This window comes from Coloeus monedula (genome assembly GCF_965178545.1).
Source record: "Coloeus monedula genome assembly, chromosome: 5".
Lineage (NCBI taxonomy): Eukaryota > Metazoa > Chordata > Aves > Passeriformes > Corvidae > Coloeus > Coloeus monedula.
In genome coordinates, this window is record NC_138785.1 from 15453443 (window position 1) to 15525531 (window position 72089).

Sequence of the window (72089 nt, forward strand, 5' to 3'; positions counted from 1 at the left end):
GTGTATTATTTAAATCTGTATTTGGTAATGGATTATTTTATACAGTTCAGCTCTATGGATATTGGTCTATTTTCCACAGATCCTGCCAAGAGACTTTCCATTCTGGGGCTTCCTGCTTATTTCTTCCAGCTGCTTCTCTTTCTTATCCCTTCTGTTGTTATTCTCCTCCTGTCTCCTTGTTTTCACTACTGATGGAGGAGAGGCTTGGTTAGACTTTGAAATCATAATGCAAATGTTCTTGGCAATTGTTTCTTTCTATACTCTTTATAATTATTCTCCTGAGATTCCAATTGTATTTTCCAGTTGGAGACCATCTCAGAGAACTGTGTCACTCAGCCAGAATGTTAAAGGTGCAAATAATCTTTTGAGAGGGTTCATAAGGAACATGTTTGACATTGAGACACAGCAGGAGCAACACAGTCGCCAAAGTGGTGTTGGCTGTGTTGACGAGTGATGCAGGAAGGAAAACTTCTTATTCAGCTCTCTATCTCCTGCCTAGTCCTCAACCTGTGCCACAAAGTCTGTCTGCAGCACAAAGGCTCCTGCCAAACTCACCCTGAGAGTTCACCATCAGCAATAATGAGATTTGTGGGAATTGTTGGCCCAACCTGCTCCAATGGGTAAATGTAAGAAACAGGAGTGTGCATGTGCCTGTGTGCGTCATCGGAATCCTCTGCTGTATTAATGACAGTTGAAAAAAACCAAAACCAAACACAAGAAAACCTCCCCAAACAAACATACAAAACAACAAAGCAAACAAACAAAACCAAACCCCCCTCCCAAACAAAAAACCCCAAAACAAATAAGCAAAAAAACCCCACCCCCTTTGTTTACATTATTTTACGTCTGTGGAAGTCGTTCGACGACCTGTTAGCCCGATGGCAATAATGCTAGTCCTTTTAGAAGGGAATTGGTCCCCCTTCCTGCAAAAATAACCACTGTCATGGAGACAGCAAAGTGCTGCTTTCTCACACGTGAAAGTATACGCAGAACGACGTCCTTTGTTTGTTTGTTTTTTTGCCTCTGTGTGTGTTTGTTTCCTCTACTTTTGGAACATATTAAAAAGCATCCTGCTCTCGTTATTCCTTTTGAATAGTCTATTTTCTGTAGAAAGTAATATCCACATGGTAAACTCCTATTCATCAAAACTGTGCCAAATATGTGCCATTTTAAAGCTAAATATATGTTATTTTATTTTACTTTAAAGTGAGCCAAAATACATACCAAGAGCATAGCTCTGGATGGTATTGGTCCTATTTTCAAGTGAGTATTTACTGTGTGAGGCACTTCTGTGCAACAAGCTGAGCTGGTAAGGGGCTGCTTTATGAATGCAGAGCAGAAAGAAGTATTTCTTCCTCCTCTTACTGTGAATTTACCTTTTAATTGTAAGAATATGAATTTTTTTGCTACTCTTGAGGAATAATGTGAAGCATGACCTTATGTACTTAACATAATTGTACCTGGTTCCCTAGCACTCCCTTTTCACTTGCATTTTAGGAGTGTTTCTCCAGGGGACATAAAGAAGAGGGTATTCAGTTTGAGGAAAATAAAAGGTTAGCACCTCAGTCAACTCTAATATCATTCTGTAGGTGACCAGCTGATGTACAAGGGTGTATTTTTGGCCCCATTTTTATTCCCTCTCAATGGGTACTAATAAGTCTTTCCTCCTGTCATGTTCTGGTAATATTTTTCTTCCTTGACTTGGTCAGGATGAGAAAAATTTCCCACACAAACTCACCCATTCCTTTATTATACACTAAAGAAAGATTGAACATCAAACAAGAATGAATGGAATAGGGAGAATTCTGGAGTTACAGGACCACATGGTAAATAAGTTCACTTTCCATTATTTTGCTTTATAAAATGTTAAAATGTTCTCTTTTTCTCTTTGTAAGGATTGCATTTTACATATCTGACTCCAATTTTCCTTTTCTAAAACCAATCAAAAACATTACTGAGCAACTGTGTTAGCAAATGCTAAAACTAAATAAACTGATTGTTATAGCATGGCCAAATTAAGGATGTGTTATGGTGTTTATAAAGTGAAAAAGAAAAGTTTTATAAAGAATTAAGAGCAATCTAAACCAGCAATAATTTCTCTTTGATCACTTGGAAAATAATTCTACATGGCCTGAAAACTTACTGACCTGGAAGCATCCAGTAATTGAAATTAGAAATAACTTTAAAATTTTACATCTTAGGCAGTGGAAATGAGGTTTGCTTGCAAATACAGCATGGTTCTATAAAAGAAGTCGAGTCACTTTAGCTAATAATATCTTTATTTAGACTATGAGCTTCATCTCCTTGAAAACAGCTCAAAAAGTCATCCTGATTTTTCTGAATAATCTCAGCTGGGGAAAAAAAATTATTAAACTTGTCTAAATTATATAAAATTTGGCGTTTTGGTTTTGAAAAGTTATTGACCTTTGTTATCAAGCTTCTAATTAAACTAAAAAACCTCTGATTTGCTTCTAGCTAATAAATGTTTTTTGTTGTTTCTTTACTACAGCATTTTCCAGCTGAAAGTCAAAGAAAGCTGATTTTCAAGTGTCAGCTGCACTTCTTCAGTGAGAGAAGAAAATCACCTCTCTTACCAGGATTTCTGGTGCTGCTGCGCTAAAAGTAACTGGTGAAGTCTTTATAAATCAATTCCAGTATAGAGCTATTCCTTTGTAGGGAAAGATTACTACATCTGAGACCAAGCAGGACACAGGACTCCTTCATGCTGAAGACTTTATTGAGGACCTAAAAATAAAAGCGAAAATCCAGCAGGTTACAAAATTTTGGAGCACTTTAAAAAAAACGTATGTGTCAATTTGCATATGATAGGGTGAATCACTGTGCAGTGTACGTACTGGAGTCAAAGATCAAAACTCTTACAGTGAATTGATAAGGAAAATGTACAATTCCTAGAGCAACAGGTAAGTCACTGAGTCTCTTCACTTAGGTCTTTTTTCTTTAAAGCCATATATAAGACAAATCTTTATTTTGACAGTCATCCCTCTGTGGAAATGCAGTAAATATTTCAGAATCTGGGGCCTAAAAGAATACACAGCACCTCTAATTTTTCTCAGTGGGTACAGTCCTAGCTCTGGCCCTGAAACTGGCCTAAGTCCGTTGTTCAGCATGGAGGCAAGTACTGAGCACTGAAGGTGACACAAATTTCTTCCTGCATGCACAGCTGACAACTGATGCAAGAAAATGGTTAAGGGATATTATTTTCACAGAATTTTCCTCCCCACTGCCACACAGGCACACCAGCAGCTGGTTCAGCATCCAGCCCACCTGGAGGTGTGAGGCTATGGAAACTCTCTAAAATAGATGTGCTGCTGAGGGATGAGTGTCTATCCTCTGCCAGCGGATGCCCTTTAGGAGTTTCCAACTGTCCATCCCCTGCTGTTCATGTTCATCCTGCCAAAACAAGATGCTTAAGCATCTGGCAGAAGGAAGTCAATCGGTTATCATTTCGTAGATTAAAAATGACCCGACAGGTTACCAGTTAACCACCCTCCTGCTGGTTAGTTTGAGGGCACAAGCAGTTTGCATATGAACAACTGATGCCTCAGCTTTGAGGATTACTTGGGTACAAATGGAAATTTGGGGAAGACTTGAAGTGCTGCTGCTGCTGCATGCATTCTGCCTGCTTTCTCTCAGTGGAAAGAGTAGGGTAGTTGGCTTCTTTTCTGTTTTTGTCCATCATTTTTAAAAGAAACGCAAAATTTAATCTTGTGAATAGATGCTGCTCTGGGACATGTAATCTGGCTCTGCTCAGCTACTAAAAGGAGTTGCCTGTTCCAGTCTTTTTCAGTATTTTAGTTATTATATTTTTTAATATTTGTTTCCTATTTTTTATTATAAACTACAATTTTCTAATATTATGTTCCTCTTGTTTTCCAAAAATTCTTCTTCTGTGCTCTTGACCTTGTAAATAATGCCATATCAAGGACTGAACCCTGTTCTGCATTATTCCTGGCCAGCTGCAGCCCACAGCTGTCTGTCCAGCTGTGCTCAGGGAGCAGCAGCCCCCACACCTCTGCTTGGCTGGTGCTGGGGGTCGTCTCCTCCCATTTCCCCCTAAATCCTAACCTTACTGGCCTACTTGTGGTAAATGTGGTAAATGACTTGTGCTGCCGATTAATGCAGTCAGGGCATGTTTTCTGTGAAATTTACAGTTTTCTGATATTTATTGGTACAAGCTTGCTTTACACACCTCTTTGGAGGGATGAAATGGTGCTTAGTGGAATGACAGTATACCACTCCAGATCTGTGAAAGGCAGTGTAAGGTCAGTGAAGAGAAGACTTCGCCTTCCAATAGTCAGTTTCTGTGTATAAATTGGCACTTGATGCTCATCAAAGAACAAGAAATATTGGATATGCTCTAAATGTCCATTGTATTTTTGAGCCAGCTACCTGATGGAAGTCATCACTTATATGTAAATGAACTGTCAATGGCTTGTCTCTGTTGGCAGCCGCTGGACTGTGAAGGGTATGTCTTAATAAGAACCAAAGCTCTTCACAGACTTTGATTTACTGGAAATAAAATAGAAAAGTCCTCTGAGACCACAAAGGACACTTGTTTCAGATAAAATGTCTAGACAGTAGCAATATATTTGGGGCTTTTATTATAGTGAAACTGCAAATTAGAATGGAGTGCTGAGAAAGTTCCTATGACCCAGCTGAGTTCAAAAACACTGCTTCAGACTGATCCTTGAAACATTTACACTCAAATTAAGTTCATGAGCATTCAAAAAGTGAAAGAAAAGATGTGCAAGGTCAACGTTCAGGTTTGCTAGCACTCTAGAGCTGCCCAGACTTTACATTCTCTCTGACAAGGAGGAATTTGCAATGAAGCTCTGTTTTAAATCAGCTAAAGAAAACGCAAATCATGCATTGTGTTTCATTGCATTAGATAACAGCCTGCTTTACACTCCATTCCTTTTTTTCCTTGATTATTGAAAATAAAAAAAAGAAACAAAAGAGAGGTTAATTATGTGAAATGTCACATTTTGAGAAAGAAACATTCAAAAGGAAACTGAAGCAGGGCCAGGCTCAGACATGTCTGTCTCTTGTTTTAAGGAAGGCAAATCATACAGCATTTCTGGTAGAGATTTTGAAACACCCAGTTTGTCCAAAAAATATTATTTTTACTAAAACTAGTATTTTAATATTATTGTCATTGTCAGTTTTTTAACCATCCAGAATATTTTGGAGGCTTTACAGATTTTTTTTTTTTTTTTTGAAAAGTGATTGGGGTAAACCTTATGCCTTTTATTGTGGTCTGTGTAACCTGAGTTCAGTGTTTTTGCCCTAGAGAATTCACATACCCAATATAAATATTATACATGAGAGCCTGGGTACTTAAATTAGAACCCTGGTTGCCTATATAGCTAATGGAGAATCCAGAAGGCAACGCAGTGAAGCATCAATTTCAAGAACCAGAGTGCTCTGAATCATTTTCTGTGTGATTTATCACAGCTTTCCAGGAATCATCCTGCGCTCCTTGTGATCACCTCCTTATCCATCTGTACAGAGATCAAATGGAGACACACAGTGGTGCACCCTACCAGCATTTCTTCCCAATTGCCTTCTTTGGTATTGGAAACTCTGGCTTTGGTAGAACAACATTAGTCATTAATTTTCAGAGAATTCATGTATCCATGGTCATGTTTTCACATACCTGAAAAAACAGCTCTGGGAGGTATGGACTGTCTGGGAACTGATGTGACACCTTGCATCAGTTAATTAAAAACAAAAATCAATTTTGTTAGCTGTCAGTTTTTTCACAGCATGGGTTTTTGGTGCTTGGTGGAGAGTAACCCATGACAAGGGTTTCAGAGCAGAGATTCGTGTCGTGCCCTCAGTATCTGAGTGCCAGTTCTGAAGTGGAAGGTCAAGGTGGGATGCAGACAGAAGGCTTAATAATTCTGGCTGACTTCATTGAGGTAATCCATTTGCCATTGCCATGCAAACATAAAAGCAGAAACAGTTTAAGCGGATCACACTGAGTCCCCAAGCAATCCGAAATCTTATCCCCGAGATGTACGAAAGACCCCTTCCCATTCAATTGGCTGCTAACCCTGGAACCTGAACAGTGGCAATTCAGGGTCCTTTTGAGTGCATAGAAATCTAGATTCAGCTCAAGGCTTCTGTACCTAGGCAGTCTATTAAATGATCGTGGTCTCTGGTTTTAGTTCCACTGTAAAATTAATGTAAAGCCCTAGGGTTAAATGATACACACTGTCAGCATGATGACTGCATTAGCTGTAGCTGTTCCAAAAATAAAATTTATTTGATAGTAACTGAATTTCTACATAGTCCAACAGATGAGTCATCAGATAATGTCCACAGAGATCAATTTTATTTATACTTTCATAAGATTAATATTCACTGTTTTCTAAATCTAAGGGTATGCATAACACCAGAATGAATTAAATCTAAGAAATGTAAATGGATAATCAGAATGTCTTTTGGGGCTTCCTGGTGATTCAATATTTGATATTGTGATCATAGCCACAGTGTACCATGTTCTCTTTTATCCTGTCATATGGCTGGTAAATACCATTACAAATACAAAATTAACAGACTCAATCCCATACAAGTATAATCTGATACAAGTCATAGTATAATGTTTGCAGACTCATCAAGAAGGCTTTGTACCCCATCTATCCCTGCATGCAGTCCTTCAAATATTTGACAAGTCACTGCTGTCAGAGTACAAAGCAGGAAAACACCCACATGCGGTATTAGAAAATCGAGGTTAAAAAGCACAAAGAAATCAGATTTAGATCATCAGCTTTAACTGAACAAAGGGCAATATTCCTACCTATATCCTCGTTGTTTTGAAGGGTGGGAATCAAACATTACCTGTCATCATGGAAATCGTGAAAAAGGCTGTTTTCTCCATTTCGCTGACATTATAAGCAGTACAGTGTCGTAGTCGCTTCACTGCCTGAGGTATTATCTGGAATATCTATTTTGCATTCAAATTAGTACCATATTTAGAAGCTATTTTTATTCTGCCTAAAGTAAACAGTACACTAGACCTTAATGTACCCTCTAACTCCAGACATGGGCACAGAAGATGTAGGCTAAAAATAGTTATTACTCTAGAAGCAGTAATTTGTTTGAAAGCCGTCACCTGAATTCCCAAGCAGTAGTGAATGATTAGGACTTGTCTTCTCTGCTGGAGAGAAACCTCCTCAGCAGATCCTCTTTTGCAGTCGGCAAATTTTAAATTTGTACAAAAATAGTAGTAGAGAAATTTATAAGAATTTCAGCATGCCATTAACTCCTGCAGGAGGACAAAGTAATCTTTGCGAATTCCTCCCAGCAATAGTCACTTATCAATGCTTTATATTCTCCATCAGGAATAAGGTAATTATCAGTAGGAGTAGGAGTGAGGAAGAAAAATAAAATTGTTTATTATTGGACCAATTGGGCCCAGAGAAATGAAGGCCAAATTGTTTTTTGCTTGTCTGAGTTTGATTTTTAGTCAGTCTGGATGTGTTTTTTGTTTAGCAGAGAACTTCAGAGAAGAGTATGTTGTTTTAAGACTGAGGCCAATAGAAAGTCATTGGCATAATAAAACTGCAGATTTTACAATTTCAACGCAGCTGCTCTGTGACTTTTAAGCAACTGTGAAATCACATTGTTTAAACTGTGTAGGGCCTGGTGCCTGGATCCATCTTTTTTCCTCCTTTTTTTTCTGGAGAAGTCAACAGAATCAACAACTGGTGTTGCAGTCTAACCATTTTAGTGAGTGTTCACAAACTTCCATTCAGAAACAACCACCTGGTCACCCCCTGCTCCACTCATGTATGAAAACAAGCCTGATGTTACCAGTGCCATCAATTAATACACTAATACTATTTCACTGGTGAAAATATATTAATTTAATGACAAACGCTCTTGTGTGGATTCACATCAATTACATGCAGACCAGCATTTCAATTTTTTTTACAAGTGTTTTCTGACTTCTTAGACTGCAGCAGTTGGTAACATTAGGACATACTTTTACACTGCATTGCATCAAGAGTGTATATACCCCATTTATAAGAAGCAATTTTTGCTTCTCAGGGGCCAAGTTCTTTGCAGTGAGAGGTGAACTCTGGACCTATGCCTTCTCACCCTGAGCCTGTGATCCCATAAGCATCCACAGATGTGAGTATTTATGCAAGTGGTATCAAAGTGGTTCTGTGTGCTTGCCAGAAGGGTGACAAGGAATAGCTTATCTACAGTCAGGGTCACTCTCGAGTTACAGGCTAGGAGCTAATTATTGTGGTGATTGACCCTTAAGATTGAGGTGGCCAATAGGTCAAGAGTCCTGAGGAAAAAGTGCTAATCTAGTTCAGAGATTTCTGTATGTTTTGTTTGGCTTTTGAGCTTTGCTGAGAGCCTCAAAAAAGGAGTCCAGTAGCTGCTGCCCTGAAAGAAAAAAGGGACATAGAGGAGGCACTGGAGAGACAGGGAAAATGAGACAGAGTATTTGAATTGGACAGGCAGTTTTTGATATATTAGAAAGATATATTGTGATATATTTTACTTCAGAAGAATGCAGTAAAAAAGACCACATATACCTTTACTGGCATTTTCTGGGATAAGAACCTCATAGGAATAACTGTGCATCAAAGGACCAGTAATCCAGATTACACCCACCCTAAAGTTAACACAGGCAGAAGGTGTTGCACAACTCATCAGCCTCTTGTGCAGAGATTGTACCTGGTAGTCTGATTTCTAATCCACAGAAAGGAGGTGTACTCCCAAGGCATTATTCCTTTGCCACACAGGGTGTTCCAGAGTGGGCATGGGGAAATTGATAAAGTAATGCACAGTTTTGGTTTGAGTCTTGTATACACACACATTCCTGTGGATGTAGGATAGCTTTTGGAGCTGTGGAACCATCCTTGGATTTTATTAATAGCACCATGTCTCATTGGCATTAATATGGTCATCAGTAGTGGGCAGTTATTCCTGTATTTGGATTTGAATGACAACTCCTGCACAGGGAAGAGGGAAGTTGGGGGGTTGGAACTAACAATCAAATTCCCTTCTAACCCAAGTAATTCTCTGATTCCGTGAAGTTGTAATCATTTTCCCTGCATACAGTGCTCCTGCGTGACTGAAGAGAGACATCATTTACCCTGCACTGCATAAAAGGAGTGGGCTAATGCATGAAATGTACTGGTTAGATAAAACCTTCACTCAAGTCTGGTATCTTTTCTTCATATGCATACAAAAATAACAACTCAGGGATTCAGTTTCTATATTGTTTATCCGCTGCACAAAGAAAACAAAAGTACATCTGTTTCTTGTCTTTCTCACTCATTTCTTTGCCATCTTGATCAAATTGAGACGAATGGGTTATGCTTGTCCCTTGAAGAATAACTCTGCTCAGATACATAAACTAGGATCTCCTTCTGACAAGTTTTAATTATGGGATGAGTCAAGCTGGCATTTACCTAGAGAGCTCACACATACAAAGACTCTAGTGTCAGACTCTGTCTACGCTGTGTTCTAAAACCAGTAAGCTGAATTTCACAGATGTACTGAGGAAAGGGTGTGGCATTTGCTGTGAGCCTGGAAATTCAAGCACCATAAAACCTTCCCAGCAAGGCATGTAACAAGAGCTTATCAGGTTCCCTTGAAAGGAAGGGAAGAGAAGGCTTCATCCAACTGGCATGTCAGGAGTGATCCCTTGGGTTCGTGCATAACAGTTAGAGAGGAGAGAGGAGGTGGATGGGAATGAAGAACACAGTAAATTCACAGACTGGAAGGAGAAGAGAGGCCTGCTGCTTCCCAAAAAGAGAGTCTTATTGAAGCTGGTGTTTCCCCAGAGATTTCAGCAGAATTCAGGTACCAGGTTATGAGCATGGTTCTAAAACCAGGATGACGGCTAAGGTTTAGCACGTTTTAATATGTGGGTGTTCATTCTTTTATAGCCATAGGATGAACGAAGGAGTGAATGAATGAATGAATGTGCTATTGAATGTCTACTCCTGAGAGCAGAATTCGCCTCCATTATTGGAAGATTTCGCATGCTACAAAAATAGGAAAACACAATTATTCATAAAGTCCTGCATGTCCATTTGTGTCTTTTGAGGTTGACAACATAAACATTAAACAGCAAAACCTGTGGGCAGCCCCAGAGCTGGGGCCAAGATGAACCTACAGAAGGGGATGCATATAGTACACCTGAAACTTGAAGAGGAGATGGAGTAATATGTTGGCTTTGTGGTCTTGATGAAAAGAACCATATCTCTGCAGCCTCAAATGTCTTACATCCACAATGAGGTGTTTGATCTATAAATTATTTGTAAGCCTAAAATTTTTGTTGTAGTGGCATAAATAACTATTGGCAGAGAGAATTCCTCCACTGTAGAATTCACCCACTTACTGCTGATCTAGGGCACAAGCAATTGAGTTTATGCCTTCTGCTCACATCTAACCTACTGGCTGCAAATGTACCCCAAATTAACCACACTTAAATTGTACTGGGTTTCTACAAAGGCAACAAGTTTTATTCTGGGCTTGACTTGATGGCAGGAAATATAATAGATTTTTGCAGTGCCTTGGTTTTATGTAACTGACACACAGTAAAGCACACACAAGAAAGCAAATATCAAGCTCACAATGCTCTACAATATGATGTTCAAGACACCCAGCGAGACATCAGCATGGTGTGTTAGGATGGGGCTGCAGAACAGGAATTACTCCTGAGTGGGTAAGAAGCACCTCTAAAACTGCTCACTAAAACAAGAATGGATTTGTATTTTTTTCCTCTTGTTCAGCAGAAACAGAAAGAAATCAGTAAGTAAGTACTGAGACTTCAAGGTTATAAAAAAGGAAGACCCTCAACTTTCCAGTAGAAGTGAGGATCTGGTAGCATTTATATACTTTGAGTTTGCAGAACATGGCATGATACATGTGTTGCTTACCTCAAAACAGAGAAGGTTGTGCTTTATTACTGGGAATTGGGCTGCTTTTGTTTCCTCCTGCCTTCTCCATTTGCTTTATTCTTTTTTCAGAAACTTGGTGCAAGAATTTGGAGATCAGGAGAACAGTGCTGATGTAATCATAAAACATACATTTCAGAAAACAAGAAAAGAAAATATATTTTAAAAATCAGGGGAATACTTGATAGCCTACATATTTATAATTGAAAGCTGTTCAGGAAGAAATTACATTTTGTTCACTCAAAATTGGTCTAATCCAAAGACAAAAATCTTCCTGGATTTCAGGAACTAATAAATCCATCAATAAGAAACCAAGGGATAAAACCACCTGGGACTGCCAATAGGATATAAAAGATAATAACAAGAAACCTCTGCTGAAAAAAAATGTTTGTCAAATGGAGAAAGTTAAAACTGTTATTGTGGTCCGAAATCTCTGGGGTTTTTTGTTTGTTTCTTATTTTTAACTAAAACCTCTTTAAAAGGCCCAGTGGCCTCTTTAACCATGGATATCTGAGCTTTAATTGTTTTGCGTAATGTCTTAACAATCCTTTAATGAAATTTTGATGGATCCATTTAAAAAAAAATATCCCCACAGTTTGGCTGAACTTTAATCCATGAACTAAAACCAATGTGATTTTGCAGCAGGAGTATCTGAAAGTGGATACAGCACAGCTCTTTCATTGACATCACATTTGCTGCTGGAGCTACTCCAGACTCACTGGAGGTTTACATGCAAACCTGACTCACTGTGGGTCTCCCATTCACATCTGATCTGCTTCCAGATCTGATGTCAATGGAAGCACTGTATACTCTATGCTGATGCTATTCAGCTTGGCCTCCCTCCAGAAACTTAATGTCTTTCTTCAGTTGCATCAGTGCCTCTGAGCAAAAAGAGAATGACATCCGTATGTTTTAATGTTTTAAGATTAAAGCCGAGTCAACATTTCCAGGGAAAAAAATGTAGGCGCTTGTAGACCTACAGTGATACAGCAAAGGGGTAAATTTCTTGAAATAAGTTTCATTCTCAAAGCTGCTGAGGCCATTGTGTGTGTTACATTTTCTTGAAAGAGATCAGCAGAAAGATACATGAAGATTGACATGGTTTTCTTTTGGCAGCTAAATTTTGAACCATATAATTTACTGTATATTTTTAAATCAAAGAAGAAGATTTGGCAACAAATATGCCGATAAATTCTCATTTAAAGAAAGTGAAAGAGGAGCTAACTCAGAAAGCTGAGGAAGAGAACTCGTAGCCTATTCCTGCACGCGAGCAGGGCTCAAAGACGCTTTCTGAGGAGAAATTTGTACTATTGCATTGCATTATGTGAGAATGCAAACAGATCCCGAACAATTCGAGTCACTTGCATGCACAGTAAGACCAGCCTGGCATTTCAAAGTAATTTATTGAAGGATTCTTCAAACTAGCATTATTCTTCCAAAAGCATAATGTCCTCCAAATACATTTTGTAATATGTCATGAAGGAGATGAAAGGCTAAAAAGGACTCAGTAGCGTCACTCCAAGGATGGGGTTTTTTTTTAATTTAGTATCTTTTAAGTAACAGGAAATAATTGGTCCTGGTCAGACACCTTTATTTGTTGAAAAGCAATTTCTGAATCTGTTTTCACTGTATTGGCATGTAAAGGGAGATAAATTCTTAGATCTCTATGAGGTTAAGATGACACCAGCTCTTGTTTGTGATGGAAACTCAGCAGGCAGGTCTAAGCACCACCAAGTTAGATAAGCATGACCCTGACTTTAGCTTATCCATGGCTTCTGACCAAAAACCTGATCACAGTTGTTTGAACTGCTTATTAGTTTCCTTGAGTCTTTATTCACAAAACCACCACCAAACACCATATTCAGGGCACTTGTAATATACCAAACTGCTTTGGAATGCATAAAATGGAGCAAAATGTGCAGCAGCATTCTGTGAGGGTGATCACTTTAGACATAGCTGGAACAATTCAGGGTAGGTGCCCATATGTTTCTTCACCTCAGTTCCTGGTAGAAAATGGGGTTGAAGGACTGAAGGAAATGAACAGTGTGCTGGTATTTTCCTCTTCTTCTTCATGGAGGACAGGGGAAGAGTCACGGTGTGCTGAGCTGAGAAAACAGCAATGCCATGATGTGCCCCTGCCTTCTGGTCTGTCTGCAGGCATGTTCAAGAGCACTTAGCAGATACTCTTCATAGCTTTCTAAAGCATTTTCTTTCACTGTTGTGCAGAAAAGCCACACATGAGAGATCTTTTTTTTATTAAATCTAAACATAAAAAGAAAATTTCACAAATCTGTTGGTCTGGCTGTTTCCCAGTCATGTGTCATCTGAATTACATTACCACAATATTCCAGACATTAAATTAAAGACAGTAGGAACAAGTATAGTTGACATCTTTGCAAAATTTAAAACTAAGGAACTTCCAGTGGTTTCTTTAATCCCAGCCAAATTATGGCTTTTACCACACTCTTCCCTCTATAATGCCAATTTTTTTTCTTCCCTCTCTCTCAAATAGGCTCACAAGATCACAGCCATGCAGCTGCAAGGCGTCCTATGCTGTTTCTGTGTGGCCTGGCCCTGCCAGCAGTCGCACCAGGGAGAGGATGCTGGCTCATCCCTCAGGGGTTGCTATCCCTGGCTTCCTTGCTTTTTGGTACCACCAGGAATGTGCAGTGCCTGGAAGAGCTAATCTCTGTTGTGCCAGGAATAGCTTTCATACCTTGTTTTGCCTAATACAGGAAAGAAATTAGTAAGAGTTAAATTTCCTTTCTGGGAGGAGTGTCTAGCACTGGAGCATGGCATCCAGGGAGACTGTGAAGTCCTTGGGGATTTTCAAGTCTTGCCTTGGCACAGGTGTGGCTGACCTGAGCTAGTGCCACAGGGGCTTCAGGTCACAGGTCACCTTCAAGATTCCCCTGCAGTAAATGTTTTTAATAATCACTGTTCCATCCCTAGGGAAATGGGCAAAGACCACTGATAGCAACACAGAACTGATTGCTTAATTGTAGCTACGACTTCTATAAACCCTCCATGGTGAGGTGAAGGGGGGTTATGTTTCCTCCTTTTCTTAGGCTTGAGGGTGGTAATGGCTTATAGTAAACATGCCTAGGAGCAGTCAAAGATATGGTTTAAGTGAAAGAGCACTTCAGGTGAACAAGCTCAGGGAAACTAAACTCCCCGATGAGTGGTGGTAGTGGAGAAAGCCACAACTCAAGGCACAGCCTGCTGTGGTCAGATCAGCTAGAAGCTAAATCACATGCACCAACATGGGGGAGAGAGAGAGAGACAGAGAAAACACAACATGCATTTTTTTGTCTGAGACTGGCAACTCCTGCCCTAAATCAGTGGTACAGGCAGAGGCTGCCTGCTCTGGTGCTGCAGGTTCCTCTGTACTCCTGCCCTTCAGTGCACCACTGTCCCTGGGGCTCCTCTCCGCAATGTGTCCATGACATAGGCTGGCACATGTGGGAGCCAACCAGGATGTCTGGCTATTCCCTGCATCCCCTTGTTTTCCTGCGTGTTTGTTCAGCTGTGAGTATATTTGGAAACTCATTGGTGGCAAATGGGCTGCTTTGACTTTGCAGAAGGAAGAGTGTGGTGAAGACACTGTGTTTTCCACATTATCTGATTGATACCAGTCTTCTTTCCTCTCAATTGAAACAATCCACTATGGCTTTGAGATTGCCCTAACCACACAGGCCAGGAAAAAAAAAAAGAATAATTTTCCATTTTGGCTTTGTATGTCTAAACATGAACAATATTTTCTATGGAGCTGATCAGGCAAAAGTAAATAAAATGTTGTATGTTACCTCAGAAGAAGCAATTCTTCTACCTTTGATATTTCCATCAAGAATTATTTTTGGTGTGGAAAAGCTGTAATTTTTCATCGTCTTTTCCCAAGAGGGAGAGGAATAAAATAACTTGAGCAAACATTGATGTTTTCTACCACAATGAAATTAATACTTTGCATAGAAATACAGGATCTTCTCATGCTTCTGGGGAGTTCTGTTTCCATTGCGTTTGTTATCCCTCAGAGGTGAAAATTGCAATTGGAACTCTGCTTCTCAGGTTGCAAGGTAGGGTGGTTGGACATGGTTCCTGGACAGGGAGGGGACAGTCAGCCATGGAGACCAAGCATACCATGAGGACACTGGCACATGGCTGAAGTGCCAGCCTTGACTGCACCAGTCAACCACCTTCCCAGCCCACACAATTGTAAGTGAAACTGGGATGAAATACTGGTGCTCTGGCAACTATTGCACCTTGTTTGTCAGCCAGAATGTGCCCACTGACCTTGCTCTTAGCTTGGGAAGGAAGCCATGAGAGCTCCCTTCTCCTGGACTGCCAGCAAAAGGTGGAAATTAAAGATAAAATAAAGGCTCCACCATGTCTATTATTTGCTTGTTAGGTGCTGGCAATCTGCCCTTGGGGCCACAAGGCAGAAATGTGAATTACGACCATCCCCTGCAACACCTTCATGTTGTGATCCAAACCTTGACTTGTGTATCCACACAGGCCAAGTGAGTTTTAAAGGTGTGTGGGAAATATCCTGTGAGTAAATCAGTGCATATAGTTCTGTCCAAGGGAACAGAGAGGATGGAATGATATATGATGGTTTATTTCTATTTCCTTGTTCTTTTTCATTTACTTGCTATTCAGTTATGATTTTTAAACAGCTACAAGAAATGAGATTCAAATAAATAGTCCAACTGTTTTTTAACATCAACCAGATATCTGATATCTTCTTGGCAATCTGGGATCCAGAAATCAATGAATAAATTGCCGTCATCCCGTGACTAAAATAGTCATCTGAATAAGTACGGCACAGATGTGCCCTTTCACTTCAGTAACATGTACTGTAGGCAGAATACCTTAAACATGATGCAATTTTTACATCTCAAAATACATGCTTTTTTGTGAAACAACATGTGTTTCCAGTTGTGATTGTTTGAAGGTATACTGCTATAAATGATGGCTATTATTGCATCTGTTGATGTTGGCTAGTCATCCTAGAAACCTTTTTTCTCCCTGCTAGTAGAAGAGATCACTTTAACACAGATTAGCTCAATAAAAATATTTATTAAAACAACAGTCAACAATCTGCTCCTCCTAGCATGCATCCTGTATGGTATTAGAGTGAAAGCACATATTATCATGTTCCTAAAAAGAAAACTACTGAAATAAAAAGATTTATAAAAGAATAACAGTAAACAATCTGCTCAATCAGGCAGCCTAACCACTTAGGTGTGTAATTATAGAAATGACACAATGTTTATGCAAGTGTCTTCAGAATAACAATAAAGTGCACTGTGTTTTCTACCAAGGAAGGTTTACTTGAATAAATATGTGATTAGCCCAGCAGGGCTACTCACATGACAACAGAAGGGTAAACAGGGAGAGGCATTCCCTCATGCACAGTCAAAAGGGCTTAAAGGCAAGGCTCTGGAATATGAAGTTTTATCCATGTCTGAAAGGTTAGGGCTCAGTCTCATTAGTCTTTAGCTGCGTTCCAGGCGTTTGTGCAAAAGGGGTGGGTAGCGTAAACAGAGCTTAAAGCTGTGACACTCAAGGCTCTCCACTGTGTCAGATGAATGAGAAGTTGAAAAGGTGGAAGGATGCCTGTTTGCATCTAGTGATCATGTGTGTCTTGCTTTGTCACTGTCTCTGTTTCACTTTTTATATCTCGTTTGCTCCTGGTCCAAGAAAGAAACCTAACCTCTATGTCTTCTGGATATCCATCCTCATCACAGTTACAGAGCAAACTCATCCTCTTTGCATTGAATTCTTACTCTTTACAGCCCTCTTTCATCTCTAATCTTCCCACTGTGACAGGAAAATGTGCCTTACAGCAGCGCCTTATGATGACAGAATGAGAGGCTTCTGTCTGGATGAGCAAAAGAGTATTTAAAAGGAAATTTTAAACGTACAACTTCTGACCACATAGTCATCATTGACCTCAAAAATGAAGGGAAGGGCCTCTCTGTAGCTTGACCTGCAGTTTGCCTTCTGCAGCCTACTACAGAGTAGAAAATACTGTTGATTTGAGGGGCAGCCTTCTGCATCCCTTCTCTGCAAGGGTTTCTGGTGGCAGGGTGTCAGTCCCTGGAGGGTTGGGTCCTCACCGTTTGAGACCAGTCTGTTTTCGAAGCTGAAAAACTGCTTTAATCTGATAGTCAGAATAGCTTGTCACGGTATTTGGGTCACACTAGTAGCTGGATCTCAGTCCAGTTATTTCCCTACAGTGCTATGGCCATGACTCTACTCACTGGTAGACATTACCTCACACCCTTATCTAAGGGTGGCCCAAGGTGCTGGCACAGCTGGTAAAAATGAATCGGGTCACCTCAAGGATGCTAAAAGATACTGGCCACTTTTCCCACAGGTGGAATTGGAGGATGGGATCTAGTGTCAGCAATCTGGGGCCAAGTCTCTGAAGACTTGGCTTCAATGTTTCTTCTGTAATGTCATGGTAAGACAAAAAAGCAGCAACAACTGCTGCTGTGGGGAAGTGTTTCTCTTCTTATGTAGCCTGTGAGTCTCTTCCAGGTACTCTTCAGGCCTGACCCACACTGTTCTACACATTGCAACTCTTTAGAGGTTTTCCAGACAGGATTTTGGTTTTCCTTTTTCAATACATTATTTGTATTATGTTATGGTAGCAGATATGTGCGAAAACTTGTAGCTCTGGCTTAAAGAATTTCCTGGCTGTGGTAAAGACTCTAACTCTTAAGTAGCCTGGAAAGCCACTGTTTTAAAGGAAAACTGTGGGAAGCCTAGTGGTGTTATAACATTGATTTTCAAAAATTATGGTTACCATCATTTTTACCTAGGATAGGTACATTTTTACATAGGATAGGTTTTTACACTAGGGATAGTCACCCTAAAATTGTTGCCTTTTCTCCTTAAATAAGCCTGAATTACTCCCACTTTTTGCAACATTCCTTGTGTTCCCTTAAACTTTCCAAAGGGGATCCTGGAAACATCAGCACTGTATTTCCTTTAAGCTATGCAAGGAATTTAACACACTTACAAGCAATTCGAACTTGAATACAGATACCAAGAATGACTAGAAATATTTTGGAAATCCATGTGGATATGGGTCACTAGGGCCCTTGGTGTGAACAGCCAAATGCTCTGTGCCCTCTGCTCACTAATCCCAGGAGGGAAAGCCAACCAGAAACAGCTACAGACCAAAGAAGACCTAAATTGCAACACCTGTAAGAGCAAATCAATGTTCTGAAGGACACTCTCAGAGCTAAGGCTGAGCACTGTTTCAATAGCTAGTAATGAGTCAAGGCACTCCTGTGCAAAGACAGGGCTGGATGTGCATCAAAAATTAGCAAGATCCAGCAGATGAGCAGATCATTTGGCACTCAAAGACACTCCCTCTACCAGCAAAGGCATCCCAAAACACCACAGAGTATATACCACAGTTTTGAATCCTTGGCATCAGGGTGGCGCATGTCACATCTTGATTGTACAGTCACTGGGACACTTGCAGTGGAGCTGTGATTTTTTGCAAAGCAGGTTTGACATAGGGTATCAATCCCCAAGCTTTGACCAAGGTCTGAAGTTTTTCAAATCTAGCTGTGCTTGCATTCAGGAGAAGAGCATTACAGCAGTCTGCATGAGAGAGTTAATCAAACTGGGGTGAGCCTTGCAGTGTTGGTACATCCAGGCACTGCCAGTGCTGTGTCATCTGTGAGCCTCTGAGTTCTTGACCTGGATCAAACCACACCATGAGTCCTCCCACAGTGGGCAAAGTTAAATCGCTTTTGGGGCACTTAAGGAGACTGTGTAAAAATATTAGAGGTCTGTCAGCATTTGCATGACTTAGCCTAAATCCTCTCAGTAGAGCGAATGTTTACAGTCTGAGGGGAAATCTTGCCTGTAGCTGTGTGCAGACCAACTAACTTAGTCTGAAAGGACCAAATTAACCTTGGATAAGAGCTTTTTGTGCATGGATGGTTAGTGGATTAAAGGAGATGTCTAAGTGAAAGCCAGAGATAAGTGAGGGGAAGGAGCAGCCCTGGCCATGCACTTGTTCAGCCCAGCCCTGCTTCTCTCACAGTGAATTTCTTGTTGGCAAGAAAGACATCAGGGTGCTGGAGCATGTCCAGAAAAGGGCAATGGAGCTGTGGAAGGGTCTGGAGCACAAGTCTGATGAGGGGTGGCTGAGGGAGCTGGGGGTGTTCAGTTTGGAGAAAAGGAGGGTCAGGGGAGACCTTATCACTCTCTACCACTGCCTGAAAGGAAGCTGTAGCCAGGTGAAAGTTGGTGTCTTCTCCCAGATACCAAATGATAGAATGATAGGAAATGACTTCAAGTTGCACTGAGGGAGGTTTAGATTGGGTATCAGGACAGATGTCTTCACAGAAAGGGTTGTCAAGCATTGGAACAGACTGCTCAGGAATGTGCTGGAGTCATCAGCCCCAGATGTATTTAAAAGACATGTAGATGTGGCACTTGGAAACATGGTTTAGTTGTGGACTTGACAGTGCTGGGTTAACCTTTGACTTGATGATCTTTGGATCTCCAAACCAAATGATTCTATGATTCTCCCATTCCACACCTTCAACCTCAGTGCTGTGGGGCTGCAACTGGCCTGTGCTTCTCAGCCTGCACTTCCTGCACTCCTTCCAGGGTTACTGGCAAGGCTCAAGAGGAAAATTGGGACAACAGTTTAAATTTTATTTACTGAGAGCTGGTATCTCCTTCTAGGGTTTTTTTCAGACCCACTCACTCATACTTGACAGGAAAAGGAGGGACCTCCTACTGCTCCCCAGCATGTGGCCACCTTGGCTGCAGCCCACCAGGCAATCACCTGTGCTTGGAGCGCAGGGATAAATTTAAGAACCCATTTTGGACATCATCATCTTCTTTCAGTGAGCAGTGATATGTTCCAGCTATAGCCCATTCACTATGGAGAGAATAAAGATGACTTATGGCAGCTGATGGCATTTGCAGGACATAGAGGGACTGCTGCATATTGGCTCCATGCTGACATAGGATCAGTGATTGTCTGACAGATTGAGATAAGACCATTCCTTGTCAAGATGTTTCCAGGCTACTGAGAATATAAAATCAAAGGATGTCTGGAAATACTGCTCAGCACTGCTGGTGTCTTGGAAAAAGCCATGCACAGAAAAAAGGACAACAGCCAGCATGAATATTCAGAGCAGGAATTACAGTCAGGACAACTAAATCAGTAGGTCTTCAAGGCTCAAAACAAGCTTGAAGCTGCCTTAAACCATTTCTTTCAGGACTCCTTTTGTGTACCTATAGAAAAGAGGGAGTAGCCGACTTGCTGTTGTACTGTGCACTCTCCTGTGGTGCCAGAATGGTCTTCTGGCAGTCAAAGTCATACAGGAACAGTCTCAGATGTCTTTCAAGTTGAAATTTGGGTCCAACCTGCTGTGTAATGAGCAAAGATCAGGGAATCACAAAGATGCTTATGACCATTTTTTGATTCTCTGAATTTGACTGGAGACTAAATGGATTAGACCAAACTCTCCAGTCTGCCCTCATTATTACACTAAAAATATTTCACTGTAACTTTGCAGATGGCAAGATTGACATAATATCCACTCCTTTTTATTTAAGTTTTTAGTTAGCCTTATAAGAAAATATGTTATTTGCCCTACTATGGAAGTAAAGCAATGCAAAGACATGTACAGAAATTACATTTTTTTATATATATCAAGCAGCGAAATGAAATTAATATAAAATTACATATATTTATGTTCTTTAACCAGCAGCTGGAGTTAAAAATAACTGAAGTTTGGAATTAATTATAACTGAAGCTTGGGCTATTAATTTTTATGTTTAGGACAAACCCCCTGAGGTTTCTGTGATCAGGATTTTATAGCCAGAGACAAGAAATTTCACCACCACTGGAAACATACATATTCCTGTCAAGTCAGTTAGAGACACAAAATAGTCATCTTGTAGGAACATGCCCAGATAAACCTAAAAGGCAGGATTAGTTTAGTTATGGAAGATCTCTTTCCTAACTCCTGTATATTGCAGACAGTAACAATCACTGGGAAAACTTAAAATATTCAGGGAGAGACACAAAATATAAAATAAATGGTTACAATGCTTCCATTTTCAAACCTGTCTAGATGCACAACTACCACCAAGCAGAACCAGCAAGTGAGAGACCTAATTCCTGAGAGATGGAATTTCATTAGGCTGTGCTTGAGCTGATTAGGAAAGAGTTTTCTCACATAGCAGAATTTAAGATTTGTCTTCTCCTTCCCATTCCTTTCACCAGAAAGGAATCAAAAATTTACAAAGACTTTTTGTGGAGCATGAAGGTCATTCCTGGCAAGTAGGTCTGCGAAAGATCTCTGTCTTTAGGGAGTCTGGGGCAAAGTGGCTGTTCTGCTTCTCAGGTGAGAGAGCCTTCTGTGTTTACACTCCTCCACTCTCCCTATGGCAAAAAGTAAACACTGGACAAGAGGGATTATCCAGGTTAAAGTTCAGTGGAAAATAACTCTTGCAAAGCATTTTGATTCTGATGGAAAAGCATTTTCTTTTGCTACATAAAAGGAAAACACGACCCCCACACTGTAATGGCTCTGTTTTGTATGCAAGCAAACACAATTCCCCCCACAATAGCTCTATTTTGCATGCAAGCATAGACACATTTCCCTTTGTTATTTTTTTTTGTGGAGAGCTTTCAATAGAAAATGGTATTTGGTGCTAAGTATTAGTGCAGATCCCTCACAAATGTTTGTCATTGGAAAGAGTGCCGAGGAAGGAGGGACATAGGTGGGTAGGCAAGTAGGTGGATAGACAAAACAGCTGCCTAGAGGCAAGGACAGAAGAGGTAAATGTGGAAAACTTCTGTTTGGACTGCACTGACCATTATTTCCTGGGCATTTTCTCGATGGAGTCAGAAGATCTGGTGTCCAGGTAGCTGTAGTCTGACAAGGTTTGATGACAGAGAGGCAAACAAAACATCATTCATAAAACATGTCCACAGTACCTGCACTACAACCAAATGGGTCAGCTGGCAGTGTAGGAAGAGCCAGCTGACAAGACCTGGTGAGTCAGAGCAGCTGCGCTTTAACCCCCGTTGCTATTTATTATTTATTCAATTTGTTCTTCTTAAGATGGGACATGAAGAGCAACACAAATTTGCCTTTTAGAGTCTGCTTGGGCAGACCAAATGGATGCCTGTCAGTGGGTTTACCTCATTGAAGAGCACTTACCACCATCAACAAGGGGGGTGTCAGTGCAGCATTTTCTAAACTGAGAGCTGTCTGAAGCGTGGGCTCACATGAGAGGACACATAGCTCTGGGTCCTACAAAGCAGGCAGCCTGTTGGAACAGTGCTGATCCTGCTCGCCTACAGCCATCCCTAAGGGTACATACCCTGAAGCCAACCTTGCTAACTGGAAGGCTGCCAGGAGGCAAACTTAAACACCCACCAGGATAACCTACATCTGCAGCAAGGCTTTCTTTGCTTATCAATTGGCTTTGGTAAGATTGCTCACTGAATAAAGACAGTTTCTTTTCGTGCTGGAGAGAAATAACTAGAAAAGAAAAGAAAGCCAACACTGCTTTTTGTAGGAAATCATGATTTTATTAATTTTGTTTCTCTCTTTGTCCTGCAAGTGACATGACGTGAGCCTTCTCTGAAGAAGAAAGGACATAGCTGCAGTCAGCTTGGGAATAAATATGCTCTAGAGATACAAAAGCCTGGGCTCTGCTCTAATCACAGCAACATGACTTCTGTTTTGGAGCTGTTTCACATCTGTCCAAAGAGAAGCACAGGCAGCTGGAGTTCACATCTGAGTGGAAAATAGCATGTGCACATACCCATATGTATGCTGGAGAGCCTTTGAAGCACAGACAAAGCCAATGAGAAATAAAAGGGAACATATCTTACGTTAACATCAGCTAGAGGAGTTTGATGCAATCTTTACCTAGCAATGAGGCTGAGGATCTAGGTCTGTCATCTTTCTCAGGAATGGGAGATTGATGCTGAAAGATGGATATAAATGGTGCATGCAGAGTAATTTTTTCTTTTTTTTTAATGTGTTGGTCAAACTGTTTGTGTAAAGGAGGGAATAAGTGCTCTTTTGCTGAACTGGCCATCATTGTGCATGGCTATTTCTCAAGAGAGTCTTGAGCTGGATTCACAGGTCTTAAATGGAGCCAATTTTAATCTGTTCAACACTTTTTCCCAAATTAGCTTAGAGATCAATGCCAGACTAGTCCCTGCATGGCTGAGGGTGAGCTGGTGTGTGGCCCCTGAGAAAGCTTCTTGAGGGTCTGTATCTTAACCAGCCATGCACTTTATGTCTTCACAACTGCAACTTGTGACAAAACCCAGCGCTTCTGGGGATTGATGACATAGTGACAGCTTCATTACAAGCTGAGTGACCCAACAATCTGACTTTAGCCTCAGCCAGAAGTTCTCTGAAGTTCCTTGCCTGAGCCTTAGTTTTAGCCTTGCCTCAGCCTTTATTGTGCTTAAGTCTCCATGTCTCTGTTTTTGTAGGTGAACTATGAAGCAGAAGCCATAGACTTTGAAGGAGACCCTGCAAGTATTTCAGCCATGGATTACTGCTACTTTATTGCGGGGCTTCATTTTTTTGTGTAGCTTCAACTCTGTTGTTGCCCCTGATGAAGTAAGTAGTGTTACAGAGCAATGTCTTTTCAATTTTGCCTGCTCCTAAATGAATTCTGGTTTTATTTCTCAGCATAATGCAGACCCTACATCTAGTTTACTTATGATTTATATTCTGTTGAAAGTTACGAGCCTTCATGAAGCCTACTGGCTAATAATTAATTAAGCTCATTTTAAGTCATCAATCTATTGTTCTGCATGATCTTTCCAGAAGACATTTAAGATGTCTGATGCAATGTTTATTCTCAGCCCTTTTAATGCAAGTCTTCTCTATAAATGCCTGCCTTTATTTTCCATTTGCATCACTTGCAAATGATTATCTATACAAGCCTAATGGTTTACAGTAACCCTTCAAAAAATAGGTACTTGAGGTGAACCAATTTAAGATGATTTTTTACAAAAGTCTAGTATTTCAACCAAGCACCTTATGAGCAGAAAGCCAAGTGCACTAAATGCATCAGCATTATGATAGCCTAAACCCATTTGCTGTGGTATTGAGGACTGACACACAAATGACCCTGGGCCTCAGCACATGGAAATTACTTATAATTACTCTGTATTTTCCAACCCTCAACATGTTCATCTCATAACTCTTTGGTAGATGCTCCTTTGAGCTGGCTCTAACATTTTCAGGGGAAATTCTGAGATCTCTGCTGGAGCTCTCCAATTTGCAGCTGCGTAGCTGACCCATTTTTGTTTAGGGCAATGTGTCTTTGGTTATAAAACCATCATTCTTTATAAGCCTCTTGCAGGGGAATAAATGGAGGTATTTTTTACTCTGTGTGACATTTTTAAACTGATAGACAGATACTCTTTGCCCAGTGTTTTTCTTAATCTCCATTTCAAGAAAAATTAACGTATTTGGTCTGGAATTTCAATTTGATTTATATTCAGAATTTCTCTCAACATGTTTAAGTCTAGCTGATTTAAAAACATGAACAGTTTTAATTGTTACCAAGGGTTTCCATGTGATTTAATAGTGAGAGGGGATGTTGGCTTTCTTCATTATTTCATAATTTTTCATAAACTGCATACCAAATTCGCTAACTTTCATCCAAAGTCAATTCCATCGAAAACCTGTAGGAAAGAAGACCTTGAAACAATATCCTACCACAATTTCTTTCACTCCATCCAGTCTTGGTGCTGTGTCTCATTGCTATACCTTAAAAGTCACAATGTTGTGAAGTAAAAACAGCATCAAACTGCTCAGTCTATCTGTTAGGCAGGAGTCCTCTGAATTTATGCTGCCCATTCCACTCAAGTTCATTTTTTTGGTGTGTATTTATTAACACTAGTGAGTCAATAGAGCTGTGAAAATGGGAATATTTCTCTATTTCAAGTCATCAGGCAAAACCACTTTTTCTCTTTGGAGGCCAAGATCTTAAAGAATGGAGAGAATGCAAATCAGAAGTAAAAAGGATTTGATTCTTACTTGCCAAGGGGAGGTTCCCATCTTTTCTCACTGAAGGGCATTGGGATTTTTGCTATTGACTTGCCTGAGAAAAGGGCCAGACCTTAATTCGAGGGAGGGGAGAACATTCAGCTCATTTGTATTGTTAGCTAAAATAAAAATGCTTCAGCTAACTAAGCTTGTGACCATTTGAAGAAGCAGTTTAGCAAGAAATATTCTCAGTTTTGCAAATGTGTAAGCCCCTAGAATTAGGGGGTCTTGCCCACCACAGCAGCAAATCTACATAGGTTAAGGAGGTGCCTCAATACCTCTTATACCCCATGGAAGCCAAATCTAAACTCATCAAGGCAACTCGACAATATACATCTTGCTAAGAAAAGAATTTTCAAATCTTAGAGGTTATCAAGGTTGTGCCTGTCCCCACCTGGGGAATCTCCTGGTGAAGAACCAACCAAACAACCCCACCTTCATCTTTTGCCACCAATCTATGTGAACAACCTGCTCTTGGGTACAGAGATTACATTCTGATCTGGCCACTTGGACAATGTCTTTTCCAGTAGTTTCTCTAATCAATCAGTCTGCCCAGTCACACATTCATGCTGAAGCATTTCTTTTGTACCCTTAAAACAGAACTGGGAACTATAATGCCAGCCCAGGATGACACAGGCTACATGATAGAACAATATCCCAGATTTTTACAGCTGCTGGGTATAAATTTGATAATGGCTACCTTCCACCTTGGGCAAGGTAATTGCAATACTTATTTTCAATATGCAGTTTGTCACTTTCCCCTTCAAGTCAATCTATCCCCTCATAGTCCCTTTTCTTTTTGCCTTTTCAGTGGGTAACACATGAAATGTGAAGGCTGTGTTTAACGCCAGAATTTCACTGTACAGGATCACTGGGCTCAATGTATAAAAAACCCCATAAAATAGTTATAATGAATTAGGTTGCAAACAATGGAAATTAAAACATATTTCAAGAGGAGATAAAAAAAAGAAGAAACCTTTTAAGGCAAATATGAAGCATAGACCATATTTATACCATCCAAGTCAGTATAATATAAGGGCTCACAAAGGAAGTTGCTAGACAAACATGCATGCACAGAGTTCCCTGTTCTGACTAGCCCCAACAAACATTCTCAGAGGTATCTGTAGCTGTTTTATTGAAGTTAAGAGTCCTGCCTAGTAATGTTCTGGTGTGGGAATCCATGAACTGGTGTTAGAGCAGTTATGGTCTTCACTGATAACCAGACCTCCAGTAGACATCTCTTGTGATTCTCATACCTACACTTCAGAGCATCTGCTGGTCAGGAGGCACTGAAATGTTCACTTGCATACAAGTATAGCCCAAGTGTACATTTATATCAGCCTGTCTGTTTTAAAAGACTGTGTCCCTTCAAATTGCTCAGCAGTTTTTAAAGAACTTGAAGCCCTAGTTGTCAGTAAACACACCAGGCGGGTCATGAAATGTAACCTGCAACTCAGCTGCTGGCAGGGGATAAAAAGCTGCATGAAATCTGTCTTTATCACTGCAGGAAGATGTGTAGAGTCACTGCCTTCATATCATGTTAGTTATTGCACTGACTTTTTAAAGAGCGGATAGTTTCCTCTGGCTTTGGTCACTAGTTCCTGAGAAAAACTATTAAAATTCAATGTAGTTTTGCTAATTGGACCAGCTAAGGATGCTTCCTTCTATTTGCTCCTACAGCTCCTGAAGGATGTGTGAATCAAATTCCATTGGGATTTCTCTTTTATCTTTGCAGCCAAAAATATCCCAGTATTTTCTTTCACTTTTCCCAGAGCAACATAAGAGCTGTGTGCTAACGCGTGCTGCAAAAATGTGTTTCAAAAAAGTAGATTGCAGCTATCCATTTGAATAATTTGGATTTATTTCAGCTGCAGCTCCAACATCTTTAATTGTATTTTCCAGTAAAGTTCTTAGGGTCTTGTTTGCAAAGAAGTAAGCTGGTATGGCAAACTGCCCTATAAAATCTGAAGTTTCTTGAGTATTCTTGCCAAAACAAGCCCAAGAGCTAACAAGGTTTGAAGTGACAGCTGTGGGGGAAGAGCTATATTATGTTAAATCGCACAGCAAGAGCAGAGAATTGTCACAGTGATCTACTAAACATGGAAGGGATCATATCTGTAAAGGCCTCGTGCTATAAACCATGGGCAGCTGGAACAGAGACACTGAGTGGAATAGAGGTGTGTGAAACACCTTGTCTCCAAGTGGTTGCTGAGCACCGCATGGGACCAAGAACAAAAATAGCCTAAGTAGAATGGAGACCTTCAGGATCTCTCTCAGAGCCAGAACTCCCCAGAAACGTGGAAGGTAACAGAAGGAAATTTGGGAGGCACTTTTCCCTCTGTTTGTAAGCAGGCAGTGCCAGTAGAAATGAAGACATTCTGAAGGTAGCCTTGTTCCTGACAGGAGCTGGTTCTCCAAAGATTGTTGCAGTCGATAATTTCCTGTTAAGCAGAACAGAGGCTGACTGGGAAGCTGTAGTGCAGAAATGTGAGGAACCCTGAATTCCATGTAAAAATGAAAACATATGTGTAGGATTGGCTCAGAGCAAGCAGATTCTCGCAATTTTGAGGACTGTATTACAGCAGAATGGGCCCTAATGCAAGCTGGGAAGAAAATTCAGAGAAGCTGCTGGAAAACTCAGAGTGAATCTGAACAAAACTCTTATAAAGTGCCAGTTAATGCATGTTAATGAGGAAGGAGGTCACTTTGCACAGTCTCCAGAGTGAACTCCACAGTTCTTTGACAAAGGATTGGTTTGGTATGAAAAAAGTCACCAAAACCCCTATTCCTTCAGGTGAAAAGGTATGCAGAGCTCTGTCTTGGATCAAAATGAGAACACAGCACCTGGCATACATTGTATAACCAGTACTTAAAAAGATGTTGTCCAAAAAAAAAAAAAAAAAAAAAATTCAAAAAAGGCAATGGGTTGCACCATGTCTTTAGGTTATTGCAGACATTCCCAGAGTGTGGCCAGCTCAGGAAAAGGATGACAATCATGTCTGTAGCTAAGATGAACTCCACAGAGCAGCAACGAATATGAAGACTGTCAACCTGAAAGTAAATATGACAGCTATTATTTCAATTTCAATACTGACACACAAACCACTGTTCCCAGAAACTATATTAAAAGAGCTTCAAGAAAAGCCACAAAAGAGAAGACAAATTGATGAAGAGTGCTGTTTACGCATCAGGCAGAGAAGTATTTTTCTGTAGCAGTGCTGTGTGCACTATCCTGCTGCACTTGGAGACCGCCACACCAGAGGGATGCCTGTGGTACGATACGGCGCTGTCACAACAAATGACTGCTGCTTCTTGATGTTAGTTTTCATATACCAGAGGAGACAAACAAGTTCAGGTGTCAGCAGCATCACAGACGAACTGGACATTGTTGTTAAGGTAGGGTAGCAGATGGGCTTGGACACTCCTGGAATCCCATGCTATGTGAACACTGCTCACTTGTCATTCACAGGGAGCTCTGGGGAATACCTCCATGGCATCAGGCTGTTCAGAGACCTGTGCTCTGCACCGCCTGGGCAGTGTCTAGTGCACAGGGGAGAGTGGAAATGAAGCAGGGTCCTTGCTGCAGAGAGAACAGCACAAGGAGCTTGAGCTCATAAGATTAACAGTTTCTATTCTTCTACAGTTCTCCAATCAGTATTTTCCTGTAGTCAGAGTTAGGGTTTTAGAAACCAGGTCTCTCATGCAACTGAAGCAGAGCAGTGACGAAGGTTCCTCTCCCTGAGTAGGGCAGTATAGCTAACTGAAAGAAGTCTGCTTTCTGTATGTTTTTTTTTTTTTTCCAAAATTAAATACTCCAGTGAAAATACACTGGAAATTTGTCTTTATCAACAGCTGAAAAGCAGAAGACCAGTTTTCTTTTTTTGGTTATAAGTTTTGGTTTTCTGCACTTTCGAGAAAGATAAAAGATCTTTTTGGCTATGAAAGAAATTGCAAGAGAAATCATTAGCAGAGGTTTTCACCCAGCTCAAATGCCATTCTTCAAGAAGCTCTACATTTTTTCAGTTTTCTTCCAATGACAATGTTAAACTAAGCAATTTGTAAAATTTGGTAGCTGTTGTCATTTGTGATAGGAATTGTCCAGAGACATTGTAGCTCTTCAACAAATCCATTTCTTCTTTTAATTAGGATTGACATACAAGCTGCATCCAGGTGTTGAATTAGTCTCTGGCAGGCTCTGAACTTTTTGAAGCTGTTTATAATGTTTGCAAATCTTTGGCTCATTCCTCCAACATTACTTCCTTGCTGGCAGTGGTGGGTTTGAATGAAGTAGGCAGCTGAGTGAATGTTTAGTAAAAATTATGTCAAATGTAACAGACCTGATAAATTCCATTTCCTTTTAAAGAAGTGTTATATGGAAGGTGCTCTTCAGCAAAGCACAGCTGATATAATGCTCTGGATGGCATAAAGGGTTTTAAGAAGTGGCTGGAAAGAACATGCATGCGCACAGCATAAGCTGTCAGTTGCATCCAGAATAGCCTTGCTATTCTTAGCCACTAAATAAATAAATAAATAAATAAGAAATACCATCCATAACTTCCAGGCCTTAATTTAACATCACTACCACATGCATAAGGCATGTTGAGGTCATTGGGCTATATGTTACCTGGAAGATTATTGAATGCGTATTCTGTCAGCCACTGGCTCCTGCTCAGTTTGCAGATCAGTGTGAAGATATTTTGATGAGTAAACGACAAATGACCTGTGGTGCACCTGTCTGACACAGCCACTCTCAGGTAACAATAAATTGATTGCAACTACACCATGAAGGAGCTGAAGTTCCATCATTATAACAGAAAAGAGGTAGCTGTGAAGTTGCTCACACTTGAGAAATCAGATTTTTTTTCAAGTCTTTTCTTCCCTTGCTTGGTAATAGCCTCATTGCTTTAGTTTCCCCCGTGAAGTCCCACCTAGTTTTTCTACCAAGACAAAAAAGGTGGAAGAAGTGTGAATAAAATCAATTATTGTATATTGCTACCAATTTTCTCTGCATAAAACATAGGTCATACGTGACTCTAAAAGGCAAAGATTTGGGCATAATAATTAAGTAACATGACTGAATGCTAGGATCAGGTATTTAATCACATAGGAGTAGTTGCATACCTCATTGACTACGAAAATGCTCCCTGTGTGCTTTTTGGGGTGTGCCACATGTTGCAAAGCATATATTATCCTGTAAATATTAATGGTAAGTAATTTAAGATCAGTAGTTGCCTGCTTTTCAGAATACCACGGACATGATGGTTACATTTCTGCCTTGTTGGACTTGCACTTTTGGGGCCATTTACTCAATCTTTGCTTGCTAGATCGGGAACTTCTTGAACAAATATAGTTCACTTTGTTAATCTTTGATATACCCTCACAGAAGCCATTAATTGCCCAATGAACCCAATGGACGATTAATGGTTTCTGTGGGTATTACATCAAACTGGTTACATATGAAGCTTCTTAATGGAGCATAGCACCAAGTTTAAAGAATACACAGAGGAGTGGTGTTCTGACTTATACATCCAGCTTCTTCATTGATTGGAGTCAAGGCCTGGGCCTGAAGTGTGATACCCCAACAGAGTGTGATCCCTCAACACTGACAGCCTGAGGACCTGTCTACAGTGCACCAATAAGATGGATGAGAGAGGGAAACCTTTGGTCTTTGCTGGGGCTTGGACCGGAGTGAAGTACTTTGGCAAGAGCAGGATGCTCAGAGGAGCTGCCTGAAGGACCTCAAGCATATTTCAGTGAAAACTCCAGTGTGGGGATTCACAGTGTTGGGGAACAGCTGAGTAAGAGTGTTTATGACTCTGCCTTTCAGTCATTCTTGAAATGAGTGGAATCAGATCTTTCTGGAATCTGTTGGAGTGGAATAATAAGTCCTTTATATACAGAATAAAATACGAATACATATATATATATATATGAATTGACCTATGGAGCTTAATGTACAATCTTTCAACTTGTTTTAATTAATTCAGAAGGAAAAATATATAAAATATATATGTTATTTCTCATGTAAAATTAATAGTGGCTGCTTCATTACAAATGATCTAGTTACAAATATGCTGCCCTTCTTTTTATCAGCCAACATTTCAATTGGCATTTGTCTAATTCTTCTTTCTCCTTTATCAACAGCCTCTTGGTTGTCAAAAATGAAAGGTTTAACTATTCTTTTCCTCTGTCAGGTTCCACTAAACATATACCATTATGTTTCTACATAAATTTGTGTATATAAGTTGTGTATGTAAAGGTACATCATGCTAAGAGCAAGGAAGAAGTGAAGAACAAAGCACAGTGTTAAAGAAAAAAAAAGAAAACAACCAAAACCCAAACTCCATTCATTCAAAGATGAATAAGTAATTTATTGCTTTTGAGTACTGAGTATCACAAAATTCTGGAATTATAGAACATCTCCATTGTTTATGGTTGAGTAACTGACACTGAACCGTGCTGTAAATCAAATCTCTCCTGATGGGAGAGCGTTTTAAATTGCTTGCCAGGAGTTAGTTTTAGAGACAAACGGAGACTTTCCTGGAGTTTCACTGCTGCCAGATAGTTGTTTATTAAGTCTTATCAGAGAAACAGAGTCACTAGCGTGACCCAGGCATAACACAGAGCAGAGAATGCAGAATAAAAGCCTAATGATCAAGATTTACACAGCCTTTTAAAGATAATTTAACCAATGGTTACTAAAAATGTACATTATTTTCACTTTCCTACCAATTATTCAGTAACACAGTCAGGAACTGTGGAATTTTTTGTCCAATCATCCCAAATTACTTTTACTGCAGAACATGAAGTAGTAGAAGAAGAAGAAGAAGAAGGTTTGGAGAACAACAACAATCCTCCATTTTGATGTTTTTTGCTCTTCTCTATTTACTACAAAGAGAAGCCTAAAACCTCTAAATTTTTCACCCTGTGACAATCTTACATAGTAGTCTATCACCTAATTCACACCACTGTATTTTCTAGTTCTTGTCTGATCGTTGGTAATTTTTTCCAAGGTTGGAGGTTAAAACAGAGTTGTTCAGGGGGGTAAGAACCCTTAAAAACAGGCAGAGAAATACTCTCGGCCCTCTGGGCTCCTACAAGTAACTTTCCTTTCTTAGTTTATTAGCTGGAATAACAGAGTGATGTTACAGAAATTTACATATGGAAATAACTTTACACAAAAGTTAGCATTTAGTTCAAACAGCACTAGTGAATTCATAACATTACCCTGGTGCATATTTAGATGGAGTATATTTTCAGTTGTACATGGAACTTGTTAAAAGCAGAAAATATGTGCACATACATATATGAAAAAAGATAAGAAAAGGAATAAATATTCAAGCTGGAAGCAAAATCCCTGGTTGGCCTTTAGTCTACTAAAATAATATTGTTTTAATACATGTCAAACAAAAAAAGTCAAACCACATTATCTAATACTTTCCTATTTCCTTAATGAGACTCGTCTTGTCCTCATCTGCTTTTAGTTCTGAGTTTGAAAACCTGAAAAACTTATCTTCAAAATCAGAATTATTTATCTCTATGAGATTAATACGTTCTTTTCGTCTTGATGGAAAAATGGGCCACCAATACACAAGGTGCGATATGTGGGACTACTGCTAAATTCTTTTCTTGGCTGCCATTCCATCAAATGAGTCACATTTAGTCAAGATTTTGCCTTTATTACACACTTGGGGTCAGTATCCTGGAGATTCAGTGGTTACTAATGGTTACTCAGACAGAGAAGTGAAGGAAAGGGTAAGGCAGAAAAAAGCATACACATAAGGTATATTTTTACAAGTCCTGCTGCAAGACCGCAAGCATGAAAGCATGTCCCCCAATATCTGTCTTTTGGGGGCTGAAAAATGCACTTTTAATGGTCTCAAAAAAGAAGAGTGATGGTAACCCCCTTTTTGAGTAATCCTAAAAAGTCCTGTGACAGCAATCCAGGAAAAAAAGCAAAGATCTAATTTAGGTCCAGCGTCTCTGAAATAACATGTTGAGGACAATATACTCTTGGTGCTCCCCAGCTCAGTCCCCCAGCATCCAGCTGTATAAGCCATGCTGCAAACAAAAGCAATGAAGGATGCAGCCAAAAAAAGATAGATTGTAGATACAGCAAAATTCTATAATTAGTCTAATCATATAATATTAATTTTTCTGTATATCATGTAATTGTCTCTTCCAAATGTCTGCTCATGTATCTGTCTGGAATTCAGATCATATTGTCATTTCAAATCACTACTATTTGATCTAATAGCCCAAAAGTTTTATTAATGGTTAAAGGACTAAGTGAATTGGCCACTTAACCACATGCCTGCATTTCAGCAGCTTCACCAGATGACCATTTTGCCCGAATGACTGTGACAGGAATTAGAGCTACTGCAGCTCCCTCATTCATCATTGCTCATTGACCTTTAACTGCAGCCAAACTGTATTGGACTGTGGTTAAGGTGTCCAGGGGGATTGTGAGTTGCAAGAGGAGAGGATGCAGTAGAGAGCAAGAAGGGAGAAGAGAATGTTATTCTCTTTTGGGGTGACATTTACCCCCTTTGAAATCAATAACAAAAATACCATGACACCAAAGGTGTGTGGACCAGAATGCTGTCGTGCTATTAAATGCTGGGTTTTCTCATTCAAAGAGAATACATATTTCTCTGTTTAGAACACTGAAATGAATGATCTCTGTTACTGAAAGAAAGTTATGTGGGAGTAAAATAGTCCTTGAGACTAGAATCCTCTTGCCAGCTTAGCTTTCTGCTACACAGTTTTGCGGCTAATCTGGGCACACAGAAAGGGTTTCCAGCTGCTCTGTGCTTTCCCTGTGGAGGGATTTTATTGAGTGCTTGTGTATATATGTGTGGCAGCACCTCTTTCAAGCACTGTATGCAACAGCCAGGGAGGCTTATTGGTGGGTCTGGTTTGTTGATGGGTTTTTGTTTGGTTTATTTGAGGGTTTTGTTTGTGTATTTGGTTTTTTCTTTGTATCCCAGAGGAAACAGCTGGGGAAAAGATTTTGGTGTAGACCTGCAGGCTTCTTATGCCAGTTTTTTTTGAGCTGTTTGTTATGTTTGAGTTAACTTGTCCCACATTTAGAAAATATGGACTCCTAAAGAATGTAGATGTGCCTGAGAAACATTAAAAATAAACAAATATTTCAGTAATACCACCCAAATTGTCTTCATGTTGTTGGACAAAATAAATCAATGTGGGTATTTGCAGTGTGATGAACCAACACTTGGGAACATATTCCCAAAAGGAATCCCTTCAGCCTAGGCTAAAACCCATTTTGCTACGTGAAGTCAATGAAAATACATTTGCAAGTAAGAATTGCTCACACACACAGGGTCTTTAGTGAGGGAATTTGTACCAGCAGCCCACAGATCAGATACAATTTCAGATAATTTTATTAAAGGTTGGGTTTGTATCTACTAGGAAAAAGATGGAAACTTATTTCTGTCTAACAGTGTTAGCCTAAAAGTTCAGTGTTTTAATAAGTAAAAGTTCCTGAAAGCAATAATGTAAAATCTCCATCTTTAGTATGGTTTTCATTTACCAAATAGCTTCTTCCCCAGTTGCTCCGTTTGAGCTCAAGGCTTCAAAATTTAGCAAGAAGCAGTCATTTTTCACATGATTAACACACAAAAGGAGCAGACAGGCAAAATGGCATCCTCTGTTCCTTCAGTATTTTTAAATAATTAGTCAATTTGATTTTAATGTAAAATACATTTTTCAATTTCATTGCAAGAACATGATACATTTATGGAAAAAGCCCTTTAAGTACAGCTTTTTCTCAAAATCAAGACACCTATTTCTTCCCTTTTTCCCCTTTCCTTATTAGAGTGTTTCTGTACCTTACACCAAAGGACAAGAATCAATCACCTGTTTCATGCTGAAAGCTACCTTTCACTCCATTAACCCTTCTTTTTTGCATCACTTACAGGGGCAAACCCTCAGCTGGTGTGGGATGATCTCCGGTGAGGTTAATAAGCTGGTCTCTATGTAGAGAGCTGCAGATCCAGTCTTGCTTTTTCAAGACCATATAACTGAAGTTGTTTATGATATAAATATAATTCACAGATTGCCTTTCAATTTGCTGATAATTCTGACACTGTAACTGTTGCTGTCTTAGTTTCTGCTTTGTATATACTGATTTTCTAAATTGCTGCTTTACTTTTTGCTTTCCCTTTTTTTATTCGCCCCGATTAGATTGCACTTCTTGCTATATGCCAAAGGCTTCAGTTAATCAGGGATAAATTTTAAACTTACTTCTCAAATAGTTCCTGTGAATTTTGTGGCCAAAAATATGTATTTCTTAGCGGCAGTCTTTGTTTTCTTTCTATGCACAGGGGTTTTTTTGCACACACATTGGTTCATTTGCAAACATTGGTACCATCTAAAGACATTCCTAAGAGGCCAAAGCTGGGTATTTTAGTAAATCGTTATCATGGTTTCACTTACAGGGAGGAGTAGGATTTCATCACCCCAGATCCAGTGTCACTGTAAAATCCGTTCCTACAGTTTCAGTGAAGAAACAGAAATACACTGCCTGCTATGATTTTGCTTGTGTGTTTGTACTGAGCATAACTGTGATTTTTCATGTTGACATGAGATTCAGTGTTCAGTCTGTGGAAGAGGCTGGGAGACCAAGGCAGGAACCCAAAATCCAAGCCAGCACAGGGTGCCAAGAGAGAATGAACTGCAAGGCTGCAGCGCAAGACGTAGCTATGCAAGAGGATGTATTTCCTTAGCAAAGGGGTTAGGTAAACATCTGTAGCTTGTCAGCTGGAAAGGAGGGAGTAAAGAGCAGTCTTTTAAGTTTATTCTTAGTGCAAACAGATTAAGTGTATCTTGCTTTTATTTCTGTCATCTACATCTATGTAATCTGTGACATTGCAATTGGCTTTCTGCTTTGGATTTTGTAGTCTAAGTAATCTGCTTTTAACTTTCACCTAACTTCAATTAAGAATTATTTCAAGGTCCCTATCTAGCACCAAAGCATTCTGTGGCTGTCCTTACACCCAGAGGTTTGAACCACCCCTACACACACCTGGCAGTTGCCTCCTTTTCTCTACAATACTCAAAGGCAAGAGGGTACACGTCTGTGTAGGATGCATTAGTCTGTGTTGAGAGTTAACAATGTGAATATAAGTACAAAAAAAGTCTTTCTGCAACCAGAAAAACTCTGGCATGTGACAGGTAATGTGGCAGTTAATCTGCCTGATTCCGCAGAGTCCTGGCAGAGTCGGGAAGCAGCATTCAGGGCACATCAATAACACCTCAGCACTTACTATTGATCAGAGAGCAAATCACCAGCTGAAGAAGGAAAGTTTGCATACCTGCTGTTATCAGCTCAGACTGGAAATGAATAAATGTGGAGAAAAAGTGAAATTAATTTTCCTTGTCTTGATTGCATTTTATAAACAAAAAGTGTTTGAAACAAAACCAGCCTATAAAATCCTTTGTCATTATTTCCTTCCTGTTTCCCTTCCAGCCCAGCTAGTGCATTTGCAGGCAGGTGAGCTCTTTGGAATTATTCTCCCATGCAGGAAATTATGGGTGCTATGGAATACTACTGCAGTCCAGTTATCTCTGAAATTCTGATCTGCCTGGCTTACATGGAGCTGAAATTCAGTTATTCCCTTTGACATGGAGTCCGTTGTGAATTTACCAGATGAATGTCCTTGACAAATAGCTACCAGCCACTCAATCCATCACTTCAGAGAAGCTGGGCTGCCTCACACTTTTTCTTTCCTATGCTTTTATCTTTTTTTCTGCCTCTCAAAAAGACCAAGGGGTAAAACCCAAACCAGTATTCAAAGTTATGTGATTTAGAGCACCGAACATGTAACAGAGATCTTTTAATATTGCATATTACACAGTAATAATGTACTCCAGAATTTCCTCCTTTTTAATATAGAAAAATTAGATAGAATTCTTCATTAATATTTGAATTGGCATAAATGTTGAGTTCCCAACTATCCACATGGTAATTTACACTTCTACTGTAGCTGGTGGGAGGTGGTTTGTTTTTCTTTGTGCTAATACAAGGATCTCACTTCCTGGGACAGGAAAGCTGCAGACAACAGTTGCACTGCATGGGTGAAAGGCACAAAAGGAAAGAGAAAATATATACAGAATAATTTTTCTAAAATCTAGAAGAAAAATATATGTTAGTCTGTTATGTCTCATGTCATGCAGATTAAAGTATCTAACAAGCATTTTTACTGAACCACAAAATGGCTGACTTTGGAAGGCATCTTTGGGGAACAACTGGTCTCAACCCCCTGCACAAGTAGATGCACAACTCTCAGCCTTGTCCTAGCTAAGCAGCCATTGGTGGAAATTTTTGAAGAATTAATATGTAAAAAGAAATATTTCTGTTCAGAACCTAGCCTGAGAAGAGGCAGGTGATACTCAGCAGATATGCAACATCTTGGAAAATTAGGTAACTTACAGATTTCCTAAACTATACATGTGGTACTTTCCCACAAGCTCTGGGGACATCCATGAGACCCACCATCCCAGTGTCTTCTCCTGCAGGGCACTGGAACTGCTGTGGATGAAGCATGACTGGAAGAGGGTTGATGAGGGAAAGCCTGGTCCAGCACAAGACTTTTCCCTTTGGCCCTTGGCAAACGGGGAGAGCAGGATGCCCTCAGTAAAGTTCAATAAGCGGCAGGGGCCAGGTCTTGGAGATAGGGAAAGCCCAGACCTACAGCTGGTGTCAGCCTGGAAAGGGGCAGCCAGAGGAGACAGAAGGCTGCTGAAATTGCTCACTTTCCAAAGCCCAGGGCAGACCAGGTGCCCTCCCCTGCACTTCCCAGACCAGGTGCCCATGTCCTTTGTGCCTGGGGTTTCAGCACCAGCAGTCTTTCCCTGTGCTTTCCTTGAGAATCATGAGGATTGCTTTTCAAAGCGTGTGAGCTTTGTCACTGCATGGTTTTGCTGTTGTTGGTGGCATTGCTGTTGTTTTTCAGTTGTTTTGTTTTGTTTTTTTTTAAGGGAATAAAGGTTATAGGAACATGGGGTTTGCCTGGATGTCTGTCTCTTGTCTCTTTTTTTGGTTTTTTTTATGAGCCCAGTGGCAGATTTCAACCAAATGTGTCAGAGGGTTAAAGCTCTCCCAGATAATTAATAAATGCCATGAAAATAGTCAAATGGATAGAGGATACAGATGCTGTGAATGCCCTTACTGTGGGAAAAGTTGCCGAGCGGTATCCCACACCATCAGGCACTAGAACAGCTACATGGGAAAAGGGCCCCTGTAAATGCCCCAAACACAGGGTTTGCTTCAGCTGGGTTTGTGTTTCATGCATGCCAGAGCCAACCACTTGTAAGACAAAGTTCCAAAGAAAGCAGGATTAATTCCTTCTGTGCACAGCTAGCTATTGGTTTTTGGATTGGAACCCCCTCAAAATGTTGCTTGGACTCAAATGTTTGCATTTTTAAGAATACTATTATCTACCTGTAAGCAGGTATGATGAGGTGATCTAAACAGGAAAAATGCCAGTCCCCTTATTCTCCTCACAACCACTTTACCTGCAGCAAGATCTGCACTTCAAACACTTAGAAAAACTACCAACCAAACTGTACCTGTAAGGATAATTGGATGCAAAGCTGCATATGTTTAGTGTGCAGGATTCAAGAACAGAGAGTGGAGTCCAGCTGAGGAATTAGGAGAATCGGCTCATACCATGGCACAGTGATTCCCTATCCATTATAGAGATGCAACGTTCCCCCAGCAGAAGGCGGAAAAAATGGCTGAAGGCAGCAAGATCAATAGCTCTAAATATTTTACACTAACCACTTTGGTAAATATTCAGCTATCATGGCATCCTGGAATAATACTGAATGAAAAGTACACAAGGAAAAGTAAGGCAGGAGAGTCTTTCTGTGACCAAACATTCCAGCTGTGCCAGATGTTCCTGGTCAGTTTTAGGAATACAGTAAATTACAACATTGGACAGATTATCTGAAAATTTAGAAGATGCCAGGAGGGTCATTTGCAAACCCCTTCCTGGGGTTCAGAAGCTTATCAGCCTTGCTCCTAGGTTTCTGCTATGCTGAAAACTTAGGATGGGTTTTGTGGGATTTTAGCTGCAGGCCAGAGGAGTGGAGGTTAGAAAATAGACACCTCTTGGCTCTGTAGCCCATAATTTGGGGAGTGGTTTAGATCTGTGGCTCAGCCCAAAGTTCAAGGGAGGGAGTAGAGACAAACATCCTTCTCTAGTCCTACTCTCTTTGAAGAAATATTTTGAAATAAAAACCTTTTCTGGATGGCCTGGGCAGAATTCATTACAAAGCAGAGTCTCAATTGTTTTCATAGTATCAACCATGTCTTCAATATTCTGGGCTATTTCCAATATTTCTGCTAACAGAAGAAAGAGAAAGCCTTCTCCTTTAAATCTCTGTTTTAGGTCAGCTGGTTGTGCACTCTGGGTGGGTGATTTCAGGTTACCTGCTCTCTGTGCCATGACACGACTACATGCAAAGCACTGTAGTAATTTAGCACATGTTCAGTACCAACAAGCCAGCATAAGCAAGTGGAGAAAACAGAAGCTTAATCATTACTCCATGTTCCTGGTGTATAAAGAGAAATACTGTCCACCCACACAGTCTGTGATCAATGCCAAATCTTCTGCAACTTAGGGCTTTCGTTCAGTTTCTCTGATTTACACTTGTGCATCCTTCCTGGCTCCCGCTGTTTTGGTGATGTAATGAACTCACTGACCAGGAGCTATTCTGACACAACGCACAAAAAAGAAGGGTTGGAGATGTAAGGCTGAGTTACAACTGATGAGGAGGAAGGTCCTCTCACTGGGAGAGCCTGAGAACAAAACTCTTTGTACCTTTCTGGGCTTCCTGAGGAACTGTGGTGGCTTAGGCTTGGCAGGATGTCACCAGGCTGTGCACAGTCGCACAGAGGTGTCCACCTAGGACCTATTTACCCCTCTTCCCCTGATGTGCCCATTATTGCCAATGTTTTAAGAGCTCCTGCATCTCTTTCCTCTCCATGTGGGTGCTTCATAATGCCCTGAGCAGAAAATGGGTCTTTTTTGAATGACACCTGAAATACGGCCATGATGATATCACTTCGCTAAAACAGTGCCAAGATGAGATGCTCAGGAGATTCAAGAACACTTCTCTACTGTCCTTGTTAAAAATAGATCACTTAAAATATTATGTTGGGTTCTAATCACAAATGTCTCAGCCACGTGCAGACAGTGGAGAAGTTTCAAGTGAAAATAATTCACCAACTGTAGACACATTGATTACGAAAATGCTTTTCACTTTACAAAAAAAATAGAAAAAAAAGAAACACAAAACACTGGGACAGGGTGGTGGACATCTTAACACCCAAATCAGGAATCTTACATCAAAATTACCTCATGACATACCACATGGGTAGGCACTATTCAAGGGATAAATCGTCTAGTAATATGAATAAAGAAGTATTGGAAAGGAATTCTGTGGGAACGGATGAGTGCATCCAAAGTAACTGGAATGCTATGCTTTCCCTCCTTCTTAGGCAATTCTTATAGTCCTGGTTACATTGTACGTTGGAGCATCATCCATTCCCCCAAAAAACTCAAAACAAGTTGAGAACTTGTGTTTCCACAAGAATTTTTATAGGAGACCTAGGCTCATTCACTCATTTTTAGGTGCTACAGCCATAGAATCTGTACTATTTACAATGCAGATAGTCTTGGGAAAAAGCAGTTATTAGTAAGACTTTGACTGTCTCATTTTGCCTATGGAAAAAAGTGAAGACAGGCTTTTTGCACTGGGAGTTATGATCACGAGAGAAAATGATGAATTAAACCAGCCTTCCTGAAGGTTGATATCTGATGTGTTAGAGGTCTAAGGAACCTAATCTACTTGCTTGTGAGTATACAGTGGATATAAAGATTATCAGCAAGGGCAAAGGAGGGGGATTCTTAATCTGAAATAGATATTATTTGCAGCTTGTCTGCCTTCTGTAGGGTTGAGTGTGCATGCAGACATCTACATGTTTGCTTGAACTTAGAAATCTCACTGAGCCTTTATATGTGAGAGTAAATAGCTGACTCAGAAGTAAATGGGGTCAGCCACGCAGGACTTTTTATTTCATTTTATTTCTCCTTTCTTGCTCCCTAATTTCTTATCAGTGAGAATATTTTGCTCCTCTGTGGCTCCTGCTAATCAGGGTCATTTTTCTCCTTGCACACTGTGGTACCTTATCAATATCAGAGTAAATTCTGCCACTGATGTCACTGAAGACAGGTTTAGACCTTTATATGTAAGTATATTACTGATCTAGAAAGACAAAAAAAGCAAAGAAACATAAAATCTCACAATACTAATATATATAGATACAGTAATAATGAACACAGTTTTAAAAAAATCCTAAATTGAGGAAAAAATCTGCTAAAACCCTGGTTAGGCAATACGCATCATTAATTCATATATGCTGAGAAAGATTATGAGGTCACATACAAATCAAGAGGCTTTGAGATTATGAGTCTGGGCTGATGATAGAGCAACAATCCGATTTACTATTAATTGGTTTTAATGAGTACCCTGAGAGTCTGCTTTTCTGCAGGACCCAATCCTCCTCTGCAGTGTAACATCTTTTATATGGAAACTTAGGGAGATGTACATTGCAACAGGATCAGGAAAATTATAACTCTAGCTATTTCTTAGCATCTTATGGAAGAAGGTACTAAGCACTGTACAATACACATTATTGTAAAGAATTGTTTTGATGATATAAATATTAAAATGTAAATTTCTTGTAAATATTGTACAAAGCATCCTTTTAAATGTTTCTACATTGTTATAGTAAATCAACTCCAGTTTGCAAGATCCTTGACACAGATTTTCTTTAGTATATATTAATATTATGTACCTTGCCTTTTAAGGTCTGATATGAATAGACTACTTTTGACTCTCCCCCCAGCTAGATACACAAGTCCCATCCTTGAGTATTTTAAGACAACACTAAACAATGCCAGAGCCTCTTCTGGCCCATGGTCAGGCAAGAGCTGGAGTAATAAAAGTAGGAAAATGCCTCAGAGTGGCATTTCCCTCAGCTGCATTGAGCAAGACCATGCAGAGAGAGGGCTGGGGAGGTGGTGGCCACTGCAAAAAAAAAGCTGGGCTACTTTGGGACTGTGGCTTCAGGATTAAAAAAAAAAAAAGGATAGCAAATATTTCCACTCAGGAATGTTCAGCTGGGATTGGTCATGAAGGTCTGGTTGTTCCTTTTACCCACTGGTTTACTTCCATGAGTAGAAAATTGTTTTAACCTTGTGTGGTTGTTTTTGTGCTGGTGATTGGGTGCAAAACATAAGCACTTCCAGCAGCCTGATCTGAGAGGGCTTTGTGCCAGCTGTGCTCAGGGTGGGCAGCCCTGCAGGGGGCAAAAAGAAGAAAATCAAGCCCTGATTACTCTCTTTTTTTAAAAAATGAAAAAACTCAACAGATTCTATCAATTGAGCAGTGCCCCAACCAGAGGAAGTGCTTTTCCCTGACAGCAGAAGTCAACAGGGCAATCCAAAGGTTATTTAGATCCTGTGCTCTGGAGCCTGAGACGCAATTGCCTTTTATAACTAAAAAAGTATTGGCATTTATGACTAGAAAACACTTTTCTACTGTACTGTCAGGTCTTCCAGACTGGGTTTGGTTGAGTGTTGGATTTTTTGTTTAAAAGAAAGATTGATAATGTCTGGGCAACAATTTGGATGGTGGGTGCCTCACACAGGGCATAGCATCAGTGGCCACGATGTTTAGGATAGACTTTGAGGCCAGAAACAGGCCAAGTTTTAGCCCCATTATGTAATATAGAAGAGCTACTAAGGGAAGTTTGTCTTGCACTGCCCAGGCTACTAAACCTTGGGGATTTAGCAGGCAAGTGCTCTCCAGGGGTGACTTAGAAGCACTAGAGAAAAGAGAGTACTTCAACATTACTGCCTGCTTCACTTTTTGTTGTCTAAGGCATCCATCAGTGCTCATAAGACAGACCATAAATAGGGGGAGGAAAAACCAGGAAAAGCTCAAAACAGACTACAAGGAAAAAGAGGAAGAAAGTATTATGAAGATAACATTTACTTCAGCTTTCCTGCATCAAGGAAAGGGATCTAACAGAGGCTGCAAATGTGTGCTGCAGGCTGAACCCAAGCAATCATTATGGGCTGATATATGAATTGGTTGCTCACGAAAGATGAACTTGTTAAGTATCTAACATGCTCCCAGAAATAGACTCTGAAATACATCTTTTGCTGATATTTTTTTCCCCCAGCTTGAAAAGACAGAGCAGACTTAAATGTAGAAGACTGGTTAATAAAATATACTTGAAATATTGAAATGAAACACAAGGATCTTGGGCTGAACCGCTTAACTTTTGATGTACAAGAAGTAAGTTTATTCATTATGATGATTTATTTCTCTTCCTTTCCAAGGAGAGGGAGTCCAGTTGTTCTTGGTCTTGTTTTTTTACCAGCATGAGACCAATGGTGAATTTATGCTAATCTTTAAGTACCATTAAGGTGAAATTTGCAATATTTAAGAGCAGAGAGGTCAGTTCAGAGCCTACTTGAACCTCTAAGTTGTGTGACAAACAAGCCAATGAAGCAACTGTTGGTGACAGTCCTGCTGCATGAAATTTTTGGAAAGGGAGACAGGCAAACAGGACACTGATCTGCTCACCCAAAGTGTTGAGTGGATGTGAAAAATGAAAGCCCTAGCAGGAGAAATGCCTTTCTGCTTTTTTGGTTGAGCTTCTAACAGTGAGCCACAAAGTTGTCATTCAGGCCCTGTCAGCTGTAATATGTAAGCCACATGCAAGGCAGCTCCACACAGCTGAAAGGAGTGCTGCTCGATTGAGGAGTCAGACTTGTAGCCTGCCATCAGGGTGGCCAAACATGCATTGCTGAGGTGTGAATTATGAAAGATAGTTTCCAAATGTCCAAGGGGCAATAAACATTAATATAAACTAGACATGGGCCTGCGCCAAATAGCCCCAACTCGCAGGGTGTTTAGAGTGCAAACATTTGATCAGGATCCAAACTTTGCAGCTGGCCTTATCTCTGCAGTGGCCAAGCCAAACCCTCAGGGTTTGTGGCCACCTGGCAAATTCTGTGATCCAAGGATGCAGTATCTGATTACCTGTTCCTTTGCCACCTCCAGATAACAGTCCTTTTTATCAACCCTCCCCTGTGCTTCCTGCCTTGCTCTGGTATTCTTTCTCTGCCTTCATGATTTGTCTCTTACTCATACTGGAAATTCTCCAAATTAGGGGCACACTTTAAATCTGTTGTGAGCAACTCTGGGTGGAATTATGCAATATTGTGGCAAATCATCAAGGAAAGCATGGAATCTGAGCATGATCTTGGCACCTTCCATGCAAGTCTGACAAAAGGGACTGGACTGCTGTACATGTGAAAGAGAGGTGGGCAAGAAATACATTCAATAAATACACCCAGTTCAACTCAGAGGACCTTCTGATGTTCTAAAAGACATAGTATGGCTGGTTAGCAGTCTGTGCCTGTGGAACACAAGCCAGAACCTCCAACCATCCCTGGGCTCAAACACCTGACTTCGTAATTTTTGTGTTTTTCCTTTCCACCTCAAATCCCACTGACTAAGTTTCATATAGGGATTGCCAGTCTTAGTGCATGTGTTTTTATTCCCTGGGATGTAATCTGTAGTGAATCACCTGGACTGGCTGAAACACAGGCTTGACCCCCTTGTTTCACCTCCAAGAGCAGTAACCATGAAAGGAGCTGTGTGATCACCTTTCTCTCTGTGAACTGTCCTTTTCTCCCCGGGCCTTGGTAAGGGGCAAAATAAAATGCCAGACCTTGTCCTAAACCTTAAAGCCAGACCAGCACTGTGATACTACAGTTTCAGGGTTTTTTCTTCCTTCTGTAAAAGAATACTCGGGAATGATGCAAATTTCAAAGGATGCTGACTATCACTGAATTCTAAGAGGTTAATTGGCATATTAATTGCCTGTAATTAATAGATGCATACACAGACAAGAGAAGTGGAGATTTTATAGCTATGAAATTTGTCCATTAGCTACACTTCACACTCATCAAAACCAATGTTACTGAAGCAGTAAGCCTATTGATCTACATATGGATTTTGCTTGGATACTTGTGATATCTATTTAATACCCCCCTCTTAAAACGGAACAAGGGGATGCTGAGCTTGCACCTGGAGTTTTCTCAATTTTCTCTTTGAACTTAGTGGCTGAAAAAAACCACAAAATGTTATTATTATTTCATTCCCTGTTATAACTGCCTCAGATTTTAGCTGAAGAGATTTCCCTAGTCTTAATTTCTGGCTATAGTAATTATATTGTTGACTCATGGTTATGTGAATAAAAACTTTATGCATTCCACACTGATAAAATATCTCCAGGGATATTATCTGAATTTCAAGAAAATAAAAGGTTAATAATGTTGGCTGAAAGAGCCAAGTGTGACCTTCAGTTTCCAACATTTTGAGAAATACCTCTGTTCACTGATATTTAAACCTAGTGCTGCAGCAAGTCTTCAAAGCTTTCTGTCTGATCAGTGGAGATATTTTCCCTCTGTTTTTTTCTGTTCTCATCGATATGGGAACATACCAGACCAGGTTTTCTATACAGACCTGCTGGATCAGAAGCATGCCTTTCTTTAGAATTCATTTCTTTTTAAAAACAATCTGGATCTAAGACATCCCTGGGTGTCTAGACTCCCAGGGATAGTCTCGAAAGTAGACCCAGCTCCGCTCTATCAAAGCCCTGCAAGCATCAAGGGCCTGCCAAAATCATCAAAACACAGTTTCCTTAAAGTGTGGGTGTAGGTATGAAAATTGCTCCGTTAATACCACCCAGTTTTATGTCTCCACTCACGTGGGAGTGCAGAATATGTCTGACAATGTCTTCAGCTGTTCAGGAATGAGCACTAACCCGCTTGTGTTTTCTGCTTGGTTATGGGATTGGAGTGGGTGGGAAGGGTTCTGTTTCTTTTTCAGCTCACATCTCACAAATCTGCCAATATGTTGTTATCATCTTCTGCACAGGAACCCCGGTTGCATTGCCTGTTCTCATTGCTGTTTTTTGGGGGTTTGGGGACTTTTTTTTGTGTGTGGTGGGTTTTTTGTTTGGTTGGGGGTTTTTTTGTTTGTTTTGTTTTGATTTTTAAATTAAATCCTTTTTGTTTTGTGCAAGATCCAGAGGTGATGGGCTTCACAAGGGCTGTCCTGGCACAAATGATCCTTGGTGGACTCAATGAGACTATGGGCAACCCAGCATTTGTACCGGGGGCATTAAGAAGGCAAATTACACTGCAAATCTATCACAATGCAGCTTCAGCCAGAGACAGCTCCAGGCTTTGCAGAATCACCTACTGAGACCCCAGGAAAGGTTGGAAGGTCAAACTGTAAGCTGTTTCACTTTCATCTACTTGTGAAGGCCGTAAAATTCTTTGTAGACATTTTAACAAATAATGCTTCAGAAATATATTTTCCCCTAACATCCTACTCTTTCTTTTCTTCGCAAGTATAAAAGCCAACAACAACTCAGCACGCATGTTTTAAGTTAACTAAAAGGAGATACTAAGAACGCATGTTTCACCCTTCCAGAGGGGTCATTATGAAAAAGTGAGGTTAAAAATAATCTTAACGTGATCAGCAAAAAAAATGAACTCTTCATTTTTCTCCATCTTTTAAGACACTCTGAAATGTCCCTGTGTGAGCCCTTCTGTCATCCTCCTTCCTTTCCATTTTACCCCACACCCAGCCTCTTCATCGCAGAAGAGGAAAGTTTTTGCTACCTCTGGCTGTAACTGAAGGAGGGCTCCCTCAATGCTCCATCAGGTCCATTTTAGGATGAAGTCAAGATGCATATTTTTCCCTCCTCCTTTTTCCCTTTTGCCTCTATATCACTGTGAAAATCAGACACCCAGATGTAATGGTTGCAGGGATCTCGCAGGATCCACCTCTCTGCTGCTCTAGTTTCCATCTTTAGTGAATCCCAGAGAATTTGCAGGAAATTTTAATTTCTTTGCTGGTGCTCTATCTTTAAAAAGCAAATGTTACAGAATATGTAAGACTTCTTTTTCTAATGAATTGTTAACAGTTTCAGGACTAACTTTGTTAAAAAAAATGGAGGAGAATACATCCTGAAATACATCCTTGCAATTGTATCCATCTTTACCTGCTACCCCTGGCGTCCTGCATGGACTGTGGAGTTCATGACATGGTGCTGCCACAGGGAGCTTCCTGCGGAACAGCCTTCCTCTAGGAGAATCCTCAGCATTGCTTCAGATGGATGTTTCCCTCAGGTGTCTCTGATGGGCAGCAAGCCCTACAATTCTGCCCATTTAGGCACTTCTACTAGCATTTTGCAAGCCTAAATATCTCTCAGCATCTTCTTTTCAAAAGCTGGATCCTAAATATCTGGAGAGTTTGAAATGAAGAATTCCCCACCCTGAAATTTCAACGTATTATACAAATCAGTTTAACAGCAGAGTTGTGTCTTCTGGGTTCACCACACAGGGTTATCCTCTATAATGAATTGATACTTGCTGGCCCTGAAGGCAAGCAGAGACACAACTGTAGTTTAATGGTGTTTTCCTGGACTTGGAATATCCTGATTTGGAAGGGACCCACAAGGATGAACAGTATGAAAATGTCCCAGCTCAGGACAATAGAGCATCTGCATTATTAATGGACTTATTAGCATAGTTATTAGCACCATGTCAATAATAACCTTACCATCAAAATGTTTATGATAATTATTATTAATATAGCAACAAACATAAGTAGCAATGATAATTCTTAATGTTAACACAGTTATAAACTCTTTGTATATTTTGTGAGGAGATGTGCTCTGGTTTACATAGGGTATTCTTGTTCTATTCTTAGACTTCTCAGTCCTCTTCTGCCTTTCCTGTGGCTCCCACCACCTTCAGCTGCTGTCTTTCCCTTTCCATGTTTAATCCTTTCTCTCTGTTGTCCCAAACATCAATCTTTTCCTTGACTATTCTCCTATTCAAGGGAACGTGAGTCTCCAATTCTGTAAGACTTTTTCCCAGCATGCCATCTCTGATCATCTTCGTGGACCCCCTCTTGATCTCTTTCTCTACAAATCTCACATGCAGAATAGGATAAAATAGAACAGAATAAAGCAGAATAGTACTACTGGACATAATTAAAAGATGAATACACAAACCAGAACCTTATAACAATTAGTATCAAGAATATAATTCTTCCTATGAAATAATTTTTATTATGAAATTTAGTCATCCTCATTAAGTTAAAAGTAAAGTTCAATGTGTTACTGCCTTGGCTGCCTATGGTTATTTTTATGCTGCACTGTGTGCTAGATGGACTTTGGAACTACTAACAGGATTTGCATTGGCTTCAAAGTATAACACAGCAGCTCATGTGAGAGGGGCAAGGTTCCCTCTGTTTTAGTATTTACTTTATCTGTTCTGGGATAGACCGTGTGTCAGCTGTGAGAGAGGAGCATGGCACCTACAGACTGAGGCACATCCCTTCTTTTTTAACTCTCAGATCAGTAGTGAGAAGTCTGTACCTGCAGAAGGACCAGCCATTGAGCCTGGAGCTTCTGAGACAGATAAGGGGAAAATTGATGCTTTTTCTCATTTGTTCAAATAACGTTCAAAACCACAAGCACAAATTGCATTTGCAAAATAAAATAAGCTCTCCCTTGAAAATTTGACATGTGCTTTCTGAGGGTTACACTACTGTAACTATGTAACTACTGTGGCTGTTTTTGACCACTTCCTCATCACATCCAGGCCAGATCTAACAGAGAAGCAAGGTCAGAAGAGAAAAAGAATAATGAATTCTAAAACTGATTTATAACTGTGCCATCCATTAGCAACATCTTTGCATTTCCTAGGTGTTTAGTGGTCAGGGAGCCTGTCAAGCCTGGCTATTGTGTGGTAATCCCCAAAAGGGAAAAGTGGAAAACTTTACCTTTCCCAGTGAAAATTCTGCAGACGATGCTGCCACAACCGTGACTGAGTCCTACCATCGATGAAAAGGACAGGAAGGAAATGAGATATGTAACAGCAGTGCTGGCTCCAGCAACTGTGGAAACTTGCCATGTGTTCTGTGCGTCGTTTTTATAGGTCTGATCATGACATATGATAGACGCCAGAAAATAGGCTCTTATCATCATTCCACAGACAGTCTCTCTTTTAGTATGTGCCCTGGGCGTGATCCTGACAGTTTCGCTGGCACAGATACAGAAGAAAGTATTTGCTCTTCTCTGTAACCTATTTACAGGGATTTCTTCTGAACTCCCAGATTTTCCCCTGGAGTAGGACAACCCCATGCTGTTCCCAGTTAGCGTTATGAATAACATTTTCCAATAAAAAACGTGTCTGTGTTCAGCCTGAATGATTTCTGTCAAAAAACATTTGCCAACTGCAGACCAGAATTCAGACTGGAATTTCGAATTTTGGGGCAGCCTGCTCCTAAACTGGTGACCTTAGGAGCCCAAGGTCATCAGCTCAGCATGAGCTAGCTCTTTCCTGCTTGGCACAGGGAGCAGAGAAGCCCAGGAAGCCTTGGCTATAAAGTAGGCCACAACCCTTGGAGTTTCAGGCAGCTGTTCAACAAAACTGACTTTCTCTGCATCAATGAAAATGAGAGAAATGGCTTTTTATTTTTGAGTTAATGTAGGCTCTGTGGAAGATATTTAATCTGGAAAGTATCATATGTTTTAGGCTTGGAAAAAAAGAATTCTCAGAATTTCTACCTCATAGGAAATTGTGAAATCTTTTAAGTTCTCTTTCAATTTTGATTAAAGTGAAATTTGGAAAAGACCATTTTTCACACACACCTAAAAAGCTACTTTACCACCAGTTCTATTTCTGCTCCAAGCTAGGGATAATTAGGCAAAAAGGTGGCCAAATAAAAAGAATAGCCCTGCTACTAATCTCAAAACGGTGAAACTTGAGGAAAGTTCACAGCACCATTGATGTTATTGTAACTAGGATTTGAAAGCAGGAGAGGAAATAAAGTCATTGCCTCGTCAAAGAGATGTAAGACTTATATGAGCTATATATTTGCCCTCTGGACAGTAGGAAAGCAGTGGAAAGAAGAATGGAAAAAATAGGAGCACTTGAAAAAATATAATGGAAAAGTAAGGCAAATAGGTAGAACTACAAAATAGTTTTGGTTAAGAATTTAAATTTCGGTTTTCCCTACCCAGTCTTGAAATAGCAGGCTAAATTTTGCATAAGTGTTTAGGAACCTATTGCAGGAATCTCCACTGAAGATCAGAAGCTGAAGGGCTTTTTGCACATTAGAAATTGCAAACCAAACCTGGTCCAGGGCTTCCTCTCTGGGCAGCCTCAGATAGTCAAAATCTCTATCTTCTCCCTGTGAAGGGAAACAAGCTTATCTGGCCAAGAAAAAGGAAACTTCCAGTGGACTGGCAGACCCTAAATACATGTACCCCTCTGGGCTCACATACAGCAGTTAGGCAAAATCAATTTGGCTGCACAAAGTGGCCAATAACATCCTTGCAAGCCAAAGGAAAACAAACAATTTGTCTTGAGTTAAAGTTTTTGTTCTAAATAAAATGTACCTGATTATCAGCGGCTTTTAAAGATATGGAAATGGAACCCAGTGGGAGGGATGAAGACACAAGACTCCATGCAGAGCTAATTAAAAAAAAAATTCATGGGAATATGGGACCTTGACTCTTTCTTTGCGTGCTCTATTTTAATGAAACAGTGGTTTTCTTTTTTCCATTTTGTGGAATATGGACCAGCAGATCAGTTGCACAAGATGTTTGCTGCTTTCATTTTTCCATTTCCTTTGGCTTGCAAAAAATTCCTCTGAAAACCAGATTTGCAGAGCACTGAGTCAGGCTCAGTGTGGCCTGGCTGGTCAATGGGCTGCAGCAGCTGGCCCATGGTCATGAACAGCCTCCCCTTGAAACTGGTGTCTTGAATTACTGAATAAATTCATCACTTTCTAAAGATAGAGGTGACAGAGCAACAGCCCTTGGGCTGGGCAGATGAATTGCTCTGTTATATAAGAAACTTGGCCTTCTGAGCAATGTCAAAATTTGCCTGCAAAGTGTTTGGCCAAAGATCAACACTAAGCTGGAGCTGTGATAGCTTCACTTTGTCTGACCTCCCCATGTCTTTCCCTAGTATGTGGCAGTCTAATCTGGTCAAGAGCCACATTTTAATTGCATTTTAGATTTTATAATTATTTTATATTTTATCTTTAGTGTCCCTCTGAGTAGGCTGAGATTGTTTTTAAAAGAGGACTGAGCAAAGAGGAAGGAGAAAGGTACCAAAATACGTAGCCCAAAATGATTGTATTAAATCAGAATCCTTTTGTGAATGTTGGTCTTTCCTGGTGTAGAAGACAGAGAAACATATTTTGCCTGCCTCGCTCAGACCTGCATCAAGTGGAATGAGCATTGGCTGTGGCTGCACTTTCCATGGGGGAACCAGGCCTACCAGGCCTTGGAGTTGCAAGTACAAAGAGCTGATTTTTATAGACGGAGATTTTTATAAAGAGATCAACATGGACCACGCTGCTGAGAGCTCTCTATTGCTTCACACTTGTACCTGAGACCCTCAGAACAATAACCTATTTAGCACTTAGCCTAAAGTCTTCATCAGTTTGAAAAATCATGATTTTCTCTGAACACTTTGTGCATCACATTACTATGGAAGACAAATTACAGTGGAAAACAGAAGAGAAGAACTAAAGAAGTGGCTAAGAAAATTATTCTTTTTTATTTCCCTTTGTAAATCGGGTGGCATTTTGCAAGTAGACCCATCTTTGCCTGTAGATATTTTTAGCTCTAATCTCAGATATACGTCTTTTGACACATGACCAGAGAAAAACATTTCGTAAACCAAATTTTTTTTTTTTTTTTTTTTTTTTTTTTGTCCTCCAAGATTGCCTGGGGGACTCATGACATAATCTATTGTTATTTGAAGCTTACTTTTTGGAAGCGTGTTAGAGTAGTGATCCTGTATTTTATAACATAGAGCAGAAAAATATTTATTAACAACAACCCTCTTATGCTTCATTCCAGGATCATGAAAATTATCTTCCTCCATTATGCTCTTAACAATGAGCAACGGGCACATTTATTTTCAAACTGCAACATATAACTACAGAGAAATCCAACTGCCTCAAGCGTAGAAGGCACAAAGCTCTTCAAAATCATAAAGTGAAATCCACCTTCAAACAAAATCCCAGTGCAACGACCTTGGTCTGACTCCAGCTTTCATTTTGAATATATTGGGAACCAAATCCTGGTCTAACAAAGAATGAACTTGCTACCTTGCAAATGGTCAGCAGAAGGCTTTTCCCTCACTGCTGTCTTAGTGAAGCTTCAAGCATGTGAGCAGGGCAGCCTTTGTGAATCAGTCCTATGCCTGACTTACAGAGGTGAATGCTATCATGAAAGAAGGGAGAGAAAAAAAGAGGTGGTGCAGGCTGGGCCTTAGACCTAAATAGTGCTTTTAAATTTTCAGAAGTCAGAGTGCAGCTGATTAAATCTTCAGCTGGCTAGGTGAAAGCAAGTGATTGGTGGATCTCAGAAGGTTTGGGACTGGATTCACCCATATGGTTTGAGTCACTCTGACAATAGAAAACAGCTGTAAAACTCTTTCCCTGGCCAGAAAAAGTTGGGTTTATGGTTACATTGCGTCTCCAAGCATCTGATGAATACAGTTCTTTGTCTCATAAAGCATCTGAAAAACCAGATGCTTTATCTGCATTTCTAGCTAAATAAATTGTGATAGTAATTTTGTGGTGATAGCCCTTTGTGAGCTTTTTCAATAATTTTTGATATTGAGTAATTGGTCAGAGAATATTTGAATACAAATTCTGTCTGTGCCAAGAGGAGGTATTATCTCTTATGGACTCCATCTATTAAAAGGAAGGCTCTGCTCTAGGAAACTCACAACATAGGTGTAAAACTGCAGAAGGACAATTAACAATCAGTCTAGACAGGCAGAACAAGTCAAACAGGGAGGGAATGAAGCTTAAAAAGGAAGAGTGACTGAGCACTCACACTCAGCTCATTTTCATGCCTTAGTAGGTCTGCAGAGGGTTGTTTGTTTTTTATCTGTTTCTTTGATGGACTCAGTGGAAGGACTGGGGCTTATAGATTTTATGAGACAAGTATTTTGAGAAGAGACTTTGAGGAATAAGGGATAGAAGCAGACTAGATTAGGTTGGGAAGGAGGTTTCAGACAGGGGGGCTCTGTCGAAGAAGGCACCAGAAAAAGAGCTGGTGAAACAGATGTGTGCAACTGGAGCCAAGTAAATGAGGCAAAGGTGAAAGGATGGGACCAGAGCTCGTCCAGGAGACTTTCCATACTTCTAATTCCACTCCCACTTCAAGCCTGAAATGCATGGAAATAGAGTGTGAAGGTGCTGATGCAGGAAGGATTGCAGTGGCAAAACCTAACTCAAAATCCTCAACTTTCAAAAAAGGCATATTTACTGGTCTGAATTGAGAGCTTAGATTAGAAATTTCCACTTCCTTGCACTGGGGGTTAACAGCATTTTCAAATTATTTTTATAGACTCCTTTGTAAGAAGTCTGCTGTGTTTTCGTGTTTGCTTGAGACCACTTGCACACTTGTATTCTTTGAATGCAGGCTCTGGAGACTGAAAGAGGTGCTTTATTGTTTGCTCTCAGCCCCTCTTTTTCTTCTCCTCACACACATATTTTTTTCTTCCCCCCCCCCCCCCCCCCCATCTCTGAAGGAAATATTTCCAAATGTGCACTTTCTCAGTCTTGTCTGAATACTCTTTAGATTAAAGGTCAAAAATACAATTCTTGTCATTGTGTAGATACCAAAGAGAATGATAAAAATGAAACAGTATCTGTTCTGTGGACTACATTAAAAATAACCGAAAGCAACAGCTTTAGGACTTATTTAAGAAGTCATGCAAATGTGTAAAATCTAACAGCCTTAGGACACAGTTTAACACTTTGAGACATGCTGCATGCTTTTAGAAAGTTCCTTTAAAAGCTGGCAGGAGATAAATCACCTTTTCCAATTATTTTGAAACTATGCAAGCTCGGCACACTACAACTTTTGATCAGAAGTACTTATTGAATTTCATATTCTCCAAATATCACCCCTCAAGGTCACACTCACAGCAAGATCATAACAGGCTTTCAGTCCACTGTGGTCTGAGGGCTCTCTGCATTTCCACTGGCAGCCGCGGGAATTAGACAAGCACAGTGAGACGGGAAACTGATTGCTTTGGGGCTAGTAAGATTTTGCACCCCAATGCAATGACAAAAGAGGCAGGATCAGTGTTTGAAGGGTTTTACATTCAGGTATGGCTATTTCTCTATTCCTCATGACCACAGGAACGTGATAAAATTTCATGAAGTTAAAGCACTCCTATTAAGTGGATTTCAAAAGGTAAAAGTAAAATAAAATCACACAATCACAAGAAAAGCTCCTGCGATAAATATCAATTGCAGAATATGCTTCAGCTGTTCCTATTGACACTAAAAGCAGTGCTATGCTCTCTGCCAGTATGGGATACACATCTATTGACCATGGGAGCAAGAAAACCCCACCCAGTCATTAAGTTTAAACAATTCAATAGACAATGTCATGCTAACAGTGAAGGAAAAACTTTTGTATTCTCTGAGATATAAGCATACACCTACATATAAAGTAATTTATTCTCTACTGCTGCATGAAAATCAACATTCGCTGACTGATAGGGGCACTTTGAAAGGGTTATTCAGTGCTTAAGAGAATACTTGTCACTTGTATAATTTTAATAGAATTAGCAGACAGTCTGATAGGATTACTTCTTCTCATGATAATCCATCTCTGTAATACTGGGAATTTTTTGGTGAAAAATGCAGCTACTGGCTTAAAAATATTTTTCTTAAGCCTCATTTTTAAAAGTCATTGTGTCATTGAGCACTATTGTTATTAGATATGGATGCTTGCCACGACCCCAGAGCCACACAGTTCCAAACTGGGAGAAATTTGAGACCACAGAGCTTTCCATTTTGAAACTACCTCTCATTAATTATAATTTATTTTTATTATTTATTTTTTATTGTTAAATCTGGATACAAGCAAGAAGAAGTATAGAGAATAAAAGTGCCCTGAAAAGTTTATAAATGAGAGATGACATTGGAAGCACATATTAGAGGACAGGCAAGGAGAAAGCAAGTTAACTTCACAATAAAGGAAAGCTAGGATAGAAGGGTAGGGGATATTGGGAACATGTTCTACCTGGCAGGGCAGGTAGAACAAGCTTGACCAAGCTGAGAACTCTGGAAGACTCCTACCTTCCGGAGTCTGAGAAGCAAGGGCTAAAGAAGGCAGTTGGCAGGGAACAGGGAGAATCAGCCTTGATAGTTTTCTAGGATCTGTCTGAAGCTTAACTTCTAAGACGCTGTACAACCAGATGGTGGGGAAATGCCTTTTCAACTAACCACAGAAAAAGACCACCATGGCACAAAATTAGAACCAGTGCCACTTCTTCTACAGCACATCTTCTGCTACTGATTTACAGTCTGTACCTAAAGTAGAAAGGGGAAAACAAGGACCCTTCTCTGCCTGCTCTTTTTCATCTGCTCTTCTGGCTCACAGGAGTTTTTGTGAGCAGGAGCAGAGTAGCCCTCAGTGCTATGTGATGCACAGCTGAGGCAGGGCAGGGAAGGACAAAAGTGACCCTTGTGCTGCCCGGCAATAGCTGAAACCCTGCTCAATACTTTGGAGGACTGGAATGTAAAAATTGGTACAGAAGAAGGCATCTTAGAGGACCATGGATATGTAAGATAAGAAATTAAATGGTCCCCTGTGGTATTAAAGATAACAGAGTTTTCTGGTACCCAGAAGTAAAGTTTCCATGGTTACCTCCCCATGGAACAGGGAATACAGAATACTCTTCCTGCAGGTCTAATACCACTGCCAGGCTGGAGGGTATAAAGCAGTAAAGTTCCTTTTAGGATTTCTCCATTGCTGGCTTATTGGGCAGTCCTTCTCCAGATACCCTTTGAGGTTTTGATCAAGCCTTCCCTCCCAACTCAGATCATTAAGACCTTTAAAAGAATTCATTTAATTTGGACTGAAGAATTAATATCAACCTGGAGTCTCAGAGCTCATCTGAGTCAGAGACAGTACCTACCACCAAAGAAAGGGATCTTTTGAAACCATTTCAATATGTGAATATTTCTGAAGTATATTCTTGGATTTACTAGAAATAGTTTCACACATATATCTGAAATTTTTGATTTAAAAATTCTGGTCTTGTTAGACATCGTATTTATTACAAAAAGCTACACTAATTTGTACCTGATTTCTACATGAGCTTGCATCTGTACTCACAAAAATGAGACTTTTTCCTAGCCTTGGGGAATAATATTTGTGGAAGAAAGGCTAAGAAAAGTGGTTTGAAAATGTATAAGGAATATACTCACTGCAGGGAATAGAAACAATCTCAATTTTTGTAGCACTATTTTTTAAATATGTAGCCACAAAAAAGGTAGAAAATGTCCTCATTATACAGACAGGATATGTCTTACACTTATTAGGTATTCCTTAGTATGATCTTTTCTGAAAAGACAGTCAAAATGTGCAAAGAGAAAACAAATATAAACTGGAAGCTGAAGACAGAGACAGGTGAGATTCTGTTGAAAGTGTAGTGAAAAATGAAGAGAGCAAGGACACTGAAGGATTGCAGTTTTTATTATCTTGCTTGGACTAATGCACAATTCAGTTGTATGTGGTGCATAGCATATAAATGAGATTTATTTGCAACACCAAGCAAAATGTAAGCAAAGCAAGATGACTCTCCCAACAGAGGAAATGTGGGGCAGGATTATCTGTGCAGCATCCTCACTGCAGGGTACCTAAAGGAAGGAATCTCTGCAATTAGAAATCAGCTTTGGTAAACTGAAACACCAAATCTCTGGGAGACCTGCTGGAAATCTGGATAGTGTTAAGATCTATATAGCACTGGGGCATTTTTACACAGAGCAATTCTCTGGATGTTGTGGGGTGTAACACTCTGGATCCCCAGGAGAAACTGCACTGGCAGACCAAGGGAGCTAAAGCATACTCAGCAGAGAGCGCATCCCTGGTGCCATCAAAATCAGGGAAAGCTCCCTTCAGTCTTTCTCTCAGTGTGGCTTTACTCATAAGCCCCTGGACAAGGTGCTGTGAGGCTCTGGGCATAGAAGTAGGAAAAATTTTGAAAAGAACCAAAACAGGAATGAAAAAAAAAAAAAAAGAAAAAAGAAAACTGAAAAAATAGGAATAAACTGGTGAGTGATCCCATGTAAACACAATGCAGTGCAGAGAAGGAGCAAATGATTCAATGAGTGGGAATGGGACATGGCTGGTTTGGCAAGTTCATGCAAATATCACAGAAAATACAAACAATGCTCATGGTTTGTGTCTCTTTGTAGCTCTCTTGTGTCTGAATGCAGACAGACCTCCAGCAGGCACTTCTGTGGACTGTGCAAAGGGAAATGGCAGCCTGCAATGGGAGTGAAGCGGTTGCAGAAACTCACACCAGCACTCTCCCTAAGAGCATCAGCTATTTGGCACCATGGCCCTGTAGGAGAGGGGACACTTCTGAGCGACACATCTGCAAAAGGAAGGGCACTTGCTCATGAAAAGTTGGTGTTTCAAATTGGGAAGAAGTTACACGGTTTAAATGCAACAATACGGATTTTCCGTTTATCCATATGTGTCTCAGTTGAAGAAAGGGCCTACGGGTGAGGGTCACCATGTTCTCCCCTCTGTTTACCAGTTAACAGAACTTCATTTATTTGCAATTCTGTTTTCAATTAATTTGGGAAAGAATGCCAAACATATGGGGTTTTTGGTAGGTTCGAGTTCTTGATGAGTTTGGTTCACAATGCAGTATTTGTGTCACCTTGTTAGAGCACAACCTTCTCCAGGGCTTGACCCTTCTTTCTGTATCCCATGGTGTGAAAGAAGAGTCTGCAAGGTTAACTCACAGATTCTAAAACATGCTATTTTTTTCCTTCAGCTACTTTTGAAACTTCATTTTACATCTGAGTGACTTGGTTTTTAAATGCAAACTCTCTCCAATAGTTGCGTGCTATTGTAAATGTAACAACAATCAGTGAACAAAATCAACAGGTTATTAAGCCTTTGAAGAAAAACACTGTTTATCTTTGATACCATACATTTTAAAATGCTACCTTACTTGAATTTGATTTTAACTTAATCTGGTATTGAAAAGATCCAGATATTAACTATAATTAAATGATTATTCAAGATACCTAGTTGTTGCTTATTTTACTAGCTATTAGGTTGTAGATAACTGCAACTGAACATTTCTTTTCTAGTTTACAATATTTAGAACATGAGTAATTATTCCAAAATACATGCATAAGATAGTAAATTTATATATGAACAGTCTTTCCTGTGGCTATATTTTTGTCTGGTAAATATATCCTCATGCTAATGACTTGATAGAATACATAAGGCACAAACATGTTATGTGTTACTTGCTCTTGGGTGGTCTGCAGCTCAAAGACCCTTGCCATTTAGTGAAGATACAATACAGTATTCTTCCATGACTATTTACATTCCCTATTTTTTGCAGCAACTTCAAATGCATACATTGGGCATTTCTTCCCTCTTGTCTTTTTTGATCTCCTTGGAGACAAATTTTACTAGGGTGTCAAAATATAATACAATCCACTCATTCATTAGGCACAGATCTTATTGACAGAAGTCTTATTTATTGCAAAGAGAAAGAGACCATATTCCTGAAGAATGGCAATGGAAGAAAAGAAAGAAGAACATGAAAAGAAAGCTTTAAAATAATAAATCATTGTCTCTTTTATCTCACCAATGCTTTGCTACAGCTTGGGAAATTATTAAGAAGATACTGTAGAAGAGAAAATCTGAGAAATCTTGCAAAATTCAAAGTCATTGTTTTAGGGCTTTCTGAGGAGGAAAGTTCTGCAGTCCTTTTGAAGCTCAATTATAATTTAGCAGGAAGAGGCATGGAAAAAGATTTTCAATCCTCATTGGAAATGAAAGTTACAGGAGGACTGGATGTAGAGTGAAGATAATGAGGCCTTTTTGTCACTGATCAAGCCAGGGAAGATGCTGCAATTTTAAATGAGTACTTTCTTCAACCATTTTTAAGATAAAGTCCTTCCCACATTTTCATTTGTAAAACCAGTCTGGAATTTCATGGAAGGAAAAAAACACCAGATGTTCAAAACCGAAATAAAATAATCAAAGGAAATGTAACACTCCTTGCAGTGGTATTTACATGCTTTACCTTAAAAAGGAGGCTTTCCTTCAAAGATCTCAGAGCACTGCAGCCATAAATCAAACTTCATGATGACTATGCAAGGATTTGTCTTGATAAGGTTGACTGTGTTGGGTTGGTAAGGTTGAAGTGCACATTTTGACTTTTGCAGCTGTCAGATGATATTCTATCTTCATACAGGAATGATGGAAGTCCAACTGAGGGTCATACAACTGTTTTGACCCTAACACAAGCAGACACTCCACTTTTAAAAAAAGTTTATTTTGAGGTTTTAATAGTGAAAATCCTAAAAAATTTGGTTTTGCAGGAACTTTGCTGGGCTATTTATGTTTTCTTTACATTTCAAAATGAAAAGAAAGCTTTTTTTTTTTTTTTTTAAACTTTCAGGTACTGGAAGATTTGAGATTTTAGCAAAAGTACTTACAGTATCAGGTTTTCTGAACTTCAACCCTGGTTCCATAAATGCCATTGCATATGTTAAAATTTGAATATGCAAGTACCCAATATGTGATGGGCAAACTCATTATCTTGATTATATATTTGCAGATATTTAAAAAATTGTTACAGAAATTTATAAAACCTGTTGATCTGAAATGAAAACAGTATTTTCTGGCACAATTTTGCAGCTGTATATAAACCATAAATCCACCATGTCAACCATTACCCACAATCTTAGGCACACAGAAACATGAACAGAAACGCTGTGGATAAAACAGATAAAGCAGCTTTCTGGTCATTATTCCTCAGGGAAACCATCTATTTTGGACAGGTTGAACAGATTTAATCATTCAGGGAATTAATTATTATTTATTTATATATTTAAGATGTGATTACTGAAAACTGGCCAATATGGATAATAGCATATTTAATACCAACCAGCGTTTAAACGCAAATTGTCATATGAAAAATCAAAAAGAAACCAGGTGAAAATACTTATAAAGAGTATACACAATTTCCAAACTATCCTGAGGAACTGCAATACTAACAATACACTTTTTTTTGTACACGTATCCAAAATTAGTTGTGTACCATGTTTTACTTCAAAGAGAGCCCCTGCATATCTAAAACTGGACAAAAGTTTGTTTCAGAGCTGGGTCAAGGTTTAGGGAGAGAGTGGGAAGTAACAAATGGGTACTCATAACAGCAAAGATGGTTCCATATCAAGCAGAAAATTAATTGCGCATTGAGAATGTATTAAAAAGATGTGTAGTGGAGCAGGTAAGGGCAGAGGAGGAAAAAAAGGCAGCTAAAGACAAAAAGAGAGAGGAAACTGTCATCACAATTTACATGGACTTGAAGGCAGCTTCTGTACAACACAAACCGGACAAGAAGCTAATCTCCAAGGTCAGAAAGTACGGTGGAAAGGATAAGGTATTTGCACAGACACAAAAATAGGCTTAAACATCAAAGACAGGGTAATTTTGAACTTCAGAAAGGGGAATGCAACTAATGGACCTCTACAAAGGTAATCATTAAGGATGAGTCTGTTCAGTTTTTATATCAGTGACCTAGAAGAGGTAATGCAACTCGGAGACAGAGTAGAAGCCAGAGTGAAAGACCAGTTATCAAGTGAAAATTAACTTAGGCTGGAAACTGTGTGGTTTAGAGCAGAGCTGAGACTATTAGTGACAGAAATGAAATACACGCATCCAGCAGCTGTGCAATAGAAAACACTAATAAAGAGCAGGATCTCAATGAAGTAATCTAGAATAGAAATTTTGTTTATTAGATTCTAAAGTGAAATAACTGAGAAAATTACCATAAATATAAGTTAGAATAATATTTGCCAGAAGACAAATATTACTGAATATTCAAGCAAATCTTTGAATGCATGTTAGAAATTTATTTATGTAAATATATCTCCACGAGTAAAGCACTCCAACTATAAAGGTAACTATCAGCCAGCCCAAAATTTAAGAGAGTTAAGCAGCTTTCATTTCCTTGTTAGCAAGATAGAGTTTGTATGTGGTACTGAATACATTCAAGACAGATGTAAGGAAAAAAAAAAGGTCATAACTTTGTCTTGTAGAAACTCACTAGGTTATCATTAGAATATATGAACTAATCAATTAGATAACGTCACAGGATTTTTTCTGCTTTTTTAACTATTCTTCATCAATATTGTCTTGTTCTATATTTTATGAAACAGTTATAAACCCAAAATCTTTCACAAACTTTCAAAAACTGAAAATGAAATTATACTATCCATGTTTTTACCTTTTAGATAATTTGTAAAACCAGCATATTTTGATGCTGGAAGTAAAACATCATAAACAATTAATACAATGCATTTTATTAATTTGAATTTATACACATAAATGTAACATATGTAATTCACGTTATGTAATTTGTGCATAAGATAATATAAATTTTCTTATCCTGGGAGCTTCTAAACCATGATGAAACTTTCTGTGCTGGAAACTGCTCTTGGCTAAAATTTTTTCTTTTCAAATTCAGAAGCTGAAAATTGTTTCACTCTTTGACCTGTGAGCCAAGTTCCCCAAAGCTTGATGAAAATTCAAATGGCTGAGTTATAAATATCTCTGAAACTAGGTTTATAATGGAAACACAACCAGATCCTTCACATGGGGGCTGTTAGGGCAGTTTACAGAGCAATGAGTGCCAAGCTATAAGTTAATGAGGAGAAGCAATTGACTAATAAAGCACCCCTAAACAAGAAGAGAACATTTAAAAATACAGGAGCTGAAAATTCCTATTGGGCTTTCCGTTGGCTGTGTCTCTGTATGCAGCTTCTTTGCTTCTCATTCTGCTTCAGGAAACCATTGCCTTGGCTTCCTATATTTTCTTGTGCTGAATTCAGTAACCACACTTTCGAAAGGCTGAGGAAGGGGCGTGTGTGAAACCTAAAGTTAGAAGCCAGTTGTCAAAAAACAATTTACTATTCTCATCCGTCTCAGCCTTCCCTCTTTTCTCCTTATTACATGACTGGGAATGCACCATAGGATGACAGGAAGATAAAATTAGAAATGGCTCCATTTGACTTTGGTGGCTTCTCACATCAATTTACTCCTGCGAGTTTTAATGTAACATTTAAACACAACACAGAGTACTGGTGTCCGTGGCAGACCATCAGGGCTTGAGAAAAGAGTGCATAAAGACATGGTTTCATTAATATTAGGATATAGGGGCAATGTGGACAAGGGAGACAAGTGCCATTATTCCAGACATACAAATGTATCACTAAGTAAATTCAACGCATGCTATGGCTGTCATTATACAGTCAGCACTCACCGTAGGAGAGATAACAGAAATACTCTTCTCAGTTGGGAGATGATTGGTGACAGCTCAGAGTGACCAGGTTTTTCTTTTCCAGCCAGAAGCGATTGCACTCCATCTTGGAAAAGATATTTAAAAGATTGAGTGAAACTCACCAGTAAATAATGATGCTGAAGGTGGATGTGTGCACCTTTGAACTCACCTTGATTACTTTACCCTGGGACATATGTGCTGCAGGAAGTGCTAAATGCATCCCATGTCTTGAGACACACGCATGAAAAACAAAGCAAATGACAAAGTATCCCCCGAATAATTTCTTTTTTCCATTCTTGTCGGCTATGTGCATGCTCTTCACTGAGCTGTATACATATACTTCTTTGCAAGAGTAATAAAGAGATAATTTGGACAAGATGCATGCTTCATAAAGAGATACATATAGCTTTAATGTGTCTGGCTTAAATTAGTGAGTGGCTTCAGAATGTGAAATAATTCATTGTGTACAACTTCAACCCCTCCCAAATACTATTATTCGAGATGTAGTAGCATAATGAACATTCTTAAAATTAGACCTCCTTTTGGGATCCTCTGTCCTATGTTTTCTACCGGTACCTTTGCTTGCAGGATTGCTGCCACTTTGGTTCTCTGTCACCTTCTGTGACAGTGGACTGTGACAGAGGAGAAGTAAAGGTAAATTGAGGATGGCTGTGTTGTTCTACAGTTTTGCTCTGCAACAAAAACACGAGCCTTTAGAGCAAGGGAACTGAAATCAAAGTAGTTTGACAAAGTGGGGTTGTGCTGGAATTTGTTTTCTCCAGTTTAGGCCAAGTCATGGCTTGTTATGGCCTCCTTTCCTGTGAGCAGGGAATGAAAAGTGAAAACACAGAAATGAAGCAACCTGTATTTCTCAGTTTTGATTGATGAGATCCCACGCTGCACTGGAGGACTTACTTTTGCAGATGGAGGTTGTCCCATGACTGCAACATCTCCTTGTCTCAGCACTGCTCTTACCAGGGATACTCATACAGCAGCAGACAGGGTACCTTGCACTCCTGCTGCCAGCTGGGAGCTGGGTTTGTCACACCTCCAATGGCAAAGACGCTGACATGCTACTGATACATAAAGTGCTGTATTGGATCCAGCAGGCAGAACTCTTTGAGCTAAGCAGTTTGACTGAATTCCAGCATCGCTTTTACACTGCTATGTCTATCTGAAGTCTGAAAGACCAAGATGCAAGAGCCTTAAATGTTATCACGGATTCTTTTGATTTTTAATCCTACAATTATTTGTATAATGGTGAGGAGAGAGAAGAATGATCCGATCCTTCAGCATGTGTGCTGAGCTCTTCAGATACAGCGTGTTCATAGGCTTGCTGCATATACTTCATATGCTGCATAATTGCAGTGGAGGAAAAACAAAAGAGAAAATTGCACATTTAAACTAAAATTCAGAACCTCTAATATGGCAGGTCGCATAAGGCATGTACACATTTAAATAGGACTGCTGCTTTGGAAGCCAAGTAGTTCTGAAGTACGTCTACATGTTGGCTCTTGACTCCATGCAGCTCCATTAGGTAATGTTTTAAAAATAAAGCCACTTAATGATGAATGTTCATAAATGAAAAATGCCTATTCCCCATAAAATGCTTGTCAAACAGCAGTGCCCATCTATTTTTAGCACACACACAAAAAAAATCACATAAATCCATACTGTTGTGAAACTTCTGATCTACCCTTGAGAGTCCTTCCTAGGATTTTAAGTAATGAGTCTTATAAGGCAGCCTTCTTTTTTTTACAGGTTTCTAATTTTTTAATAGGTAGCTAAAAGGTAGAGGAGCAACAAATGCAGAATGTCTTAGGTTTGGGGTGCTTTTATAACAGCAAAGAATTTCTTCACCTGGAGCTGTGTGACTAACCATTAGGAGCTCTTAATTCCTGTAAGGAAATTTAAGTGTTGGATTGACAAAGATGTGCCTATTACAGAGCCAAAATTTCTGCAGTGACAGACCAGGCAGAAGGATTCTCAGTAAGGGACCACTGTTATTAAATACACTGTCACAGAAAACTAGGCCAAAAGCAGATCACACTTAAAGAGACCACACAGCAAGGCACACCCTTTTAAATTAGACTGTCCTCCTGCACTCCACAGAGTTTGTTCTGTGCTGGAGTTTAATTTAATTCAACACCACTCTTGCTGCAGTCAACCTTTTGGCTTCCACCATCTTTTCTCCCATGTTTTGCATCTTATGGAGACTATTTTTAAAGTTAATTAGCTTATCCAAAATAAAGCAGAAAAAGATGCAAATGAAAAACTATCATTTGAAAGCACTATCATATGAAATAAACTGCACAATGTTATTTAATTTTCTTGTTTAGTTACTGTTTTTTCTAAGAAAAATTAGAGAATTCACTTGAAAATTATTTTGAAGTCTTTATGTATGTAAGTCCCTTAAAATGTTTTTTTCCCCCTCTTAAAATGAAGCAGAAAATATGGAAATAAAACATAAGGTAATGAGAAAGTAGGCAACTGGAGGGTAGTGGAAACACGAATCCTAAGTGAAATGATTTTACAAATACCAAATCTTGACTAACAAACAAGTACCTACTGTCAGAGTTTCACCTGGCCACAACCTTGTAAGCTGCTTGCTCAATGTGCTCATTAAATATAAAGGAAATCTTCCAGACAAGAAAGTCTGATTACTTAAGGAACATCTTAAGAAAAGCTGTGAATACCATAATACATGATTCACTTAACAGGACTTAGCAAAACATTAGGAAATATACAGTATGGTGGATCATTATCCATTCAGCACTCCAGCAGCACTTAAACACTTCAGCCAATGCTGCTGACCTCCGTGCCAGGAACTGCAGAGACAACCCAAAACACCTGGTTTTTGTACCCAGAGATATATAATACCAACTAACAAAATAGGACTTAACCAGGAGAGAAAAATTTAGACGAAGTCCTAACTAACTGCAGCTCAAAAGGAAATCAGTGCATCCCAAACATCAGCAAAAGGACAATTTGCTGACTATGCCATCATGGGAATTCTGGTTTTATATATCTACCTTTCCTATGAGTATAATGCAAAGAAAACCTTGCCAAAATGCAGACTTTCTGCCATTTACATGGCAAACATGAAAGCAGCAGACTTAGGCCAGGCCTCCTATACATAAGCAGAAGAAAAATCTTCTAAGAAAATTTTCAGGGTCAAGAGGAACAACAAAGAAAACTCTTCCAGAATACCATAATGAACATTTATTTTCAGTTTCAGAATCATCAAGTTGCCGCCTATAGCTGGTATAACTTGACAACATCTGACAACATTTTTCTTAAGAATTCTGGAAAAGAATGATCTGGATTGGAACTACTGTGAAATAAAAGCAACATTTTGAAAACTTTAGACAACAAGGAGTTGTCTGTGGTTTGTCACGAAACATGTATCAAGTCAGGCTCTATGCAGACCTGTCCAGCATTTGATACTGAAAAATATTTTCATTTATAGCTTGTGTAGCAAAATACATTACTAAGTTTTCAGACAGCACAAAAGGGAGTTAAATACTCCAGTGCATAGGATTAGGAATCAAATGGTTCTTGCCAAATTACATAAATGGTCTGAAATAGGTGAGAAATATTTCAGTGGACTTGAAAGGTAAGTATTCCACTTAAATAAGCATAATCAACTGCATTCAAATACAGGGGTTGAAGCACTGGGGCATCTCTCCACTCTGTGCAACTTTTGTGCCCAAGACTTGCTAACCACTATTTTTCTGTACTTTGAATACATCAGGTGCTGCTGGGCTGCTTTAGATCAACTTTTTTTTTTAACTTGGGACTATTTTTTGAAGGCTGAAAAATGTCCAGGGACTACGGTTCACTTGCATTCCCAGGCAGGCTGTTCTTATATGTTTATTGATCAGCTTAAAAACCACAAAGACAACAAGAACAAAACACTTCTGTATCTTGTCAACTCCACCTGGCATTTACAGAAAAAAGGCCAGATGTGCTAGGAAATATCTGGCCAAGTGTCATGCTTGTGTGTCTTATTAAGCAGTGAAAATACAAGTTTCTATGCCCCTTATGCAAGGCAAAGCAACAGAAGCCGCTCAGGACAAGCAGTTTCAGAATTTTAAAGCTCACTGGGTAAATATTCTGCTTATTCAGTGCCTGCTAACACAGAGATAATTGCCAGTAGCTGGAATGAGCTGAGGAGTTACAGTAGATAATTCAATGTGCTACACAAATATATGTGTTCTTCTATTATTCATACCATGACATTTGTTGGTTGTCTCAAGAGCACCAAGTAAGGCTCCTATGGTTCATGAATTACTTGAATTATGCATGGTTATGGGTAGGCATTCACCATGTACAAACTGGTTTTGAATCATGCATTTCCTGGGGGCAATATTTCTCATGGTAACTAGCAAACTTTTTAGGTCTTTCAGAGCCTGCTGTGTTTTAATAATTCCTACTTGTGGCAGTGATCTTGGCACACGTGATCTGGTAAATGTGGGAGACAATGAATGTCTACACGTTAGTAGATGGGAATCAGCATTTGTATTTATTCACACTCAAAAGACTATCTCCCTCACTTGGAATTTAAATTATGACATCACACTGCTAAACAGCGATCTGCTGTCCAATTGTCACTATAAATAGCAGTCCACAAGAGGGAGGTGGCAGTGGATCATATTTTTTACACTTGGAACTGTACAGTCGTTTCCCAGCTAACAATCCTGCCTTGGGAAGCTAACTTATATTCTCAGCTTTAGGATTTTGTTCCTAGGTAGTTCTTTACCATATTTTCAGTTGTACATTTTTCTGAACAATGCTGCCCATCTATCAGGAAAATGTACATGAAAACCCATCAATACACCATTTGCTGCATAAATACATGAGAATGGCTCTACCAAAGGACATGCTTTTTCTAAAAACACTAATAAAGACCTTTTCTTTCCTTTAGTAAAAACCTCATTTTTGTTCCAGAATCCATCTTTATAAAAGTAAGAGCTGAAAGGAAACTCAATTGTTTCACAGTCTGTTGCTGTGCATGGAACATTTCACATCATTGAACAATCTAATTTTAAGGTTTTAATAAGAGTGTTCATAAAATCATGACGCAGACAGATTGTTCAAGCTTTGGTGCATTAAATAGAGATCCCTTTTCTTCCTGGTTTGGGCAGCAGAGTAGCCCCACCAGGAGCCTCAACAAGTCTGAGAATGAAACAGGATGGTCCCGGGCCTGCCAGGCTTCCATAAAGGAGCCAGCCCACTGGCAGGGATCCCCACTGCCCCCGCTGCTAAGGCTTTGTAAGCCCTGTGTTAAGAGTAAATATTTATGTTCAGTAGAAGAAAATACGGCCAGCACTCTTCACTGTCCTGGAGAAGCATGGGTCTATACAATTTTATACATAAAAATATACCTACAGGATAGTTGCTCTGTTTTTTCTGTGCTGGACAATGCGAGCACCCTAAGAATGTGAACTGATTAACCACCCACGTCCTCAATATTCAAAAGCTTTACCTAAAGCTTGCTGAGTTGAAGACATTCTGTGGACTAAGTACATGGCATTCTCTGTCCTCCTCTCAAAACTTACTGCAGGTAAACATGCTCTCAGACAAGCTGGGGATCAGTAAAATATATTAAATCTCTCCCCCTTTTTCCCTGCGAAGAGAGAGTTGCTTATTGCATCTTGGTTTGGATTTTTTTGTCCAAGTGCAGCCTAGAATTTTGAAACACTTTTGCCTTCAGCTTTGGAAAATTTGCTCAATAAACCAGGTTATGTTTCTTGAAGTTCCACTTTAATTTGTCCTGTTCTCAGTTTCTCTTGTTATCACCACACCAAACAGCATCTCCTGCGCTCATGTGCCCACCTAGCCCTTGCTTACCCAACTCTTAATGTGTGCAGTGAGATGAGGTAAAGCCTGTTAGGAAGAAGGTGCTGTTAGGATTTTTTATCATGTTGGCTCTTAGGACACAACCGTGCCTCAAAAATACTTCATTAGTTCTTCTCTGGGAAGATATATAAAGCACATAATGATAAAGGAACATACCACAACTTGTTAGCAATGGGTCCATAAAATTTCTCTATTTGATAGTCATTGTGAGCAGAGGAAAACTGCTCTCTCTTACAAGACAGTTCTCTAATCTGTGTAAAAGCACATAACTATTGAGGCCACCTCAGAAGAAAAAGTTGTGGAAGCTCAGCTTGTAACCTTTCTGCATGTTAGATTTGCAGGCTCTGAATTTTATGACTATTATTAGCTTCGGAAGAATTTTGAACAGTCTGCATTTGTATTTGAAATTCCTAGTTTCAGTAATTGCACAACCTTCATTCTACCCTTTGCATTTTTTTCATTGGTTATATGTATCTGGAAGTAAAACCAAGTACTTCAGAGCCAGTATCTTTGTGCACTGAAGATGTATCCTAATTTTCTTTAAATTCTTAAAATTTCACTAGTTTAATGACATTAAGGGAAGCTGTTTGTCCATTACAAGGCATTTTAAGCAACAAGTTTATTAAAAATTTCTTTTCATTTGTATTCCTTCCTCCTAAATTTTTATGGGTCTCATGTATTTAGTTTGAAAAAGTATCCCTGGAACAGAAATGTTCAGCAATAAATAATACAAGTAATTGTGTATTTTACTGGAGTGTGCTTCTCCTGGTTGATTACTAGGAAACTTTTTTTATGTTTTTTTTTTATTTATGACTTCGGGACTATATCTCATTTTATCTTTTTTTTAAGTTTTATAACTTTTTAATAACAGAGAAAGAAGCCAGTATCACTACTTGCAAGTGTATCCAAGAAGGTTTTTTTTCAAATGCACTGTAAGCAGATACAAACTTAATTGTAAAATGTATTTCAAATTACAGAAAAAATTGTAGATTTAAGACATGGATGTATTCATAGAAAGACTTCCAAAACCAGCAAGGCCTAAGAACAAGTGAAAACCCAACATCACTATTTCTTAAAGGCCTTACTCAGCTGGCTTTCACTTCTACCTGCAAGCTGGAAAGATTTTGTATAGGAAAATAAGAAAGATGCCTTCCAAAAGTAAAATTTGAACTCTCCTCTGTTATAGTTAGCAGCAAATTGCATTAATTCTTCTACTATTCATTGTGATAATGATATTAATCAAGCTGCTCCCTGGACACCCATGTAGTTGTAATCCATAATTCTGTGGAAACTCCATTCCAATTTAGCAAGAATTAATGTCTACTTATTGCAAAGTGTTACGGGGAAAATATATTTGTGGACTTTACATAGGATCATATTCTCACACTGTGTAAGAGGCAGAGCAGATAAAGTAGGAGCTGGAATAGAATTCAGGTGTAATGAGTAAATGCTGCTGTCTGTAGAGTGCACTTAATAATCTCACAGTGTAAAAACTCAAGGCACTCAGAGCTGTTATATTTTCAATGGCTTAATCAAGAAAATGTTGAGAGACACTGGCATTGTGGTTGGGATTGATGGAATCCCTCAATGTCCTCATTAAATTTAATAAACCCGTGTAACAGAAGTAATAATAACACTTCACATATGTATTGCATTGCTCCTTTTATGAAGGATCTCCAAGCCTGTTGTGAGCATTCATGAATTGAGCATCACTGTCCGTCTCCATGGAGAGGCTCTCTTATTCCTGCTGCAGGAAATACCTTCTCCTGGGAGACCCTGGGGAGAGGCTCCTACAGGTGCATACCTGGCTCCAGGAAGATGTGTGTGTGTCCCTGCTGCCTGCAGCTGCACTGGCCACACGGTGGGCTTTACTTTTTTGTTCAGATCCCTTGAGACATTTTATTCAGTCATTTTCTAAGGTCTTTGTGCCATGAATCAGGCCTCTTTTCTACCATTCCATTTATATTTTGAAAAATTAACATCAGCATTTGTCTACACCTTGTAAGCTTATGCTCCTCCAAGTTTTCAGTAGTACCTTTATTCTGATATTTATTTCATATTTTTAACTGTGTTACGGACACATTTATGCTGCTTAAACCCCGGTTTGCTTCACTGGTACAGTTTGCTGGAGAAACCAAAAAACCAGGAGTCCTGGAACACCCATTTTAGAAAAAGGCTGCTTAGTTTTTTTTTAACTTTCAGTGACCTGAACACCTCCCTGACCTGTGGCCTGCCTTGTCAGAGCAGCCAATTAGAGAGTTTTTTACAGTTTCTTCAGCTTTTCTGTAGCAATAGCAATTGGTACTCCTGCATAAAACCTAAATCATCCACAGGTCTAGGATTTTACTTTATCTGGTGGAAACTGACCACTTATTTTTCAGATATACTTCAGTTTCTCAACTACTAACTACTGTGTTACTTTTAAATTCCCCCCTCATTTGTTAGGAGTCCAGCTCACTTCTGCTTTATTCATTTTTGTCTAAAATCTGGAAGGTGTTGAGCTGTTCCCTTTTCCACTTACTTGGGCAAAGAGAATGACTGGGCACTTCTTTTCAACAGAAGGCTTTGCATGGCCAGGGAACTGCAGATCTGGTGGGAGCTAATTAATCGTTTTCTCTCTGCACACTGTGCATGGTCCTTTGCTTGTTGCTGAAAAAGTTACTGGAAATGAATAGTAGGAAGAGGACTTAAAGAGTTTCCTTTTTCTCCCCGAAGCTGTAGATTTTTGCTTTGCATTGGGTGGTGAGAACTAGAGTTATGCCCAAGAGCTTATTTAGAAGGAAGAAAGTCCAATTAAGTTTAATAGTAAAGAGGATAGGTCTTCTTCTCAGCTGCCATGGACAAAGAATGTTATGAAACCCACCTTAATGTGCAACACTCTTCCCAGCAATGTCACATTTTCCCTTACTTCCTTCACTAATATGACCCCATTCTGCTCCTTTTCTACCCTAGCTTATCTTTTGTGCTGACTTGATTCTTTATTCTTGCTTGATACTTTCTGTCTTTCAGACTACCAATCAAACGCACATGCTCCTGTCCTTCTAACCTCATACAAACATGTGTTTTACTATCAATTAGCTTTGCTTCCAAGCTCCACTCTTCACAATTCAGCAAACAGAGATGCACCTAACAAAGAAGACAGGAAAGGGTGGGAAGCTGGGAGGTGCATCTCCAAGTTTTGCTCCCAGGTGAAATATGTGCCCTCACTTAATCACTCTCTGCAGAGTTCTTTGAGATCATTGATTAAAGGAGCTGTGCAAGTATAGGGCACAGTTAATTATATTGCATGTGTAATCAGGCCATACAAGAGAAACCCTTGAAGCACAGCTATGTTGTTCCAGGCACTGCAGCCTGTGGATGTCTTCCTTTGAATTTTGCTGCATGCCAACCAGCGTAACAGGTTCCCACCATATCCAAAACTCCTGCAGTCTTTTTCAGCCTGCACTGGCCATCAGCCTATCAACCATTCCAAACATGTATTTCTCTCTGGATTTATTTCTTCCTTCTTTTTCATCCCACTCTGCAAGCAATTAGGTATTGAATCCATAATAAGCTGATATAGACCAGCCCACATGAGTATTTTGCTCCTAATCAATTGATTCAGCTCACATTGAGGGTTTTAT